At 39.3% G+C, this 72,089-nt stretch overlaps 2 protein-coding genes across 2 annotated transcripts in view; both read right to left on the bottom strand.

Moving 5' to 3' along the window:
- The window catches only part of LOC113298398 (aspartyl protease APCB1-like), a 4,777-nt gene extending 2,517 nt beyond the window's left edge, over positions 1–2,260 (bottom strand). The window contains exons 1-4 of the mRNA XM_026547133.1: positions 1,561–2,260; positions 769–886; positions 189–418; positions 1–83 (exon numbers count right to left, since the gene is read on the bottom strand). The exon at positions 1–83 is cut by the window's left edge and continues 157 nt beyond it. Coding sequence (XP_026402918.1) covers positions 1–83; positions 189–418; positions 769–886; positions 1,561–2,144 — 1,015 coding nt within the window. The 5' untranslated portion in view covers positions 2,145–2,260. The remainder of the gene's footprint in view (positions 84–188; positions 419–768; positions 887–1,560) is intronic.
- Positions 2,261–37,445: 35,185 nt separating this feature from the next.
- On the bottom strand, positions 37,446–46,438 carry LOC113295216. Its single transcript, XM_026543563.1, has 5 exons — positions 45,981–46,438; positions 45,651–45,836; positions 44,254–44,476; positions 37,681–37,763; positions 37,446–37,449 (listed from the first exon to the last, which is right to left on the bottom strand). Exons 1-5 carry the CDS (start codon positions 46,436–46,438, stop codon positions 37,446–37,448), a joined length of 954 nt encoding a protein of 317 aa, XP_026399348.1.
- Between the last annotated feature and the right edge of the window lie 25,651 nt (positions 46,439–72,089).

Consider the following 72,089-nt stretch of genomic DNA (forward strand, 5'->3'; position numbering starts at 1 on the left):
TAATTGAAGCCCTACTTAGTCCGAGAATTCCATCTGTTCTTGCAGGGGAAACTGATAGTTGTCCTTGTTGATTATATGCACACCTACAGGACAAAGTGGCATCAACTAATCTTCTTTTTGTGATGTTTAAAAGAGAAGGAATACAGAGATATGAAAAGAAAACGCAGCTTGTACTTTACGGTACATACCCTAAAACAAAATTAGGTTTCACCAGTGTTCCATTTGCAACGGTAAGGTGTAGATTATCCCTAGCAAGAATTCCAACGGAGGAGCTAAGATCTGCATATTCTATCTCGTAACTACAATGCTGGCAAGACTCACAAGATTCACGATTGTGATTACTTTGCACATGAGCGCACAACTTATCCTTGGGTGGCAGTATGTTCCCTTTGGCAGGCTTGTATAGAGGATTTGGTCCCTACATAAGCAGTTCCTGTTATAAGAGTATTTATGATCTATGAAGTCTATCATAATTACTTCATCGCAATAAAAAAAAATTACATCCGTAAAACATCGAGGTAATGAAGTAACAAATAAATAAAGAGTATATCTATATCCTCATTATACACATCGACTACAAAATGATTTAACATGGTGCAAGGTAACTTTACACAAGATCGAGAAAGCGCTGACAACATGATTATAAAGCATAAACATACGTTTATTAAGGTAAAAACAAAAATGAGAACTTACCTTGAAAAACAAGAGTCAGAATACAAACATGGGAAAATATAAGTTGAACCTAAAATCGAAATACATTTGGTGTACCTTGGCACATCTTTTGCATGGAGCATCACATTGAATCCATGTCAAGTCACTCCCAGTATCCATATCAAGATAATAAGTGTTTCCAGGATTCCCAACATGCAGCAATGCATAATACAACCTGTGGTTTAAAGCACAATAACCTTTAGCTGGTAGATAAATGACGACATCATATCAGAAGAGGCTTTAGTGGAACGAATAGGGAAAATGGACAGAAAATTTGCAATGAGGATAGTTTGATGAAGAATATATGAACTAAGAAATGTGTTATGTGATGAAGAACTTGTAAGAACCAAAAAGCTTGCTAAGATTAAATCGAAATACCTATCAAATCTTGCTTATACAACTTTTATCTTCATATAGAATTTCATTTTACAAGACAAACAGTGTTGGTCAACAGTTTGTTCCGTGGTATGCTGTTCATGTCTCTTAAGGTCGTGATGACTTTTCTTCTAGGTGCAATAACAAAAGAATCACAAATTTTCAACTGACAATCCTTAGTAAACTTATATAACACTAGCCATCCAGAATGCTAAGAATGAAAGCTTCCAATTTGTAAGTTTGAGGATGCATTTTTTATCTTTCTTCTGCCACAACTGTCTATTTCTTCTACTCTTTTGTGCCTAATTCAATGTGGGTACATGAGGTCCATGGCAATTTTTACATTCTTCGACAAAGGCATGCTTCTAAATGTGAATATTACTGTTCCATGTATTTAATTTACCACATATTTAACAAAATTGAAATTGGAGTTTAAGAAAATAAATATTCAAAAAAAGAAAGTTTCAAACATACCCATGTGGATATACATTTCCTTTGACAGGTAAAATGGCGGATGATTCTACTAATGAAGAAGTAGAAATCTTCTTCTGCTGTTGAATACCATCACCAACCGCAGACATAACTGTTTCTCTATTTACAAATTTCCCCAATTTAAATTCCACATCTCTTGGAATACTACCAGAATTGGTGTACTTATGAAATAATGGGAAAACAAAAGAATGAAACTCTCTAGTTCTGTTATCATTCTTGTCTTCCGGACTTTTTAATTCATAAACTGTTGTTAAAGAAGAATAAGTATTACACAGAAGAAGCCCTAAAAGAGACAAACCAAGCAGACCCAGTACTCTATTTGAGTTAGTAAGAAAGAATCTAGTAAAGGAATTGAAACGATGTTCAGGCTGTGGTATAAGTAGAGATTGTTGTATAGGAAGTTGGTTTTCATCTTGTTGAGATTGTTGTTCAAGAGTTGTAGAAAAGGGATGAGTAAGAATTGAGGTAATTGTTTTTCCTTTAGATGGGTTATTTAATGGAGGAAGAGTGATTATAACTGTTAACTGGGGTTGTTGTTGTTCTTGAGATTCAGCAGAAGACTCCATTTCTCTCCAGATTTGTGTTAGATCAGAAACACAAACAAGAGGAAAATTAATAGTCTGCTTCACTGCTCCCCATTTTCCTCCTCTCTCTCTCTGGAATGAGGAACAGGTCAGAGGAAAACTACTTGTTATTCCAGTGGGCGTTGACAAATATCTAGCTTGACGAGGGCCACGTATTTTTAGTTTATTTTTCTGTAAAGCTAGATATTTGTCAACGCCCTCGTTGATAATATATTAAACCAACATATTACATGATTTTTTAGTTATTTTTGTTTGTTCCCTTACTAGATCAGCTATCCCTATGGGAATATTACTAGCAAAATCAAAGGAAGACTTAAAATTTCTAGTTTTGTTGGCTATTACGTGAGCCACATTATTTGTCGTTCTTTTTACATGATTAACACTAAAGGAAGAAAAATCCGATAACACCTGCTTTATTTCATCTACATGACTCTGGTTCATCCAGTGAACTACAAAGTTAGCTTTGCTGGTGGAACTAGTAACATTTATACAGTCTGCTTTGAAAAGTAAGTTGTTGAACTGAAGATTGAGTTCTTTGGCCCACAGGATTGCGTGTTTCATGGCCAAACATTCTGATTGCTCTGGATCTACTCCTCCATGGTAGTACCTGCCTCTGATCCCTTTGGCTGATCCTGCAGAGTCACGAATAATTAGACCTATTCCAATCTCCTTTGTATTATGATCGAAAGAAGCATCTATGTTTATTTTCAAATGACTAGTTGGTGGAGGAGTCCACTGCTGTGGTTGCATGTTATTTTTATCCTTAAGATATTGTGTTTCTTCTTTGAGACAAAAGTCAACAAGGTTTCTAATCTCATGACAGGCAAACCATGAACTAATTTTCTTATTATGAAACAATGTAATGCATCTATTCTTCCATATCTGACAGTCTGTGCACATTAAAATAGTCTTCCATCTGAGGTTTTCATCATCTGTAGCAGAGTCTGAGAACCAACAAGCTATCCATCTAGAAACACTAATATGTTGACTATGTAAACTATGCACATTAATATTCATTCCTAGCCAAATTGCTTTCACATAGTCACATTCAATTAAGAGATGCTGTAGAGTCTCCTCATGTGATTCACATAAAGGGCATACCGCGCTTATGTTTCTCTTGTAAAGACTAATCTTTTCCATTGTTGGAACAATATTTCTTAGACATTTCCACAGGAATAATTTAATCTTATGTGGGGATCTAGATTTCCACAAGTTCTTCCATATGCTATTTGAGATTGAGTTCTGGTTTCCTGATTGACTATTGGAATTAACCGACAAGAATTTGTATGCTGACTTAACTGAGAAATCTTCAGTTCTATTTGACTCCCAAATCATTCTATCTTTTCCTTGTTGAGGTAAGTACATATTAAGGATCAACTGCGCTATTTGGCTTGGGAATACTTTTTTAATTAACTCTTCATTCCATCTTTTCGGATTGTAGAGCATGAGATCTGAAACATACACCAGCTGGACAGGTTCTCTGAAATCTTCTTTAGGACTTGGAGGATGATCTAATCCTGTTATCCACTTATCACACCAAATGAGAGCTTTAGTGCCACATCTGATATCCCATCTATAAAACTTCCTAACAATATCTAATCCCTTTTCTATTCCTTTCCAAATCCAGGATGAGTTTTGACTAGACTGCTGCAAGTGTAAGAAATCACAGTAAGGTGAATACTTTAGCTTCATGTTTTTAACCCACGTTGAATCAGTTTCTGTGCATAACCTCCATGCTAATTTTGTTAACACAACCAAGTTGAATTTTTGTAAATTCGTAAAAACAAGGCTCCCATTTTCTTTGGAAACACAGAGAGAGTCCCAAGCAACAAAGTTAATTCCTTTATTGTTTTTATGCCCCCACCAAAAGTTTCTTTGAAGAGCATCCAGCTCTTTTAAAGTGTCTTTTGGTATTTGAAAATTTCTCATGTAATGAGAAGGAATGGTATTTAAGACTGACTTCACCATTGTTGTTCTAGCTGCTTGGTTCATGGTTGACGAATTCCATCCTTGGAATTTGTTAACGTAAGATTCTTTTAAAGACACAAAGGAGGAAGTTTTGGACTTCCCTAGTAAAATTGGTAAACCCAAGTATTTATCTGATGAGCATAATCTTCTAACTCTCGGCCTTCTAGTAATAGATAGTTTAACCTCTTGAGAAACATCTCCACAGATCAAAGCCGAAGATTTGAAATAATTAATAAGCTGACCAGAAATGTTACCAAAGTGATGCAGGAGATCAGTAATGTGTTGAAGACCTTTCTCAGTTGCTTGAAAGAACAGCAGGCAATCATCCGCAAACAAAAGATGATTTATGGGGACTGACTTAAGAGAAGTACTTATTCCTTGTATTTCCTTATTCAGCTGCGCATGTTCTAGAGCTTTAGAAAGATACTCCATAGACATAATAAAAATATAGGGAGATAATGGATCTCCCTGTCTTAAGCCTCTAGATGGATGATATGAAGGACAATTGCTACCATTCAGTCTTATATAAACCGAAGTAGTCGAAATGCATTCCCGAATAATGTCCCTCAAATCTTCGCAGAAGCCCAGATGAAATAACATTTTATCTATGAAGGTCCATTCTAGTCTGTCGAAGGCTTTCGACATGTCTAGCTTAAGTGCAACCAGTGGAGTTTTCTTTTTTGACTTCTTCATCGAATGGATTAGTTCATGTGCTAAAATGATGTTATCATTTATTAGCCTTTTTGGAACATAAGCCACTTGAGAAGGTGAAATAATTTTGTTCATTAGGGTTTTCATTCTGATAACAAGTAGTTTAGAAATTATCTTGTAAGAACAATTGCAAAGCCCAATGGGTCTAAAATCATTAGGTGTAGATGGTTGATTGGTTTTTAGGATGAGACAAGTGACAGTGTGGTTTAACTGAGGTGGTAATTTTTTGGTTCTGAAAAAAGTTTGCACCATAACTACAGCCCATTGCGAAACATAAAAGCCCACCGGAAAACCATCTGGGGCCGGAGCACTCCAGCTAGACATACTTTTGAGGACCTCATAAATCTCTTCTTTAGTTGGTACTTCCATGAGTCTTTGATTATCTTCGACCTTGACTAATTTCTGGATAATGTAAAAGTGAGAGTCATTCAACTGAGGATTTGTGGTAGTGGCAATGGTGGAAAAATGAGAAGTTAGTAAATTGACTAACTCTTTCTTTTTATGGTACCATCTACCACTAACATCTTTCAAAGCTGTGATGTTATTTCTAGCTCTCTTCCTATTAGCTCTGGAATGAAAATAAGCAGTGTTATTATCAGCATCCAGAATCCAGTGATCACCCGCTTTCTGTTTCCAATATTCAGCTTCTATTTTCTCCCAATGTGACAACCTTTCTATCACAAACTGAATTTGCTCACTATTTGTATCACTAAAAGGGAGTGATTTTAAGTGAGAAAGCAAATTCTTGTAGTAGTTGACATGTTCACTAATATGACCAAACTCCTGTTGGTTCCATCTTGCTAAAACTTTCCTAGTGTTAGTCAACTTATCTGTGAAGCTGTCTAGGCCTGTAGAAGCTTTCCAAGCATCTAGGATTCTTTTGGGACATGAAGAATCTCTGAGCCAACATTTATAAAACTTCCAAGCTTTAGAAGGGCGAGAGCATTTTGGTACTGTTGAGAGAAGAATTGAGTAATGATCCGAGGCCCTAAATGGAAGATGATATACCCTAGAGTCTGGATATTGTTCTATCCATAAAGCATTATGGAGAGCCATATCAATTCGACGTCTTTTATATCCTCTACCATTTAACATATTAGTCCAAGTGTAATTATGACCTATAAAACCTAAATCCATGAGACCAGCAGAGTCAATTGCAGTTCTAACCCAGTTGTCCGAAGACAAGATAGAAGCACTTTGACCTTTATTATGAATGTGAACGTTAAGATCTCCAAAAACTATCCACGACTGGAAAAAAATTTCACTAAGGTCTTTAATGAAGTTCCATTGCTTTTTCCTCTCTTCATAATGAGCAGAGCCATACATGCAAGTTAAGAGCCATTCCTCCTTGGATGGATTAGATTGAATGAGGACATGAATCATGTTATCTGCACTACTAACTATGTCACATGGGAAACCATTCTTCCATAGTAGAATCAACCCTCTAGATAGACCCACAGAGCTAACAAACCAAGTATTAGGATACGAAAACCTCTGGCATAAAGTTTTTGCTCTATCAGCACTAATCTTAGTTTCAGAGAAAAAAATCACATCTAGGTCTTGTTACTTAATAACAACAGCTAAATAATCTCTAGTGTCTCTTAAGACAAATCCTTGAACATTCCATGCAATTACTTTCATGTTAACAGAATTGAAACACTCAGAACCAAACTTAAAATGAAAACTCAGATGAAGGAAATTAGAGCAATCGAAATAATTCTGAAAACAAGTATGACAGAAAAGCAGATCTAAATTAAGAAAAATGAGATTAGAGTATACCTGGTGGGAGGCACTTGGATTTCCTTCTTGAAGAGACTTCAAGTGATTTTTCTCTGACATTGTTCCAGGGTAAGATTGACTGAAATTAGATTGAGTGTTATCATCCAAACTGACACGAGTATTATCTTCAGATTCCTCAAGAGGACTAGTTTCATATTGTCTTGACTGATTCATTTCAAAATGGCGGATTAAAGATTGCAGCGGTTCCTGGATAATAATCTCATCTGGGTCTACATTTTGAGCATTATAATCATCCATAGAGAGATCAAACTCTCCCAAAGCCAGATAATTCTTCAGAATACTCATATTACCACCAACTTGTTTATTTAAGATATCATAAACAGAAGAACCATGAATATTTGCATCTTCACCATTATAACTATTCTGATTTTGATCTTAGATATTGCTAGACTGAACTTTCTCCATTCTCACCCTTTTGCCTTTTCTATCTATGAAATCTTCTCTCTCCCTACTTTTATTAACCACAACTTGTAACATACCTTGGGAATCACATTGAATAGTGGAGACCGATACATCCGAGGCTACTGAGTTGTCCATCTGGTTGGAATAGGGAATCAGCTGATCTTGTCTTTGAGCGCAGGTCATCACTTGCTGAGATGAAGAAGCTTCTCCAATATGAATATTTTCATGCGGCATTATATCTTCATTTAAAGCTGGACCTACTATTGCATGCTGATTTTGTGGCTCTAAAAGGGGGTTTGATGGCTGAATCTGATCATGTGGAAGTCTTGGATGCAACTGTTGTTCCACTGTGCCCGGTCTTGGCCCCCTATTATCAGGGTTATTCCATGATGGAGGATCTGTGAGGGAGTCGGATAAAAGAAACCCACTTTGTTGTTGCATAAGAAAGTTCGCAATTATCTCACACTCAGCATCTTTGTGGTCTATAGTGTAACAACATCCACATAGATTAAAAGGTTGCTTTTCGTAAAAGATTCTCATCCATACTTCCTCATTCACAGAATTCTTAAGCCAGAAACCCCTTCTTAGCGGATCCCGAACATCTAACAACACTAGAACTTTCTGGACTTTGCCTTTGGAAACAATGCAATCCTTTGGGTCAAGTTCTTTTACTTCACCCATTGCTGATGCTATGCCTGAGACGATAAGAGGGTAAGCAAACTCTGGCTGCATGTTATACAAACGAAGCCATAAGAGCACTTTGGTAAGATCAACTAAACTTTTTGGAATAGATGGATCCCAGGGCACCAGTACCATTAGATATCCTTCAACGAACCAAGGACGAAATTTTAAGACCACCTCATATTCATCTTGTGAGTAGAACTTTATCATGAACGTATCATCATCATCCTTTTTAATAAAGATGTCTTTAATTTTAACCCACAACTTTTTCAATTCCTTGTCAAGTTCAGTAACAGTAAAAGATTTGATAGAGTATATTTTACCTAAAAAACTGAACTTCCAGTTAGCAGCACCTTGAACCAAATCCTCAGCTGTAATATCAGGGAGCTTTGGAGCTTTTAGTCTGCTGGAAAGCAAAGAACTTTCCATGTCTTGGTACTGAGAAAAGTTGTGCTTTGTTGAGGGAATAAAAGAATGGTTTTGTGACTCAGTGTAAAGAGATTTGTATACATAGAAGGAGGAGAAAACGATGAAGGCCCAAAGAATACAAAATTGATGGCCGTTGTTTCCATGACTGAATATTGGACATTTGTTGAGATCTTGTTATTACTGCAAGGCCTAATGATAGGATTAGGGACATGATGGCAGCTAGAATTCAAATTTGTCATGAGCGTGTGAGAGAGATGTCAGGGATTATCAGGGTAATAAATGATTATGGAAAGTATAGAAAATTCCGCAGTGAGAAGAGAGAAATCTGCACGTATAGTTGGAGTGCTGAATCGAACTATGTTCGGATGATAGAGATATAGTCAGGAAAAACCACTCTAACTCTTCAAGTTGTCATCCAAGAGCACCACCGACCTAGTAAGAACACATAGAAAAATGATTAGAAAGATCAGATCAAAGACTATATGGTAGAAAAAGAAGAGATTAAAACATGCAAAAGAATTAAAAATTGATCAGAGATGGGAAGATTGTTGAGAAGATTTAACAAGGTTTGAAGTGAGTTAACTCCGGTTCAGGTTTCAAAATTTATTGATCAGAACTATTGTTGTGGGCGATTTATATGCGCCTTTTCTTCGAGAGCCACGTATGTACACACCAGAAATCTCACTGCGGTACTTGGGCGCCCAGAGCTGTTGGGAAGGGTGTAGTTAGTATAAGTAATATTCCCTCCGTTTCTAAAAAATAGGTTTGTTTCCTTATTTAGATACTAGGTATCATGGTGAGAGTCAGTATCATATAATCTCACTAAAACAATTTGTCGGTAGGGACCGCGGTAATGGTAAAGCTTCTAAGCCCATTACCGACAAAGGGGGAAATACCAGTGACATCGTAATATGTATCACGTCCATTCTCCCAATTATAAACAAATATATCAGTTGGTCGTGAATCATTGTCGTCTGATAGGCACCCTAAGGAAACCTCCTTCCTCGCCGCAACTCCTGGATTGTAACAAATATCCATAACTACATCACGAACTAAGTCATTTCGAAATTTCAAACCAACCTCATTAACACAATAGAAGGCATGGTCACCAAATATGTCCATATTACGACTACAACATGGGCAAGAGCTACCTTTCGGGAAGAGAGGGATACCTAGCCTATATTGAAGTACAACTCTAAACTGCCTCGGCCCCGTATTTTGATTGAGTCCTTCAATGTGAATAGTTTTCAAAAAAATCCATAACATGGGGTAACTTGTTACTTTGCCAAAGGATTGCATCCCTGCCAGTCAGTGTAAACTTGGTAGGTATTCCTCTTTTGAACTACATCAAAGTAGCGAACTGCCAAAGCTTTCATGGGATGGGGGGCAGTATCTCCAATGTTGAAAGAAGGAGAAGAAAGACCACAAATTTGCATATATGAACTGAGTGCATATTGAAAATGCAGACTTGGAGTTGAGATGTCATTAGTACATTGAATAGTTCCTTGTAAAGCTTCAGTTTGAAGAAATGAAGCGAGAGTAATAATGACTGGCATCTTCCATAGTGTATACAACTAGGCCCCCGTCTTTAAGGGGAAAAGTCGCAAGTCGATATTGGAGGGGGCCAAACCCTGCGCCATCACCTGTGACTATGTGCTACAGAAACTGAAAAAGTTGTTGATCAAAATGCTTGCTGACAGCTTGAAGAACTTGAGGATTAGTGGTTCTTAGGGTGAAGTAGAGTTTATAAACCCCTATACAACTGTGTAAAAGTAACAGCTCACACTGTGGATCTTTAAGTTGTTTTACACAGTTCATAAGATGTACTGTTTTGTTGACCCTTGACATCACCAACTCGTTACAGTATTGTGCATCAGTACTTACTGGACCACCTAGTAGCTTAACACCTCCAACAGCTCTGCCAATGTTGGATGGAAAAATACCATGCTCAAAGCTTCTAGGATCTAAGGAGGGCCAAAACACTTTTGTTTTGCTGACATTTAAATACAAGCCCCTAGCAGGACCTCCCTCCTGGATGATGTTAAGGGCCTTAGAAACTTTCAATTTGTCTCCAATTATAGTGTCATCATCCAAATACCAAGCATGAAGTTCCAAAGAGCATTGAGCAGCAATTTTACAATCCAATGGGTGCAATGTGAGTGCAAATAGAAGAGGACCAAGGGGGTCCCCTTGATGGACTCCTTTAGCAGAAGAGAGAGTGAATTCACTAAAGTACAACTCTGTAGGTGTAGCATAGCATAACTCCACCCAGTTTGAGAGACAAGGGCACTTGGACCTCACTTCCTTGATAAGGGTAGTTCTATCTACTAAATTAAAAGCATTCTGGAAATCTATGAACAACATAGTCAAATCAGTTTGAGTACCTTTCATCTCTAAAAGCTTATTTGTTGAGTGCATAAATCCTTCACCACTACATGGTATTCCCACATCAAATTGGTAATTCCCTAGACACGCGGTCATTGCCCTGCTTACTGAATTTGCAGCTAATTTAGAGCATAACCTTCTTTATATGGTGCCAATTGCTATTGGCCTTAAACTCCCATCTGGTTTGAGGAGTGAGATGAGAGGTGCGCTGGCAATGTATTCACCTAACACCTTATGGCACTTGCCAGATAACCACCATAAGTTAACAACTGCAGTGATAGAAGTTAAGAGTTCTTCAGAGACAGCAGATGCAGAGCTACTAAGAGCATCCAAGAGGTGTTGTACTCTAAGCCCATCCCTGCCACAAGAAATTCCTTTGGGGAAACTCTTAATGGCCTTAAGCACAACCTTTATATCAACTGAAACAGACGCAACTTCAATATGATCATCAGGGATACTGAGTGGGGGTGCATGAGGATGTTTCAATTGTAACTGATGCAATATGTCAGCATTGGATGGAGCAACTCCATTGGGTGATAGGATCCTAATAGCAGCAGTATAATGTCCATAGCTGAGCTTCATTTTGCAGGCCTGAAGGTTGGACTTAGGCTTCTGTTTGCTTTGTTGTTTCTTTTAGCCCTATTGTCTGCACCTTTGGTTCTCTCTGTGAGCCTCCAATAATTGATGGATTAGTGTATTGCAGCCATTACTCCCTCCAGGTGGCCAAAGCTTTGTTAATTGCAGATGCTTGAATCTTTCTCCTAGTACCTGACCTATATTCTCTTGAGCTTTTAGGTTCATTGAGGTTGAGAGTGCAAATGGGTAATAAGAGCAACTGTATCCAGGAGGATAGATCACTGGGATTGTGTAAAACTTTGTCTAAGGAAGCTTTTAGGGTCCTAGAGAAGTTGAGTATGCAATGTGGTGGAATACTGGAGATGGTTGTGAACTGCTTCTTGAAAACCAAGTCAAGTAAACCTAAAGAAAGAACTTCAGGTTCATCTACATTCAGTGTTGATGTATTGATGGTAGATATATGGGGGTGTGGGATGGATGTTGCTTTGCTGAAAGGAGGTAACTGGGTATGAGTACTAGGTTTTTAAACAAAATATTATTATTATTATTATTAATGAAAAGCAAACAAAGTCAATCTTTACAAGGAAGGAATTGGTAGCCTACCAACAATCTGGGCACCAACACCTCTCTGAGTAATGATAATAATAATTGTTATTAATTATTGGATAAAGAGTATTATTACATTAACTAGTTGGAAGCCTAACAAGCTAAGCTTCAACAGCGTACTACTACATTAGTTGAACAGGTTGTCGTGCTAGCCTACCAGCGAGCCTCATGAGTAACCAAGCCAAGAGAGCCGAAGCGGATAGGGGGGTTGTGATTATGTCGCAAGGGGGTCAAGCTAACTCTACCTTACATGTAAAACTCTGTAATAATGCGCCATCGGGGACTCCAACCTGGGACCTCCTTGAGTGCATGAAACCTCTGTGCAACGGGGATGACCAGCTGAGCTAGTGGCATGTTTTTTGATATTATTATTATTTTTTTATTTTTAAATTTTTTATATTATTGGATAACGAATATTATATGAAACTAGTTGGAATCCCAATAAGCTAAGCTCCAACGGCGTACTATTACATTAGTTGAACAGGTTGCGATGCTAGCCTACCAGCAAGCCTCATGAAGAACCAACCAAGAGAGACAAAGCAGATAGGGGGGCTGATTATGTCGCAAGGGGGGCAAGCTAACTCTACCTTTCATGTCAAATACTGCGATATTGCGCAATCGGGGACTCGAACATGGGACCTCCTGGAGCGCATCAACCTTTGCGGAACGAGGATGACCAGCTGAGCTAGATACACGTTTTATTATTATTATTATGTGAATGATACCGCATGGGGATTTTATTAAGAGAAGCGAAACAACTCAATAGTTACACGGTGCGTGCTGGCATCCTAGCAACCAACTGGCTTTTATTATTATTATTATTATTAGATAAAAATATCATTATTATAAAAGAGAAAAAAAATATTACAAAAAAGAATATTATAAGAAACTGGTTGGAAGCCGTGCAACAAGTTGCGCTCCAACCCCTTTTTGGATAGCTAAACCTAATATAATGCAAAGAAAATTGTGAACTTTAATATTAACATCATGTCTAGCTATGTAATTATTCAATCTTAACAAAAACTCTATAGTTTCGAAACCAAGCTCACCTAAAGTAGTAAACGCCAAGGTACTAAAACTATATCCATTGGCTCTACATACATCAAGGTATTTACTCCTTTTACGTTCAACAACTTTAAGCAAAGCAAGACCCGGTGTAAAAGCTTCTACACCACCCCTGTCAAAAGGAGAAACCCCCGTCACATCCAAGCAAGTATCACGACTCTCCTCCCAAATGTAGACAAGAATATTTGCTGGTCTGGGATCACCGCCATCACGAGATAAGAAATCCAACGAAGCTTCCACTTTAATGTGCACACGTGCCCTATAAAAAATATCCGCAAGGGTGTCAGGAACAAGATCATGTTATTATATTATAATAATAATGAAAAAAAAGAGTCTTTACACATTGGTGATGGGCAACCGAGCAAAAAGCTGGGAGCCAACCCCCTTTTGAATAACAATACATAGCCTATGGAAAAGAGAACCACCTACTTTATAATTGGCGTTATGGCTCATAAGGAAGTTTCTCAATCTTTTCATAAATACAATTGTATCTTCTCCAAGTTCCCATAAGGTAGAAAAGGTCAACACACCAAAACCATATCCATGCGCAGTGCACTTGTCTAGGTATTAGTGGTGCTTGCGTGTAACAACAGAAATAACATGGCCAGGTGTGAAGGTGCGCGTTCTAGTAGTAATAAAAGGTGAAACACCCGTGACATATAGACAAACATCTTTCCCATCTTCCCAATTGTAAATAAGAATATCTGCAGGCTTTAAGTCCTTGTTGGTGTTAGATAGAAAATCCAAAGAGACTTCTTTTCTAGCGGGTACGCCAGATTTATAACACATATCCGCCAAGACATCTCTCACAAGGTCATGGCGAAAATTTGTGCCCCACATTCTTAGCGCAGTGTATCGCGTGGTCGCCGAATACGTCCATGGATCTGTTGCAGCTAGAGCATAAACTGTCTTTGTCTAGGCCCTACAGATTGGTTGAGGCCGTTGACTGGAATGGCTTTGAGAAATTTCATTTCATATGTTGTCCTGTTGCTTAACCTTAATAACAAGTCACGCTCAGTCAGAGGGAAGGTTGTGGGAAGCTTTTCCTTAACAACACCAAAGTATTTAACCGCCAGTGTCTACATATATTGAGGGGCAGCGTCGTTGATATTGAAAGAGGAAAGTGGTACACCACAAGCCCGTGTGTATATTTGTAAAGCATGTTAAAAGCCTTGACAAGAATCCGCTGCTGAAAGGTGTGATAAAATAGAGTTCTGTAGATGTTGAGTTTGTGCACATGATGCCAGATAGGAGTATTTTCCAGTGTCCGTTATTATTATTATTATTATTATTATTATCATTATTATTATTATTATTATGAAAGGATTCCATCTAAGGCTTATATTAAAAGAAACAAGTATTATTTACACATGAATGGGCGGAAGTCGGGCGACAATCTGAGAACCAACACCCTTCTGGATAGCCAAACCTATCCTATGAAAAAGTAAACTACCTACTTTGTTATTGGCGCCATAGTTAGTCAAGCAATTCTTCAATCTCTTGAGCAAGATAATGAAGTCTTCTCCAACATCCCCTAAGGTGGAGAATGCCAAAGCACAAAACCGGTAACCTTGAGATGCACATTTGTCTAAATATTTGTTGCGTTTACGAGTAACCTTCATAGAGATAGCATGTCCATGTATGAAAATGCGAGGTTCACCAATCGAGAAAGATGAAACTCCAGTTACATCAAAACATGTATCCTGACCGTTTATCCAATTGTATTCAAGGATGTCACCGGGCTTGAGAGCAATGTCATTGTCAGTCAAAAATCCCAAAGCTACTTCCTTCCCAGCAGCAACACCTGATCTGTAACAAATGTCCATAATAATATCCCTTACCAAGTTATGTCGAAATTTCAGGCCAACTTCACTTGCACAATGGAGAGCATGGTCGCCAAAAACATCCATACCGCGTCCACAACAAGGGAATGTGCTATTTTCAGGAAACAATGGAATACCAAGCTCGTATTGGGTAACGACAGGAAACTAATGCGACCCGAGTGCTTGATTAAGGCCTGAGATAGGAATGGCTTTCAAAAAATCCAAGGAATGTTTTATCCGGTTATTTGCCACAGAATAATATCCCTTGCAGCCAGGTTAAACTTGTCTTTTAGCTCTCTCCTTACAACCTCAAAGTACTGTGTTGCCAGGGCTTTCATAGGATGTGGGGCAACAAATTTGATGTTGATGTTGAGAGATGAGAGACCACATGCCTGCATGAACTTATCAAGCGCATACTGATAATTTTGGCTGAGAACTGATGTATCTACGGAGCTCAAGATAATATGTTGCAGGTGTTGCGTTTGTAGGTGTGATGCTAGGTAGCAATACTGGATGGTGTCAGCCATTGTATAGGCACCAAACCCTCCATCTTTGAACGACAATGTAACAATTCTTTGTTGAAGCAATCCAAATCTCGCGCCATCGCCAGTAATCAGGTGTTGTAGGTGTCGCGGTAGATGTTGATCATAATGATCCATAACTGCTTGTAGAACGTGAGGATGGGTGGTGTGTAGAGTGAAATACAATCGAGCGACTCCGGTATAATTACGTAGTTATAAGAGTTCACTCTGCGGGTCCTTCGACTGTTTTACTGAGTTCATCATGTGAATAGTTTTATCAGCTCTGGTCAAGACCATATCACTACAAAATTGATTTTCGAGGCTAACTGGCCCTCCGAGGAGTTTAACACTGCTGGATGGTCTGCTTATATTGGCTGGGAAAACACCCTCTATGAGACTCTGTGGATCTGGCGAGGGCCAGAAAACTTCGGTCTTTTTAATGTCCAAGTGCAAACCGCGTGCAACACCATCTTGCTGGATGATTTTTAGGGCTTTTGACACTTCCAAAGTATCTCCTATGATAGTTCCGTCGTCGAGATACCATGCATGCATATTCAAGGAACAATGTGCAACAATGTTGCAAACTAGTGGATGTAACACCAAGGAAAAAAGGAGCGGACCAAGGGGGTCGCCTTGTTGTACTCCTTGAGCTGATGCTAGAAGAAATTCATTGTAATATAGCCTTGATGGCTGAGCATAACAAAACTCAACCCATTTAGCTATACTAGGACATCTAGCTCTCACCTCTGTGATTAAGGTTGTCCTATCCACTAGATTAAATACATTAGTGAAATCTACAAACATCATAGTGATATTACTTTGCGTACCTTGTAATTTCATCAATCTATTTGCTGCATGGAGAATACTTTCCCCTCCACAAGGAATCCCGCACCAAATTGATGATCACCTATATAGTTGGCCATCTCTCTTCCCACTGAGGTTGCCGCAAGTTTAGAACAAAGTCTTCTCCAAATTGTTCCTACTGCTGATAGACACATTTATGTGTCTGATTTGTCTCATATCTATATATTTTTAGTGCTCAATTTTGTATTTATTTTGTGTTTTTAAGTCTTTGTAGGTGTTTTTGGAGAAATAAGCTTTTGTGGAGAAAGTTGCTCGAAAAGTGGCATTTGAACCCCCGGAGGCACCCACAAGATGTACTACATGCACCCCGGAAGTATGTTTTGGAGACATACCAAAAAAGTTGATAAAGGCACCCGAAGGAACCTGCTATTCGGACTCCCAACAACGGATAAGGGGCACCTAAATTACTAAGGGGCACCCAATTACTATCGTCACCCCAGCGGATTGGGTAAGGGCTTTCCATCTTCAGCAATTTGAATTTTCGTTTTGGCGGGAAAATTTGGGTTTCACGGACCAGAATTAGGGTTTGAGATTTCGACGAGATTTAGTGAGACTAAAGGGCTGAAATTTATTGGGAATAGTTTTTTGGGCCTAACAGGGTTGGTGATGTTGTTAGATTCAATTAGAATTGATCAGAATGTGTGTTTGAAGCAAATCAATGATGGAAAAATACTCGGCTATTCTCTGAGTTATAATTGGGAAGATTTTGGTAGAGTTTCTCGTTGGAATTAATCGAGAATATCCTGTTAAGACAAAACATGAATGGTAATGTATGAGGATTCGATCAAAAAGAAAGAGAAAGTACATGGAAGACCAAAATAGAGGTGGAGTATTCTCGGGTTTTCCTCCCCTTGTCACGATATTACGGTTGATTTGGGAAAGTTGGTGTGTGTTAACAAAATGTTTGACTCACACTGTGACGAGAATCAGTGTGTTGGATAGTGTTGAGTTGCTTAAGATGCGTGATGAGATAAAACAGGGAAGTTATTCCCGTAATATTGCAGAAAAGGAAAGAAAATCATCTCGAGTTATTGGAGGAGATTCGAAGGCCCTGTTGAGTATAAAATAGGTGCTCAGACACCATAGAAGAAGGATTGAGAGTTGGGGGAAAGAGTAGAGTGCTGCAGAGAAGAAATAAGAGCTTGCAGAAGAACACAAAGAACATAAGCCTGCAGACGACAGTTGCTAAATCTGCTATAAACAGAACTGTCGTTCTTGCTACAGTAGAATTTCATTGTAATAGTTAATTCGCAACCCTTATAAACGTTGCAGTTTTCTGTTTTTATTATTCTTCTCTCTTTTCACCATTGTAAACACACTTTTGAGCTATGAATAAATATTTTGAGCATGTTTTCACCATGTGGAGCTAAACCCCATCACTAGGATGACGGAGGAAGCCAATTCTCATCTATGTGGTAACTTTATTTAATTCTTTTTGTGACTTTTGCAGGAATATAATTTGAATTATGATTTTAAATTAATTAGTTGTCATTTAGTTTGATGAGTTATGCTTAGCTTAGGTGTTTTGATAAATCATGCTTACCATTTAAAATTAATATTTTATAAAATCTACCTTGACAAAGATTTAGAGTCAATAGTTATTATTTTTGGAGCTATAATTGTCAAAGAATTAATAATTGAACCATAAGAACATGGGTTTGATAGAATCTTGGGTCCTAGTAAATCTTAATCTTATTTCCTTCTTTTGCATATTTTTGATAGTTTTAATATTTTATTTTATTAAGTCTAAAATCATTATCTTCCCAAGTCCGAGAAACGAATTCCCTACTTAGCACTGTAAAAACTACATCAACTGCGATGGGTCGAAGTCCACCATCAGGCTTAAGTAGAGGGGTGATGGGTGCACTGGAAATGTATGACCCTAAAATAGCAGGACAATCACCTGATAACCACAAATGCACAGCTGAAGCAGTTCCTCAGAAACTGCAGCCGCATGACCACTCAACGCATCAAGTAAGTGTTGAGCCCGAAGGCCATCTCTACCACAAGATGTGCCCTTGGGGAAATTCCTAATTGAAAAAGCGGGGGTCTAACAACTACACCCAATATTTCGTTCGGCAATCTGAATAGACAAACTCTGATATACTTTCAAGAGAATCAACTAGACAGTCAGACTCAATCTATAAAAAAGTACAAGGAGTTTATATCCCAATTCCTCAATTCAATCTGCAATCAGCAAATAGGAATTTGTGAGCCCGACTGAATAAGATAAATAACTTGGACGGTATCACAAACCAATATCCAAGTGTCAATCAATTCGATCAACAACCCAAAGGTCGGATTCAAGAACTGATTGAACTTAACGTACAACCTGTGATATTTTTATTATATAACAAAATATAATGCGGAAAAGAAATAAACAGACACTAGAATTTTGTTAAAAAGGAAAACCCCAAATGCAGAAAAACCCCGGGACCTAGACCAGCTTTGAACACCACACTGTATTAAGCCGCTACAGACACTAGCCTACTACCAATGAACTTCACACTGATCAAGGTACAGTTGCTCTCCTTACGTCTCTGAACCCCAGCAGGATTCTACGCACTTGATTCCCTTAGCTGATCTCACCCACAACCAAGAGTTGTTACGACCCAAAGTCGAAGACTTGATAAACAAATCTGTCTCACACAAAAAAATCTATTGGAATAGATAAATCTATCTCCCACAAAAATACCTATGAGTTTTGTTCCGTCTTTTGATAAATCAAGGTGCACATGAACCAATTGATAAACCAGACTTATATTCCCGAAGAAAATCCTAGTATTATCAATCACCTCACAATAATCTTAATCGTATGGAAGCGAAACAAGATATTGTGGAATCACAAACGATGATACAAAGATGTTTGTGACTACTTTTAATCTTACCTATCGGAGATAAATCTCAAGCAAATCTTAGCAAAGATAATACTCAATCACGGTAGTATAAGTAAGATCATAACACGCAACTACAGAGAAAATAGTTGGGTCTGGCTTCACAATCCCAATGAAGTCTTTAAGTCGTTAACCTACAGGGTTTCATGAAAAACCTAAGGTTAAAGGAGAATCGACTCTAGTCGCAACTAGTATCACACAAGAGGTGTGGGGATAGGTTTCCCAGTTGCTAGAGTTCTCTCTTATGTAGTTTTCAAATCAGGGTTTGCAATCAATGTTACCTTGGTAATAAAGCATTCAATATTCACTGTTAGATGAAAACCTGATTAGATTCAAGCTAATATATTTCAACCGTTAGATCGAACTTAGCTTGTTATACACAAATGAAATGTACCGTCATTTAGGTTTGAGTAATCGTACCTAAACGTGTACACTAGGTTGGCTCAACAGTAGTTAACCGAAGTTATCTATATGAAAACTCTCATATCAACCTTATTCATCTTAACCACAACTAGTTCAAATGACTCAAATGAAACTAGTTGTAGAGTTGTTCAATTGCTATATTCTCATAGAAGTATAAAAGAACACAATTGAAGCAAAATCGGTTTGATTCACTCGAATCAATTCATGAAAATTATAGCCACGGTTTTGCAAAGAATGCATTCCTTATTATATAAATGTATTAGTTCATGAATAAACCGATTTTAGAACTTTAACCACTCAAGTAAACGGTTACGCATACTTAAAGTAGCCGGTCGGAGTTTGGGTTCGCCAGTATGCAAACGGGTACGCATACTTCCAAACACAGCAGAAATCTCCGGACCCAAACCCTTCGCCAGTACGCGTACGGGTATGTGTACTTAGGTACTCGGAATTTCACAACTAACAAGTACACATACGGGTATGCATACTATAGTTCCAATCATGGATCACATACATGAAAGAACGCATGATATGTTCATAATCCAATGATGGTTAAGTATTCCACGCTCTATTTCAATCATTGAAACTTTCTTAGAGGATAACAATAGTTGTTTTCACGAACTATTAACATCAAAGAAATTTTCAAGTTATTGAAATAATCATAACGAAACATTCCGAGTCTACATTAAATGATTGTATCACACAAACCATGTAAGATGTTACTCGGCGATTTTCACATGATCATCTTTTGACTTTTGTCAAGAATATAAGATGAACTTGGTTGAAGCGAAAGCTTACCAATACATATTTCGAGAAATATGTAAGCGAGTTAAACTCAGCTCGAAATCTCAAATGTGCATAATCGAATACTATATAGTAATACGACTTTTGTCTCAATATAGGAGATAAAGTAGAATTAGACTTTCCAAGTGATAGATGAGTTTTAGTCTCCACATACCTTTTGTTGATGAAGTTCCACAAGCTCTCCTTAGTAGTTCTTCGTCTTCAATTGATGAACGTCGTGAAGTCTAATGCTCAACTACACAATCTATCCTAGTCCGAGACATCACTATAAGTAGACTAGAAATCAAGACTTATAGTTCTGATCACTAACATTGGCAAACAATCTTGAGATAGCAACGCTTGCGAGTTCGACCGAGTGGTGCTTTAACACTAATAGCATTCAACATTGTTTTAATATCTACTGCAACAGGATCAGCCATAGCTGGGTCTGCATGGATAATTGGAGGGGGTGCGTGAGGGTGTTTTTGTTGTAGTTGAAATAGAGTGTCAGGATTGTGAGGTGCAACTCCATTGGAGGATAAAATCCGAATGACAGCTGTATAGTGGCCATAACTAAGCTTTTTTCTACAAGCTTCAACATTGGTCTTTTTCTTTCTTTTTTCCTTGTTTCCCTGTCCTCTGAAACTCATTGTTCTCATGAAGAACTTGTTGCACCAAAGTAATACACTCCTGTGGTTCCCTCCATCTGGACAATGCCTGATTAATGGAAGCAGTTTGGAGTCTGTTTCTATTACATGATCTTTCCTCCTTATAACTCTTAGGGAAGTAGAGATTAAGAGTACAAATAGGTAACAAAAGAAATTGCAGCCATGAAGATATTTCTATGGGATGAGCCAAGACTCTATCTAAAGAGGATTTCAGGGTTCTAGAGAAATTAAGCCAGCATTGTGGAGGAATGCTAACGACTGTCATAATCTGTTTCTGGAAAACCATGTTAAGCATCTCAACTGACAAGCCAGAGGAAAGGTCTTCATGTGTTAAACTGGAAGAACAACCAACTTCCTTCCTACCATTATTATTATTATAATAATCAGCACCGAGAGAGGCATTCTATTGAAAAAAACGAGATTTGTTACAAGTCGGTTGTAGGAATCCTAGCAACAAGCTGGGCACCAACACCTTTTTGGATAGTAATACCTATCTTGTGAAAAAGAGCACCACCTATCTTATGGTTTGCATCATAGCTTATAAGGCAGTTCCGTAATATTTTCAGAAAAGCAATAGTGTCATCGCCTAATTCCCCTAGAGTAGAAAAATCAAGCACACCAAAACCGTATCCAAAAAACCAAGCACACCAAAATGCAATAGTGTCATCGCCTATTATTATTATTATGAAAGGTCTCCACCTGAGGCTTTTATTAAAAGCAAAAACAAATTCGTTTACATGGAGTTAGTTAATTGGTAGCCTACCGATAATCTGCGCACCAACCCCTTTCTGAATAGTAATACATATTCTACGAAAAAAGAGACTCTCATATATCACAGTTAGCGTCTTGACTAGCAAGAAAATTCTTCAGCCTCCTCAAAAATACACAAGTATCTTCATTCAACTCGCCAAGAGTCGAAAAATCTAGAACACCAAACTCATACCCATACGCTAAGCATTTATCCAAGTACTTATTACGTTTGCGAGTGACCGCAACAGAATTAGCTTGGCATGGTGTGAAAGAAGTGGTTCAGGCACTAGTGAATGGAGAAGCACCTGTCACAATAATACAAACATCCTGGTCATTATCTCAGCTGTAAACAAGCAAGTCCGCGGGTCCGATGGCGTGAGCTGTATTAGATAAAAAGCCCATAGGAACTTCTTTGCGAGCCGTCACACCAACTTTGTAGCATATATCAACCAATGCGTCACGCACCATATCATGTCGACCTCGTTGGCGCAGTGGATAGCGTGATCACCATATATATCCATGGCATGGTTACAACACATACACAAGCTATCTTCCTCAAACATAGGTACACCGCAATCTGTAGCTAAGAAAAACTTGAAACTGACGAGGCCCAATTGCTTGATTCAAACCTTGAATAGGTATGACCTTGAGAAAATCCATGGTGTGGTCAGCTTTATTGCATTGCCAGAGTGCAACATCCCTTGTAGATAATGGGTAATTGGTGGAAAAATTCTTCTTAATCACATAAAAATAATGAGCCGCCAGTGACTTCATGAAATGGGAGGCAGCAGTACTGATGTTCAAATCAGAAGAATTAAGGCCACAAAACTGAGTGTATACCTGCAATGTGTGTTGGTAACTCTGGCCAGAATCGAATGTGGATGTACCGTGTAGCATGATGTTCTGCAAATGTTGTGTTTGAGCACACGATGTTAGATAGTAATACTTGGGAAGTATCTGACATAGTATAAACTCCCAATCCCCCATCTTTAATGGGAAGTGTATCCTTGTTGAATTTTTCCAAACCCAGCACCATCACCCACCACTAAATGTCTCAAGTATCGACCCAACTGATTATCAAATAATGTTGTAGATGACTGCAAAGCTAAAGGAGAAGTTGTGTGTAATGTAAAATATAGCTTGGACACCCCAGTACAAATGCGTAAGAGAAGCAATTCACTTTGCGGGTCCTGTAGCTTTTTAATAGAGTTCATTAGCTGCACAAATTTCTCCATTCTGCCTGTAACCATGTTATTGCAGTTAAGGCTCACTGCCCCTCAAAGCAATTATTATTATTATTTCTTTTCTTTTCTTTTTTACATATGCATTCACTTAAGCTTTCTCGTTCATCACCAATTTTTTTGTGGTGATTAAAGTATCAAAAATTTTCTTCTTCGATCCTTCGGCGTTTTTCTGTGGTGCTCCAAGTAGGTATTTGAACTCTCGTTTTCATCATTTTGTAGTGGGGATTTTGTTTGATTGGATTTAGGATTCTGTTTTTAGGGTTTGAAATCCGGTTCTTCTTAATTGGTTGAGGGGTTTTTCGAATTAGTGAATGATTGATGCAGAATCAATGGTGTATTAATTTGTTTCTAGGTTTTATTGGTTTGAATTGTTCTTCTTGAAAAATTTTGAAGAATTAGGTTTTTCTTATGTGCTTGGATTGAAGATACAGGTTCCTTGTTGTCTAAATTCGTTATTAGTGCTTTGTGATTGGGTTTTGTGCGTGCTTAATTTCTTTGTGTACGTTTGTTGTGATTGTGTTTTCGATTCTCATTCTCACTTTTGTTCACCGCCTCCAATTTTCTTTGTGTGTTCTGAATACCAGCATCAAGTTTAATATTCTTCGATTCTCTCTATGGTGTTGAATTAACGGTTTCAAGGATTCTGAAAGGATTTTTTTTTTTAGTTATTGGTTTTAGAGGCTTTGTGGTTCCTATTTGTGTTTTATTTAAGAGGTTGTATTGTGGTTGCTTACCTTCTTCTGTAAAGTTTTAATTAGAGTTCTGATGTATGGTAATTTGAGTTTTCCATTGTGGTGAAACCTTACATTCCCATATATTAAACTCTAGTTTCTAGTGGAAGTTACAGGGTTTGGATTCTTTTTTTTTTCTTTTCTTCTGTGATGCCTCGAACCAGATCATCATCAACAATGCAAAAAATTTCTTCGTCACAGGACTCTTCTTCATCTCAGCCATTGTCTCCAGCGGTTACTGCTACACCTTCAAATGCTAATCGCATCCAGTGCCCCTTTCGAAAATTTGATGGATGCCTTAATGGTATTGGTGGCAATGGATACAGTAAGTCTGTTTTCTATAGACATTTACGTGATAAACATCTACCTAATTCAGGACGTGTTGCTCTTTGTAGAGAAAGAATCAGTTATATCAGGGGTGTGTATGATGCTTGGGAGAGCACTTTATTGCAACTACAGATGTGGCTTTGTGTTCCTTGTATGCATATGCAGGCATGAAGTAAAGCATGCAATTCCCATGATGGTGACGTCACGGCTGGACCTCTTAAAGACAATGTTGCTCAGTTCCTCATTCATGGAGTTGCTATACCGGTTGATTCTCATGACAGTATGTCTGCAGGGAGGCCAACAGTTGATGGTACAGGTGATGAGACAGCTACAAATATTTCCCTCAACTTGGAATTGCTTAATTTGGTTTTTCAGAAACGGTTTACAATCATTTCCAGTATCCCTCCACCCTGTAGGTTGAACTTCTCTAGAACTCTCAAGGATTCACTTGATAAGGTACTTACTAACCCTAAAAAATTATCAGCATGGTTGCATCTTTTTCTCTTGCCTATATGTACCCTTAATATGTACATGCCTGAGTGTTCAAAGGAGGAGAGGTCTAGTGTTAGGAAGAAGTTACAGATGGACATCATCAATCAGGCTCTAATGCGATGGAAAGAAAGAAGTGGATGTATTAATATCATTGAGCAACTTTTGGCAGCATCCAAGCAAGATTGTCAACTAAGCATACCAAACAGGAAAAACAAGTTTAGTACCAATCTGCAGGCTTGCAAAAAGAAACTGAGTTTTGGTCACTATATGGCCGCAATACGGGTTTTATCCTCTGATGGCTTAGCACCCAATTATGCGGAAAATTTACAATAACTCAGCCTTAAACATCCCAGTGCCCCTTTACCGTCCATTCCAGCTGAGCCCATTGATGCTGCTGCTTTATCAGTTGACTCTAAATCAGTCCTTGATTCTTTGAGGAGTTTCCCTAGAGGTACTTCATGTGGACGTGATGGGATGAGAGCACAACACCTCTTAGATGCAATGAGTGGAGCATCTGGTACAGTGGCAGAGGATTTATTATCTTCTATGACAGGGGTGGTTAATCTTTTGTTGGCAGGGAATTGTCCATCGGTTTTAGGTGAGTATATTGCTAGTGCTCCGCTAATCCCTCTTCTCAAACCAGGTGGCGGATTTAGGATTATTGTTGTTGGCACTATATGGAGGAGATTGTGTTCAAAACTTGCATCTAGGTCAGTTTGCAAGGACATGGTAGCTTACTTAGGAAATCATCAATTTGGTGTAGGCATCCCATGTGCCGCTGAAGGTATCATACATTCTGCCAATAGGCTCTTGGAGATGAAAGGTACTCAAAACTCTATCTCTGTGTTATTAATCGACTTTTCTAACGCTTTTAATCTGGTTGATCGAACCACCTTAATCCATGAGGTTATACTTAGATGTCCCAGCATTCTAGGTCGGTTGAATTCTGTTATGCATCTCCGGCAAGGCTTTATTATAATGAGTTAGTTCTTTCTTCTACCACTGGGGTCCAACAGGGTGATCCTTTGGGTCCTTTATTATTTTCCTTAGTTCTTCACCCTCTTGTGAATAAGATATCGAGTCATTGTAGCCTTGATTTTCACATCTGGTACTTGGATGATGGTACGATAGCCGGTGACACCATAGAGGTGGCTAAAGCTCTGTCGTTAATTCAAGATGAGGGTATTTGTCGTGGATTACATCTTAACATCAACAAGACGGAGCTTTTCTGGCCTATCATTGATACTAGAAGTCTTCAAGATGGGGTTTTTCCTTCCAACTAGATTTTGAGCCCGTGCTATACAACTGGCATCTTTCTTTATTTTTAATTTTTTATTAGGTGTGGCTCGGCTTCGCCTCGCCCCGTCGCTTAGGATTTTTGATTTGTTATGGCTCGGCTTCACCTCGTCCTGTCAAGATGCATTTTTGATTTGGTGTGGCTCGGTCGCCTCGCCACGATGCATTTTTTATTTAGGGTGGCTAGGCATCGCCTCGCCCGTCGCTGTAGATTTTTGATTTGGTGTGGCTCGGCTTTGCCTCCCCCCATTGGTGTCGGGAGGTTACGTCCTGCCCGATCCCTTAGGGTTTTTAATTTGGTGTTGCTCGGATTCGCCTCGACCTGTCCCAATATATATGTCATAACTTATTACTACCTATTGTTAGTGGTTTGAGCCATTGAGGTTGAGTGTAGTAAGTAATTAGCAGACCCGCAACATCTACGTGAAGTAAAGATATTTACGTCGGTGAGAAAAAATAACTGAATGTCTTAGAGCATAGCTCGGTCAACCTCGCATGCGTTGCTATCTCAAGCATGTTTGTCAATATTAGTGATCAAAATTATGAGTCTTGATTTCTAGCATACATAGCTAAGTCTCGGACTAGGATAGAAAAGTGTAGTTGAGCTCAAGGACTTCATGGCGATTCATCATACAACGACGGAGATCTATACAAGGAACCGTGGAACTTCATCAACAAAAAGTTATGTGGAGACTTGAACTTATCTATCACTCAAAAGTCTATCTATTCTATCTCCTACTTCTTATGAAACAAAAGTCGTATGTTATATAGACTAGACCATACACATTTGATATTTCGAGTCGAGTATATCTCGCCTATCTATATCTCGAAATCATGTGTTGGTAAAGCGTTTCGCTTTGATCAATTTTATCTTCACCGAGTGACGAAAGTCATGAAAAGTTTCAATCATTTTGAGAATTGTTCTGACGTGAATGGTCTGTGAATAACGACTATATAACGTCCTCTGAGAATGTATCAATGATTGAAATTAGAGTTTAGATTACATAACCATGTATTCCTTGAACCGAAGTTTTCGAACTTTGTTGATCAAGATAAATCGGGAGGATTGTGGAATTGGCTTGCCAAGTCCGCGAACTCAGTCTGCGAACTGACGGAAGTTCTCGACCGAGAATTTCTGCTGGATTTTCCAAAACTCGTTTGTGTGCTAAGTCCGCGAACTCAGTTCGCGAACCCAGTGCGCGAACTGGCAGAAGTTCTCTTTCCGAGAATTTTTGCTGAGTTTGGAAAACTCAACCGATTAACTTAAGTCCGCGAACTTGTTTATGAACTTAAGAGGTTATGATCTAAAGATGTGCTATGAACATGAAACATTAAATTACTAAGGAATGCTTTATGCAAACCGTGGCTATAATGTTCATGAGCCGATTCAATCGAATCGAATCATCTTTGTTTCAATTGTGTCTTGTGTAGTTACATAAGATCTCATAGCAATTGAAAAACTCTTTAACTAGTTAATTTGAGTCAATTGAACTAGTTATGGTGAAGAAGAACAAGGTTAATATGAAATGCTCATATGGTTGACCTTTTTGGGTTACTATGTTGAACCAACATACAAGTACACGTTTGGGCATGGTTTTCACGAACCCAGTAAACGTTTACCAGAATGTGTGACAAGCTAGGTTTTTCGATCCAATGGTTGAGAAATATTAGCTTGAATCTAAATCAGGTTTTCATCTAACGGTGAATAAGGATTGCTTTGTAACTAAGGCAAAACCCTGATTTGAAGGTTATATAAAGGAGACATCTAGCATTGTGCAAAACTAATCCCCACACGTCTGTGTGCTACTAGTGCGCCCGCTAGAGTCGTTCTCCATTAACCTTTGATTTTCTTCTCTAAAATCAGGTTAACGACTTAAATACTTCATTGGGATTGTGAAGCCAGGCCGATACTACTTTATCGTAGTTGTGTGATCTAGTCTTGCATCTTCTATCGTACGAGTAAAATCGATTGATTGACTTGAGATCGTGAGAGTTCTCCGATAGGCAAGATAAAGAAGTCACAAACATCTTCGTCTCACTGTTTTAGATTCCTCGACAATCCGCTTGTGTAGTCAGGAAGGATTGTAGAGAGGTGATTGATTAATCTAGGCTGTTCTTCGGGAATATAAGACCGTATTATCAATTGGTTCCTGTTCACCTTGATTTATCAAAAGACGAAACAAAACTAGGGTTTATCTGTGGGAGACATATTTATCCTTTGATAGACTTTTCTGTGTGAGACAGACTTGTTTATTATCAAGTCTGTGATTTTGGGTTGCAGCAACTCTTGGTTGTGGGTGAGATCAGCTAAGGGAATCAAGTGCGCAGTATACTGCTGGGATCAGAGGCGTAGGAGCACAACTGTACCTTGAATCGGTGGGAGACTGATTGGGGTTCAACTATAGTCCAGTCTGAAGTTAGTTTGCAGTAGGCTAGTGTCTTTAGCGGCTTAATATAGTGTGTATTCAATCTGGACTAGGTCCCGGGGTTTTTCTGCATTTGCGGTTTCCTCGTTAACAAAATTTCTGGTGTCTGTGTTATTTCTTTTCCGCATTATATTTTATATAATTGAAATAATACAGGTTGTGCGTTCGTGATCATCAATTGGAAATCCAACCTTTGGTTGTTGATTGATATTGATTGATCCTTGGACATTGGTCTTTTGTACCGTCTAAGTATTCCTTGTATTTGATAAAGACTCGCTATTGTTTTTAGCTTGAGTAAAAATCAAATCAAGAGAGATATTAACTCCTTGAGATACTTTTATCTAGATTGAGTCTGACTGTCTAGTTGATTCTCTAGCAAAGTATTTCGAAGTTAGTCCATACAGATTGCTAAGCGAAATATTTGGTGGTGTTGTTAGATCCCCGCTTTTTCAATTGGTATCAGAGCAGGCAAACACGGTAAACCTAATAAGTTTATGTTTGTTCGTTCCATATAAATTGCCCTATGGGAAATTTCTTTGGAAAACTTGCTCCTGGAAACTGTAACGCATGCTAGAATTCCGTAAAGATTGTTCAAAGATTGTTATGGTTAAAACATCTGTGTCCTCATGATAATCTTACTTCATCTAAAAGGGGAGATTTAGATGTTAAGAAGCAATCTGAAGGAAAAAATAAAAAGAAGGAACAATTGGGAAAACGTTCAATACGCTTAAGGATATGGAACCTCACTAGATTAACTCTTGATCTCTATGAGGAATACTATCGTGATGGATCAATTGATAAAGATATGTTTAAAGCTTTCGAAGGCGTTTTTAAATTCTTAGAAAAACTTAATTCTGTTAAGTCTAAGAATCATTCCGAAAAGGGTTTCGTATGTATTAAATCTGTTGATACTGTACAACCCAGAAATCGGAAGAATCCTTCTTCTAGCAAGAATAAACGAAGGATAGGAAGCCCTAACTTCCCTGACTATCATCATTATTTTGATTATACTACAGGGACTGTTCACACTTATCAACAAGACATCGCATGAGAACTCCTCTGCGCATTATGCCTCTTGGTAACAAGATTGGCATTTACCCCATTTGTACATATATTGAAGTGGGGCAAGAAATAGTTTGTGTTGTGTACAGTTGTGTTATGCTTAGTTAGCTTTCTATTGCTTCTGTTAGATGTTGGTTGCATACCTTTAATGTGAAAAGGGATAAGAATATCCCCTAAGTCTTGTGGGTCACCGTTCGTGTACAGCCCAATCCCATGAATGAGGGATATATATATATGTTGGTGGTCCGCGAACCTTCTTCTCTATCATCTTCCGTCCGCGTACGTGAACTAGGGTTTGTACTTCTCCGCCATTAAAGCTTCTTTGAAGAAGTCAAAAGGAAGGGTGTTTGAGGTTCTATTCAAGTAAGTAATTTTCTCTTGTATATCTCTTTATGATGGGTTATAGAAGCATGAAAAGGAGTTCTAAAAGCTCAAAATCCTCTAGCTTGAATCCTCTTTGTGATCAAAATTCTCTTAGAATTAGGTTTGTGAATGATTCTTGTGCTAGAACTTTTGATAGAATTGCTTCCAAAGGTTTTATTCTAGAAAAGAAATTGGAAACCTTTAGTGGATATGAAGAGGATTTAGCTTGCTTCAAAAAGTTCAATCTTGGGAATATCTTTAATGGCCTCGGTGAAGGTTTTGATTCTCTAATAAGGATTTTCTATGCCAACATTCATGATGTTGAGAAGATGGAATTCAAATCCATGATAAATAGAGAAAGGTTTCTTGTTAATAGAGAGTTAATTTCAAGGGTCACCAAAATACCGTTGGCAACGTACGGTTACCTAGACCAAGTGATGAACGTCCTTCATATGATGATATCTCTATTGGACTTTGTGGAAAGAAGGTTGTTTGGAGTCAAGGAAAGTTTCCTACTAATGATCTTAGTATTGCTTTAATGGCGTTTGGAAAACTCGCCATCTCTAACCTTTGTCCCTCCACAATTGAGAATTTTTGGTGGAGTTATGAATTTGCGGAATTAGTCTACTTCCTTGAATCCGGAAATACAAATCTTGACATTTGTGGTTTTATAATCTTTCAAATGATGACGATGACTTCTCACATCAATATGTTAGGCTATCCTTGTTTGATTAGCCAAATTTGTCGTGATCGTGGACTTGATTTTATTGGAAATTCTCTTGGGGTCCCCAAACTTGTTCGTCCATGTACCTTTCGGCGTATAAGGGAAAATGTTCGCAAGCGACAAAGAGGTACTCCTCTTGATGTTGAAGACCCTACAACCTTGAGGCTTATTCAAAAAATTTACAAAGGTGTGTGCAAGGTAAATGCAAGAGTAAAGTGCTTAAAATATCAAGTGTCGTTAATTGGAACCAAGTGTCCCGAGCTCAAGGAAGAGTTGGATTCAATTCAAGATACTTGGAAATTGTCCGATGATGAAGGTGATGAGTAATGCATCTTCTTATATGCCTAGTAAGTCTTTTTTTTTGGATTAGTTGGAAGAATAACTAGTGCTTTGAATAGCGATGATTGTGACTACACATAGCTATTTTTGTTTTCATCTTCTTGTGTTATTTTTTAGGTTTATTGGTATTAAATTCTAAAAATATTTGAAGGATGATGTTATTGCAGTATTGATCTTTATGATTTTGTGATATTGCAATTTGTTTATGGAATATGTATTGTTTACGTCCGTGAACTTGAAGGTCCCATATTGCAGTCAAAAGTAAAGTCGTTCATGAATTAGTATTCGTATTGATGAAAGGACGAATGGACTTTTGACAATTACAAAAAATTATGCCTATGCAATCATGTATTTGATGTAAAATAGGATGATATCTTTTTTATGACAAGGATAAAGTCTCATGGAAAATAGAATAGATCCTTGTATGTTATCCACGGTATTGATCTTCATTGATCCATTTTATTATGTTTTACCATGAAGGCTCCATTGTGTGTCCTATGTTGAGCACGATACAACTAAGTCGATTATTCTTATTGGCTTGTTGGTTGTTCCATAAGATGCTATATGTCGAGCATTAGGAACTAAATTAATCAACCAGTTTGGTTATTTAGTTTGTACTCCATAAGTTTTCTTTCTTATGTCGAGTACATGTACGGTTAAGGTTGTCATATTCTATGATGAACTTAGTCGGGGTTCCATAAGTTCTCTTATGTTGAGCCCAAAATAATTAAATTGATTACTTCGGTGATTACTTTGGTTGTTTGTATTCTAATTAGACTAATTATAGGTTCTCTTGTAATTAGTCTAGTTGAGTTTTCATATATTCCACAAATTCTTGTATTGAGTATATGAACAGCTATACTAATCATGTTCTATTGGTTAATGTAGTCGTATATTCCGTAAGGTTTTCCTTATGTTGAGTATGTGAATGATTAAGTTAGTCATCTCCATATGATTGACTTAGTCGTAGCTCCGTGAGTTTACTTATGTTGAGCACCTTCAATTAAATTGATCACTTTTGTGGTTTGATTTAGTTGTGTATTCCAATTGAATTAATCATGGGTTTACTTGTGGTTAATTTGGTTGAGTTTTGGATATAGAAAATCATTCTCATGGTTTTTGGTGTCCAATAAAAAATCCTTCTTTTCTTTCGAAATTAAAGTCGCTCTTGTTGTTCTCTCGGGAATGACATCAAATGGGGGAGAGTTCTTTTGAACTTGTGCTTAATGGTAATTTCTTGCGGGGAGTGCGGCTGTGGAATTTTATAGGGGTTATCTTGTATCTTAAAACTCCTTGATGAATGTTGTTAGCTTCGGATATTAGATTGCATCTAAATTAAGTTGGTATGTATTTTTCTTTTGGTCATGAAATGTCTCTTGTGGAAATTTCATTATGATCCCATTCTTGTACCTTTGCCAATTTTATTGACAAAAAGGGGGAGAAATATTGTAGTTCACACTACAAATACATATGGTTTTCGGATCATTGTGTAAGGGGGAGTTGTTTCCATGATCGAGATGGAGTATTGACTAAGGGGGAGTGATACATATCACCATAGTATTATTGTTAAAGTCGTGATACAATTGGACTTTGATGTTATATAATAATACTAAGACACTGTATAATAATGATCGAGAATCTCGATTTCTCTCATTGTTATAGCTACGGATCTTCAACAACGATGGTGCTAAACTTACAACCTTTGGGATCATTGGAGTACTTGGAAGGGCGAAGATTTCAAGGAACGTTGAAGATTAGACTATGGAATAGGAGCCACTAAAGTTTATCTTTTTTGTATTCCATATGTATTAATAGTTTTGTCACTAAAATTGACAAAGGGGGAGATTGTTAGAGCATAGCTCGGTCAACCTCGCATGCGTTTCTATCTCAAGCATGTTTGTCAATGTTAGTGATCAAAACTATGAGTTTTGATTTCTAGCCTACATAGCTAAGTCTCGGACTAAGATAAAAAAGTGTAGTTGAGCTCAAGGACTTCATGGCGATTCATCATACAACGACGAAGATCTATACAAGGAACCGTGGAACTTCATCAACAAAAAGGTATGTGGAGACTTGAACTTATCTATCACTCAAAAGTCTATCTCTTCTATCTCCTACTTCTTATGAGACAAAAGTCGTATGCTATATAGACTAGATCATACACATTTGATATTTCGAGCCGAGTATATCTCCCCTATCTATATCTCGAAATCATGTGTTGGTAAAGCGTTTCGCTTTGATCAAGTTTATCTTCACCTAGTGACGAAAGTCATGAAAAGTTTCAATCACTTTGAGAATTGATCTGACGTGAATCGGTCTGTGAATAAAGGCTACATAACGTCCTCTGAGAATGTCTCAATGATTGAAATCAGAGTTTAGATTACATAACCATGTATTCCTTGAACCGAAGTTTTCGAACTTTGTTGATCAAGAGAAATCGGGAGGATTGTGGAATTGGCTTGCCAAGTCCGCGAACTGACGGAAGTTCTTGACCGAGAATTTCTGCTGGATTTTCCAAAACTCGTTTGTGTGCTAAGTCCGCGAACTCAGTCTGCGAACTGGCGGAAGTTCTCTTTCCGAGAATTTCTGCTGAGTTTGGAAAACTCAACCGATTAACTTAAGTCTGCGAACTGGTTTGTGAACTTAAGAGGTTATGATCTAAAGATGTGTTCTGAACATGAAACATTAAATTACTAAGGAATGCTTTATGCAAACCGTGGCTATAATGTTCATGAGCCGATTCAATCGAATCAAATCATCTTTGTTTCAATTGTGTCTTGTGTAGTTACTTAAGATCTCATAGCAATTGAACAACTCTTTAAGTATTTCATTTGAGTCAATTGAACTAGTTATGGTGAAGAAGAACAAGGTTAATATGAAATGCTCATATGGTTGACCTTTTTGGGTTACTATGTTGAACCAACATACAAGTACACGTTTGGGCATGGTTTTCACGAACCCAGTAAACGTTTACCAAAATATGTGTGACAAGCTAGGTTTTTCGATCTACGGTTGAGAAATATTAGCTTGAATCTAAATAATTTTTTGATCTAACGGTGAATAAGGATTGCTTTGTAACTAAGGAAAAACCCTATTTAAAGGCTATATAAAGGAGACATCTAGCATTGTGCAAAACTAATCCCTACACGTCTGTGTGCTACTAGTGCGCCCGCTAGAGTCGATCTCCATTAACCTTTGATTTTCTTCTCTAAAATCAGGATAACGACTTAAAGACTTCATTGGGATTGTGAAGCCAGACCGATACTACTTTATCTTAGTTGTGTGATCTGATCTTGCATCTTCTATCGTACGAGTACAATCGATTGATTGACTAGAGATCATGAGAGTTCTCCGATAGGCAAGATAAAGAAGTCACAAACATCTTCGTCTCACTGTTTATGATTCCTCGACAATCCGCTTGTGTAGTCAGGAAGGATTGTAGAGAGGTGATTGATTAATCTAGGCTGTTCTTCGGGAATATAAGACCGGATTATCAATTGGTTCATGTTCACCTTGATTTATCAAAATACGGAACAAAACCAGGGTTTATCTGTGGGAGACAGATTTATCCTTTGATAGACTTTTCTGTGTGAGACAGATTTCTTTATTATCAAGTCTGTGATTTTGGGTTGCAGCAACTCTTGCTTGTGGGTGAGATCAGCTAAGGGAATCAAGTGCGCAGTATCCTGCTGGGATCAGAGGCGTAGGAGTACAACTGTACCTTGAATCGGTGGGAGACTGATTGGGGTTCAACTATAGTCCAGTACGAAGTTAGTTTGCAGTAGGCTAGTGTCTGTAGCGGCTTAATACAATGTGTATCCAATCTGGACTAGGTCCCGGGGTTTTTCTGCATTTGCGGTTTCCTCGTTAACAAAATTTCTGGTGTGTGTTATTTCTTTTCCGCATTATATTTTATATAATTGAAATAATACAGGTTGTGCGTTCGTGATCATCAATTGGAAATCCAACCTTTGGTTGTTGATTGATATTGATTGATCCTTGGACATTGGTCTTTGGTACCGTCCAAGTATTCCTTGTATTTGATAAAGACTCGCTATTGTTTTTAGCTTGAGTGAAAATCAAATCAAGAGAGAGATATTAACTCCTTGAGATACTTTTATCTAGATTGAGTCTGACTGTCTAGTTGATTCTCTAGCAAAGTATTTCAGAGTTAGTTCATACAGATTGCTAAGCGAAATATTGGGTGGTGTTGTCAGACCCCCACTTTTTCAGAATGCTAACAAAAATGTTATATGAATCACATGCAGTTTTATAAATGCATACAAACACACGTTGAAAGACAGTTTATGAGAATATTTAAGAAAGAAATATCAAGCCGGTGATACTACCTTATGTCAGAAATTGAGAGATAACGTTAAAAAAAGAAAGATATTTAAATAAACACATACACTTCGACCAACAGTAGGCCTCAGTAAATTCGTACCCTCTATCCCCTCATCTAATCTCTAAAGCTCAATACTCTGATGAAAAAAAAATTGTTCCCTCATGTACAAAGAAAAAAACTAAATGTCAAAAAGCCAGTATATTAAACTAAGAAACCCATATACCTTCATTTTATGAACTCCATTAGCAACGCCTACATGAACATTTGCGCTCCCGGCACCCCTGGTAACAAAATTGGTAGGCTTAAGGGTTCATTTGAAATAACCAAGAAATTCTCGGCATTATTGTTAGAAGTCTTGGAGAAATCATTGGTTTTTGTAGGCATATTCTTAAGATGCTTCTAACAGTGGTGAAGGATGGTTAAAAATAGCCAAATCATTTTTGAGCACATTCTCTGAATAGATAAACACAAAATTTGAGCCCCATATCATGTATTTAATATTAAATGAAGAAACCTATTAGAAGATCTGGCAGGAAATCTCTTGGTGATTACTTTAAAGCATCGAAAAATACTAATCCTTGCCTCCAGAGGTTCCTAGGTTGTAGATAAATAGCTAAGTTGATACCTATCTATCGTCTGGTCAACAGCTTGACCTATAGAAATTAATACCTCTATATTCGATGACCTATAGATCTCTTCACGACTTAGTATGAAACCCACCGCACCACCTATGCTTTTCCGGAATTTCATGATATGAGACACCAAACAAATGAATCCTCCAAGCAAAACATTTAGCTAAGAGCCTCTTAAAGTTCCTGCATATCATCCGTAGTAATGTCTTTTGCATATTGCTGCTCCAAACAATCACAAATTCTGTAAAGCAAATAAATGAGATGAAATAGAGAATTGGGTTAACCATATTAGGTCAGTGTAACACTGCATAAGCATAGGTCAAGGTATGTAAATAGACCAATAAGGAATTCATGGCTAATTAAATTAGGGGTGTCAAATCAAGCTCCCCAGCATAAAGTATAAATTCCACCTGCAGAGCACACCCTTCATATTTTATGGGGCAATGTACGTAGATGCACATACCACTTAAACGTAGTACATAATCACATGCAAATCCAGTACATAATAAGAGATTAATCAACGAAAAGCACAAATCATAGGATTGCAAACCACAATCACATCTAAAAATAAAAATATTGAAATGATCTTACCGATCAATCAAGTCTTGTGCTTCATCTCTTCAGGTAACCTACCAAGGTATATTGCGATTAAGAATATGGTCAAAGATCATCTATAGAGAAACAAAAAGGTAAAGCAGTTATATTCATATTTTCAATAAAATAAAAACAAAAAAAAAATCAGATCATCCAGAATCATAACAATTAGTAATATAGATAGGCTATTAATAAATAGAAGTAAAACAAAACCCGCCAAACCCTATTTCTCTAGCAAAACCCAGGAATTGGTAAGTAAATAAGTAATAAAAGGAGTGCAGAATTCCAGTTTGATTCTCCATATCCACTAATCCGAAGGATTCCAGCTTAGTACAATAATACCCATTTTGGAAGTGAGCAAGGGACCCAGACCTAATTGCTTTTCTTTAGCAACTAACCGTGTCTTCCTAATTTGGAGCACTAAATGCTTACAGAGCTTGATTAATTGAAGCTGTTAAATAACTTAAAGGTGCCAACCAGCACAACTAACTCTAGTGTCTAATTCTGAAGTTTGGCATGGACACCCGTGAACTTCACTGTATAGTCCCAAATACATTACTGGTTCTAAAGTTTGACATGCTTATTGAGAAGAAGATGGCGTGACATTGAAGCTATTTTCTTTCTTCTTTTCTTAAACCAATATTTATAGTGAACCTAGATAGGCCATCGAGAATTATATAATATGCAAACATATAAGGGACTGTAGTGTGTACTTATTTTCTGGTTTCCCAAAGTACGGTATTGGACACGACACCGATACATGAATTTGAGGAAGAGTTTCGTAAAGCACTTATTCCCTGAATGCTAAAGGGGCTTTGTAGTAGAATTTAAATGTCTATCTATCTACTACTGTACTATCTTAGTCTGTAAACAACTTTTGGTTTCAACATAATTCAAGAACCATATATAGGTGTCGGAAAACCCACGAACGTGCATACGTACCATAATGAGCTTTCTGGTTCAAACGTTGCTGAAGATCTAGGAATTTTAAGAGCACCATATTTATTTTTCCAGCTTTGGTCCAGTAATGAAAATTTATACAGTGCCCTTACTTCTTGTCTAGGGTTTACTAACTCAAGGTACACGGATACATAATCCTTGCTATAATGTGTTAAAAAGTACAGCTCATGAGAACCTTTCACAGTCTCACAAATCGACTGCGACGAAGGCACCTCGTGATCATTATTAGTATTAGACTTAGAAAATATCCGCCTTTTTGAAGCCATATATTGATATGTTGAAACTGGCGGCCAGTAGAGGAGATATATATATATAGAGATACGTAAATAGATATAAAAAGAGTTAGGGTTTACCTGCTTTGGTTTTTGGATTTGGTTATTTATCTCATCTTCAAAAACCTTACCTGCAAAATAAAAACAAACAAACAATAACAAAAATCAAGGAGAAATTACTCATCCCCCTCCTCAAAACGCATGACCTGAATCTCATCCCCCTCCTCAAAACGCAAGCTTCGAATGCAATCTGCAAGAGTCATCACAATATCAACCCTTACTTCATATGGTTTCTTTTTCGTTTCATATAATATCTCTGTTGCTTATCTAGATAAATTATTAAAAGAAAAGAGTCTACTTACTTTGGAATTGACAGAGTTCGAGTGAATTCCCCTGCCTCTGTCAGTAATACTGTGTGAAGGATAAATGTAGCAGAAGTACATGCCTGGAAATGAACAAAGCAGAGTTAAAATATTTTATTGACCATGAGTTAAAATATTTTATTGGCCACTCTATGAAAATACATTTGGAACAAAACAGTCTTGACAGATTTAAGGTCTTCTAGATTAGGAATCAAGAACATGTACTAACATCAACTTGGTTCCTACAGGTTTCCATTGTTAGGGACAATTTTCTCCGAATATACGTAGCTATCATAAGCTACTAAATAAATCATAAACAAAATCCTAATAAACTAACAGTAAAAATAAACTAAACTGACCTTGTCCATGGAACCAATCAAATTATAGTTAGTTGATCGCTGTCGTATGCGTCAAAAATAATTTCGCTTTTCTTAAGTATATGATAAGAAAGAGTTTGTTTCCACAGACAGTCAATTGTAGTTATTATGTATTCAATTTCCTAAAGTAACCAATTGGGGGATTTCTGATTTTGTAAAGCAATATGAATTAAATTAAAAGCAAAGTAAATATTATAATGTAATCAATGAGAGAAAGATATTGGTCAAGGAGTTCATCTTCTATCTTAAACGAGTGCTTGCATACATGATTAGAATTACAATTTAGTCTCTTTTATTATCAAAAGCCTAGAGAATCAAGAGAGCAAGATAATCTATTAATTTCCCAAGTTCAGCAACACACACATTAGAGCTGCGTATGTGAATTCTACCTAAAGAATGACCTAACGCCTTGCGCTAATTAAGTTCGATTCCCAGGAGCATTAAGTTTTGGAAATAGGCTAATCAATGCAATTGTCATACATTGCGCATGACAATTCGGACAATGGTCAAACTCTACATATGATGACGAGAGTGTATCACTACAAACCGTAATCATATCATGTTACTTGTATTTAGGGTTATCGCTCGATGAAAAACCCTAAAATAGTTATGGACAAGGATGCAAGATCAATTAATTGGCCACTTAACTAAACGAACACCTAAATCCTATCACAATACATCAATCATGTGATTATTAAAAACAGTAGAGATTTGAACGATAATCAAGAGAGAAAACTAATGCATTAATCAAGCACAAGTTGTAATATAGGACTACATCCTTAACCAAAAATGAATAAATTATCTACTCATAGCTATCGATTTCATCACAAATATAATAATTGAATAAAAGAAGATGAACATAAGCAAACCCTAGTAGAATAGCCACTCTCCTCCAAATCTCCAAGTAGAATAATACCTATTCAAAGTTGTAGAAGTCTTTCCTTTTGTAGATCCTCTTGTTCCAAAATTAGGTCCAAGTCTTCAAAGTCCATCAGATAAAAATCCACCAAGCCCATATGTGAGAAAAACCCATGTAGAAATCATCCCAAAAATATGTCGCCGGAAAACTGGGTCTACCGCCGGAAGTTGGCCGGAAAAGTGGCCAGAGAAATATCTCAGGTGACCGGCAAAGTCCACCCGGTCACCGGTCAAATCTCAGGTCAACTGAGTTAACTCGGGTCAAGCACCGAGTCGAACCGAGTCAGCTGAGTCAAGTCAGAGTCAGCTATTCAGGTAAGCTAACTAGGCTGACTTATCTGACATGCCATGGCTTAAGCCATTTTGCACAGGCAATACTTAATGTCGCCCCATCATTGCACTTCACTGCTTCAAAGCCAACTATGATGGCTGCTCATTACTAAGCTGCAACCATTCCATTACCCCCTGACCTGTAGCAAATCAAACAAAACCAGTTCCATTCATTTGCATCCCTGTAATCTCAGCTGCATACACCATCATTCTCTTAACTCCAGCTGCTGCTTGTACTCATATTCAGTACCTGAAGCACACCTGCGACCGCTCATACATTCAGCTTCATTGTCTTTCCCAGCCATTGCATCACTGCATTCTTGAACCACTTCTGTCACTCATCACTATTACCAGCTGGTCCATTGCAAATCTCAGTATCACCTTATGCTACACCATCTCAGTTGCCTCACTCTATCCACATCCAAGCTGCAGCATTTCAGTCACCACCAAATCCATCCTTTTGACAGAACCTTGCCTGCAATTTCAACTTGGGCACAACATCAACGCCAACTGCAGAACAGAATCACCACCTGCAATATATTGTCACAAACAAGACCAGCTGCATTCCAGTCTTGCCTCATTACAGTTCCATTCCAAGACCTAAGCCATCCATCTAACACAGCTACACTTCACCAGCACTACCCATATGCTTATGGGTGAAAACTATTCCTGCCGAATTTGGTAATTTTGGGTGTGTGGATGAGGAATGAATCTAAACCCTAAACAAATGCACTGCACGGGAGTGCTTTGTGATTCAAGAAATCAGTCTGTACAATTCTAGCCTAAACCAAGAAATGGCCGTTCCAGACTTGCTTCGGTCACAAAGTGAAGGAGATGGGGTTGATCTTAGGGAGGGAAGCTAAGAAGGTGTTGAGATTGTGAAGGTGTTGGCTATGTATGACTTGTATCAGAAATCTGAACTGGCTTGCAGAATGTAAGCTATCAGTTCCTGTGTTTGAATACGGTTGTATCAACACTTGCTTTTGTTGTCTTGTGTTGCCGAAATAGGGAGGAGAACCTATTTATACAAGTCATTGAGCCTTACTCACGTATCTCGTGGGAAGTGGAGAAAGTGGAGTGATGGAGTAGTGGAGTTGCGGGTGTTAGTGTTACACGATCAGTCTTTCCCACTTTTCCCATCATCAGCAACCGTCCATGACTTCCTGACACGTTCTTGTGATGGCACGTTGTGCGCTGCACGCTGGAAACCACCAGACTAATACCCCAGTATGTATCCCCCAATTTGTGACATGATTGATGTCTCGAGTGTGTGGATCGTGGGACCCACAGAAGGTAGCATGTAATACTAGGTTAAATAACTAAGTTATTTAGGAAGTCGATACTTGTGAAGTATCGTGTGTATTCTATGCAAGTAATGCATCGAATATACTCAGCATGTATGAAGCATCGCTGTTTGAGCGTCTTAAAATAGCTTCATGTCCAGCCTACTTCATGTGATGGTTTGGAGGCTGCGCAAGCAAGTCCTGACTTGGCCGACCACATGGTATGGTAGAGTGGCGGATGATAATCACCACGACACCTCATTGACCAGTTAACTCCTGACCAGGGTTGTATAACCAAGCAGGTGAAGTTGAACGGACGAGATGATCTTTGAGACACTCATCTGCGACCGTTAGTGGAATTAGGGTTTATGAAGAGGTGCGAAAGCATCACTCTTCAGCTTGGTCGAAACCAAGCTTAGGACGCAATTTTGGCAGGGTCGATCGTGCATGCGTGTAGATGTCATGCCGGTGTAGGCGCCCATACCTCATTGTCTCGTAAAAGTGTGATCTAAGACACTCAATTTTTCCGGCGAAGTTGAGTGGTCGAGATCAATTTGCGACAGAAATCCGATGCCGCAAAAGCCGCGCGTCATGCCAACTTCGGGCGCGCGTTTCGAGACGACCAAGCTTGGTCGGTCTTGGGCGATTAGTCTGGTATACAGACGACGGGCTGGTGTATACGTTCATACCTTAATACCCCATAGAAACGTGATCTGAGCCACTCAATTTGTTCGGCAAAGTTGAGTGGTCGAGATTAGTTTGCAATTGGGAGGTGTGACCACGCCTAGTTTGAGTGTGCGAATCGAGACGACTAGGCATGATATGCCTTGGCCGATCGGGTGTGGATATATGTGGGCCCACAGTGATCGTGTTGATACTCACTGGACCTGCTTAATCGACTCCTAGACCCTTCGTTCGATCAGGTGAAAATGGACGCTCGTGATTGAAAACCCTAATTAGGGTTTTGCCATCCGTGCGTCATGCCTTGTTTGGGCGCACGAATTGGGACAACCATCCATGTTTGGTCCTGACCGATCGGTCATGTTTGTAGGCGGGCCCAAGGCGTTTGTGTTGACATGTCTGGTCTCTCTGAATCTACATCTACACCCTCCATCTATGCCTGCGAAGATGGATGGTTGAGACTGATTTGCGACACATATAATGTGCTGCAAAGCCTAATTTAGGGTTTCTCATCCACGCTGCTTTGGATGGAGGAATTGGCAAGCCATGCTACCCTTTTGGGGAGGCCGACCATGCGGGGGGTCTGCATTGGTCCGGTGTTGAACATTCCAATGCCTGTTTGAGGGTTATGGATTCGATCTAAGCCATCCAATCATGCTGGTGAAGTTGGATGGTCGTGATTGTTTCTGAGACTGATACGGACAGTACAGATGCTCGATCGGGCTAGTATAACACTCTGAGAGTTATAGCATGTACGGGTATTTCGTACGTGCCTCCTTATTTAATGCTTGGAGATTCGTGTTGCTCTGCTGAGAGCAACACTCAATCGTCATGCCGCACCAATAATGATAAGAGTGAAGCAGTACAGGAAATACAAGGCTGGTCACGCATTAATTGGTAATGCCATAAGTTTATAGTGAAGAAGTATTCTCCACTTTATCAGTGGATTTATCTTTTGCAGGATGTTAGCGCATAGTTTTGGCTTTTATAATTTTAGCCTTAAATGAAAATCCACCATCAACATTAAGTCCCCTGCCTAGCACATAATGGTTACACTGTTGTGGGGTAGGCATGAGATGGTGACAAATTTGTATAAGGAAATGACTAAGTTAAAGTAAATACGCATTTACCGCATAGATAGACATCGCCAGGTGTAGCTGGTCAAATTAGGGTTTGGGAGAAAAGCACGACTCGTTCGGCGTCGAGACCTCTGGATAAACTTTGTTGTAGCTGATTTGGTCTTCCTTTAGGGTTCCTTCAACATGTATGCGGGGTTTAAAAACCGTTATTCATTGATAGGCTTTTCTTGCAGAAACTCTATCTCTTTGACATGTCGAACAGCAGCAGATCATCTTCTTCATATCACCCAGGATCTTCTGTTAAACGCCTACGCCCATCTGAGGTTCAGGATGAACAAATTTGTGATGACTCTCCTGTTCATGTTCGCCGGAAGACCGTCCCAGTTCGCTCCTCCTCTTTTTTTACAGAGACGCCCATGTGTGACAGTGGTCGATGAGGATGATTTGACCAGTCCCCTTCCTTCAAATTTGAATACGCCCACTCCTGCAGATCTCGACGATGCCGATCTAGGTATCTCGTCTTACGAATACCCCAACGCAGGTCTTCCATTCGATATTCACATGAAATGTCTTTCTTCTAGCTATCGAACCATCGGCGGATTCTTGGTGCGTAAGGAGTTCGTACCCTTATACACAAAAGTATGGAAGAGGTATGGCCATATTGCAACCAGGAATGTAGTTCAACACTGTGCATCTGCTTTGGTTACCACGGTAAACTGCCTTCTTCCCCTGATTGCTGAGATGGAGGGTATCTCCATCCGTAACGTTGCTGAATCAAAATTTGAAGAGTGGGAGAACATGGTGTCTACCTGTGAATCGATGTAATTCAATGTGGGTTGGATGCGTCAACGTCTTGACATCATCAAGGTTGATCGAGCCGACATCCTTGCGAACGTAGTTCCTGCTGCGAAGGCTATCTTGGAAGAAGAAAAGGCTCTGGATACTGAATCGGAGAAGGTGGATCAGGCAATACAGAACTTGAAGAACGGGACAGAGAGATATCAAGCTAGACTGAAGATGATGCTCTCAAGAAATTATAATCTGTTAGATGGCCTCTTCTAATCCGCATTCAGCTGTATTTTCTCATTGTTAACGACGTTCATGTCAAAAGGTTTTGAACATCTTTGCGGAATAAATTGTACTGGTTTTTTGATTGATGAAACAGGTTTTTTCATCAAAGCATCTCTGAATAAATTGATAATTCAAACATGTAATGAAAATAAATGCCTGTGTTGTTGTGTCATGAGACAGAGCGGACAATGATCAAGCATGATATGCCTTGAGCCATTTTCCGTTGATGACTATCTCTATCTTGCCTCCGTCCACTTTAATGATCTTGTAGTAGCCGGTACTGTAAGCCCTGGTGATCGTATAAGGACCTTCCCATTTAGGTGAGAATTTCGGTGCAGACATGTCTTGCTGGATGTGTTTGGCCGTTTTCAAGACCAAATCCCCCACTTTGAAAAAACGTGGTTTCACAGTTTTGTTGTATGCCCTGGAAATTCTATTCTTGTACACGTGAGTGTGTTCTTCTGATTTGCTTCTTCTGAAATCCAGAGTGTATAACTCCGCTACTCTAGAGTTGGATGCTTCAGCCTCATCCCAGTGGACCTCGGTTGCTGCTGCAATCCTGGCTGATGGGATTTTGATCTCTGCTGGGAGAATTGCGTCTGCACCGTAAACAAGTGAGTATGGAGAAACTCCAATGGAGCTTCTGGGTGACGTTCGATATGCCCATAACGCCATTGGTAACTGGTCATGCCATTCTCTAGGATTGTCATGCAGTGTTTGACTGATGATCCGGATCAGTGTCTTGTTGGTACTCTCAGCTTGTCCGTTTCCTTGAGGATAGTAGATAGTGGAGAAAACCTGTTTAATTCCATACTCTTCAAGTAACTCTCGTACCTGTTTGTTGGCGAAGGGAGTGCCGTTATCAGTGATGATATGCTTTGGCACAATGAAGCGGCAAATGATATGTTCTTTAATGAAAGCCGCAATCGTTGCTCCTGTAATCCCTCGTAGAGGAATGAATTCTACCCATTTAGTGAAGTATTCTGTCGCGGTTATGATGTACTCGTGCTGCTTTGATGACGACGGATTGATTTTCCCGATAATGTCCATTCCCCAGCTGTAAAATGGTCATGGACTGCTTATCGAGTGTAAAGGGGTAGAAGGAGCGTGAACAAGGTTCCCATGAATTTGACATTTGTGGCAGTTTTGAACGAAAGTGGTTGTGTCATCCTCCATGGTCGGCCAATAGTATTTCTCCTGTATCTGGAGAAACAGTTTCCTCTTCCATTGATGTTCCCTTTCGTGCGTTTCCTTCAGCATGATTGGGATTTCTACCTCAGCCAGGCATCACAATAGATCACCTCTGAAGCTCTTGCGATACAGAATCCCTTCGTGAAATACGAATACCTTGGCTTTTTGCTTTATCTTGGCAGCATCCTTTTGATTAGTGGAAGTTTCCCCGTCGCGGAGATAGCTAATGTACGTCTCTCTCCAGTCCCCAGCGTGGTTCACACTAAAAACCTCCAAGTGGTGTGGCGGCGCTTGACAATTTGATCAGGACTTCTGAAGTAGTCTGGATTGAGTCTCCATCTCTGGCCAGTAATAGCCCAGGCGTTGAAGTCGTCGGTAAAGCGTTACCACCAGTGATTGTCCGCAAATTTCATTGTGAAAACGGTTAAGCTGTTGTTGTGCCTCATCATATCCAAGACATATTGATAGAGAACCATCCGGGTTTTGATGATATAGCATACCATGAAGCATGAAGAAGTTCTACAGGGTTTTGAGACTGACCTTTCCTTGAGAGAGTGAGTTGCTGAGCTCCTGAATGCTCGGCGTTCGCCAATCGTGAGCCTCATGTTGATTCTATGGTTCTCCTCTTTACTGTCAGGGTTTCTTCAAAACCTTCGAACTTCAATTTGGAAGCCAGCGTTTCTAGGAAATCGGTGTGTTTGTTGTTGATGCGACCAATATGGGTTATGGTTGCATTGGCAAAGTAGTTTAGTAACCTTTATGCTTCTGATCGGTATGGAGCTAGCGTTACTTCCTTCAATGCGTATACTCCATTCATCTGATTCACCAGTAGTTTGGAGTCACCTCTTATCTCCAGACGTGTGACTCCTGCTTGTTTGGCTATTGACAACCCTATGAGGAAGGCTTCATACTCTGCTGAGTTGTTGGTGCATTGGAAGTCCAGCTTGAAGGAGTGTGAGAATACTTCCCCAGTCGGGGATACTAAGACCACTCCTGCTACTCCGGTGTTACTGCTAGGGGTAGCGGAGCCGTCAAAATACAAGATCCATGCTTCTTCCTCGACAACAGAGATGTCTGGAAATTCTCCAGGAAGATCTTCGTGTAGCCCCGTAGTGCCTTCTCCAGGGAATGCTGCTAATAAGTCTGCGACTGCTTGCCCCCTGATATCTCTAGGCGACGTATGTGTTATGTCCAACTCCGACATTTGGAGAAGCCACATGGTCGTCCTTCCCATCAGGACCGATTTTGAAAGCAAAAACTTCGCAGGATCAGATTTAGATATGAGTACCACCTTGTTGGACAGTAGGTAATGTATGAACTTCTGAATGGAATGGATTAGAGCTAAACATGCCTTCTCCGCCTTGGGATACCTGAGCTCAGCATCTCTTAATATTCGACTGAAGTAATATATGGGGCGTTCGATTCCCTCATCGTCTTTCTGGGCGAGTAAATCCCCTATAGCGGTATCGCTGAAGGCGATGTAGAGACATAGCGGCTTCCCTTGGACGGGAGACCTCATGATAGCTGGAGATGATAATATTCGTTGAATCTTTTGAAATGCTTCTTGTTGAGTTGCGGTCCAAATAAAATTTGCTCCCTTCTTCAGCAAGGGGGTGAATACAGCGACAAGTTGGGCCAAGCCAGGTATAAAACGACGAATGTAGTTCACCTTGCCCATGAAGCTCTGAAGTTCCTTCACAGTTTGTGGTGGCGGCATCATGAGGATGGCTTGAGTCTTGGACGGGTCTACTTTGATCCCTTCAGCAGTCACTTGGAATCCCAAAAATTTGCCTGAAGAGACACCGAAGGCGCATTTCAAAGAATTCATCTTCAATTTGTATTCACGGCACCTTTCGAACACTTGTCGTAAGACTCCTGCGTGATCTTCCTGAGCTCTTGGCTTGACCATAATATCATCCACGTAGTCTTCTACTTGCTTATGCATAATGTCATGGAACATTGCCGTCATAGCGCGTTGATACGTTGCACCGGCATTCTTTAAACTGAAGGGCATAACAGTATAGTAAAAATTGCCAAGAGGGTTCGAAAGGCTGTCTTACATGCATCGTGTTCATACATCCTTATCTGATTGTAGCCACTGCAACCATCCATGAAGGAGAACATGCCGTGTCCGATGGTATCATCTACTAACATGTCGATGTTAGGCAGAGGAAAATCGTCATTGGGGCAGCACTTGTTAAGGTCTCTGAAGTCCACGCAGCATCGTATATGTCCGTTTTTCTTCTTTACTGGAACCGCATTAGATAACCAGGTCGGATGGTGAATAGGTTTGATGAAGCCACTGAATTGCCTCGGAGACTGTTTGATCGGCTTGGATCCAGGTATGGTATGTAGATGGTGAGTGACCAATTTTTCATCCAGACCAGGCATTTCCTCATACGTATAGGCAAATACGTCTTGATACTCCTTGAGAAGCTGGAAAAGACTCGCGCGTTCATCTGTAGACAAAGTCGAACTGATAAAGACAGGCCTGGGTGATTCCTCATTCCCGATGTTAACAGTTTCGAGCTCGTCAGTTGTGGAGTTGGTGCCATCTTGTAACTGTCGCGGAGCGTCCAATACTTCTTCTTGCGGCCCATCGTTCTTGAAGCACTCATATGGACGGAGAGACTGGCACCCAGTCTCTCCTGCTAATTGCTAACAGTGGCGTCGGTATATTATTTTCCCCTTCTGATCACAGCTTGCCTCGAAAGTCCGTTCCCTCTTGGTGTGAATGTGGGTTGAAGCTTCACCGGATAAAGATGAACGCCTCATCAGCAAAGGTGCACCGTGGTGCTTAGCCCTTAGTGATGCAAGTCGGTTTTCTTCCTGAATTGAAGCCCACGTGGGTAGTGGGGTGCACATGACTTTGTATGATCTTCCCTGCGGAGTTTCCTTTGTCTCGAAAATTTCCACTCCGCATATTGGTGCGAACGGAGACAATGATGCAGGAATACGGATGACTTCCTCATTTAGCATGGTCTTTAGGCACTGGTGATACGTTGAAGGGATGACCTTATTGTCATGAAGCCACGGTTTTCCTAGTATCATATGATAGTCCGGATCCTTCTCTATGACTTCAAATTTCACTTTTGATTGAACAGGCCCTACTGATAAATTCAGATTGACATACCCATACGTGCTGGTCTGGTTTCCTTCGAAGTCTGTCATTGTGGTGGGCTGTTGTACGATCTTGCATGGGCGAACCTTGGCTGTCCTGAGAGTCTTGAGAGTAATCACATTCGAAGATGCTCCTGTGTCGATGAGGGACCTTCTGAACTCTGAACCCTTGATGTGTGCGGTAACATGCAGGGCTCGGTTGTGACCTTCTTCTGCCATCATATCTTCTTCTGTAAATGTAACATTATTTACAGATGTTTCGGATGCGCTTAGGACCTCTGGACGTGAAGGAGACAGGTGTACGTCCAGGTCTATCTGGTTAATTGCATCAAACGTCTCCGCCCGCTGATTCTTCGAGAGGTTTAAAAGTTCACACAAACTTTCCACTAGAGATGTCGCTTCCTGATCCACTGGTCTCTGGTTCGTAGTAAAGCTGTTGATTTGAGAGGGAATAGTCTCCGGTATGGAAGCCTCTGGAATGCTCATCTCTGATGTGATCTTGACGAGTAGGTCAAGTATGTCATTTATCGCTTCCTTGATCAGCTCCATGTTCTTCGTGTGAATCTCATGTACCCGCGCTAGTTCACTCAACGTTGGAAGTCTCCTGATTATACTGTCAGGTATGCTGTTGGGAGGAGGGGTATCTCCGTTGGAGGAATCACCAGGATTTGAGGCCGTTGAGGCGGTCCTAAGACCAACCATTTTAAACTGATCGAATAGTATTGAAGAAATTGACTTTACAACAGAGAGATTAACCTCCCACTGTGGTCGCCAATTGTTTATGGGTGAAAACTATTCCTGCCGAATTTGGTAATTTGGGGTGTGTGGATGAGGAATGAATCTAAACCCTAAGCAAATGCACTACATGGGAGTGCTTTGTGATTCGAGAAATCAATCTGTACAATTCTGGCCTAAACCAAGAAAAGGTCGTTCCAGACTTGCTTCGGTCACAAAGTGAAGGAGATGGGGTTGATCTTAGGGAGGAAAACGAAGAAGGTGTTGAGATTGTGAAGGTGTTGGCTATGTATGACTTGTATCAGAAAGCTGAACTGGCTTGCAGAATGTAAGCTATCAGTTCCTGCGTTTGAATACGATTGTATCAACACTTGCTTCTGTTGTCGAAATAGGGAGGAGAACCTATTTATAAAAGTCATTGAGTATTACTCACGTATCTCGTGGGAAGTGGAGAAAGTGGAATGATGGAGTAGTGGAGTTGCGGGTGTTAGTGTTACACGATCAGTCTTGCCCACTTCTCCCATCATCACTAACCGTCCATGACTTCCTGACACGTTCTTGTGATGGTGCGTTGTGCGCTGCACGCTGTAAACCACCAGACCAATACCCCAGTATGTATCCCCCAGTTTGTGACATGATTGATGTCTCGAGTGGGTGGATCGTGGGACCCACATAAGGTAGCATGTAATGCTAGGTTAAATAACTAAGTTATTTAGGAAGTCGATACTTGTGAAGTATCGTGTGTATTCTATGCAAGTAATGCATCGAATATATTCAACATGTATGAAGCATCGCTGTTTGAGCGTCTTAAAATAGTTTCATGTCCATCCTACTTCATGTGATGGTTTGGAGGCTGCGCAAGCAAGTCCTGACTTGGCCGACCACATGGTGTGGTAGAGTGGCAGATGATAATCACCACGACACCTCATTGACCAGTTAACTCCTGGCCAGGGTTGTATAACCAAGCAGGTGAAGTTGAACGGACGAGATGATCTTTGAGACACTCATCTGCGACCGTTAGTGGAATTAGGGCTTATGAAGAGGTGCGCAAGCATCACTCTTCAGCTTGGGCGAAACCAAGCTTAGGAAGCAATTTTGGCCAGGCTGATCGTGCATGCGTGTAGACGGCATGCCGGTGTAGGCGCCCATACCTCATTGTCTCGTGAAAGTGTGATCTAAGCCACTCAATTTTTCCGGCGAAGTTGAGTGGTTGAGATCAATTTGCGACAGAAATCCGATGCCGCAAAAGCCGCGCGTCATGCCAACTTCGGGAGCGCGTTTCGAGACGACCAAGCTTGGTCGGTCTTGGCCGATTAGTCTGGTATACAGACGGCGGTCTGGTGTACACGTCCATACCTTAATACCCCATAGAAACGTGATCTTAGCCACTCAATTTGTTCGGCAAAGTTGAGTGGCCGAGATTATTTTGCAATTGGGAGGTGTGACCACGCCTAGTTTGAGCGTGCGAATCGAGACGACCAGGCATGATATGCCTTGGCCGATCAGGTGTGGATATATATGGGCCCACAGTGATCGTCTTGATACTCACTGGACCTGCTTAATCGAATCCTATACTCTTCGTTCTATCAGGTGAAAATGGACGCTCGTGATCGAAAACCCTAATTAGGGTTTTGCCATCCGTGCGTCATGCCTTGTTTGGGCGCACGAATTGGGACAACCATCCATGTTTGGTCCTGACCGATCGGTCATGTTTGTAGGCGGCCCCACCGTTTTTGTGTTGACATGCTCTGGGCCCTTTGAATCTACATCTACACCCTCCATCTATGCCTGCGAAGATGGATGGTTGAGACTGATTTGCGACACATGTAATGTGCTGCAATCCCTAATTTAGGGTTTCTCGTCCACGCTGCTTTGGCTGGACGAATTGGCAAGCCATGCTACCCTTTTGGGGAGGCCGACCATGCGGGATCCGCATTGGTCCGGTGTTGAACATTCCAATACCTGCTTGAGGGTTATGGATTCGATCTAAGCCATCCAATCATGCTGGTGAAGTTGGATGGTCGTGATTGTTTCTGACACTGATACGGACAGTCCAGAAGCTCGATCGGGCTAGTATAACACCAGAGAGTTATAGCCTGTACGGGTATTTCGTACGTGCCTCCTTATTTAATGCTTGGAGATTCGTGTTGCTCTGCTCAGAGCAACACTCAGTCGTCATGCCGCACCAATAATGATAAGAGTGAAGTAGTACAGGAAATACAAGGTTGGTCACGCATTAATTGGTTATGCCATTAGTTTATAGTGAAGAAGTATTCTTCACTTTATCAGTGGCTTTATCCTTTGCAGGATGTTAGCGCATAGTTTTGGCTTTTACAATTTTAGCCTTAAATGAAAATCAACCATCAACACCATACTGCAGCTGCAATACCAACCAGTCCACCTAAAACTATCCCATCCAACACCCCTAGTTCAGCTGCATCTTCATTTGTTGTCTGCAACAGCTGCAAGACCACCAACTGCAAAACCCATTATTTCTGTTGCACCTCAAATGGCTACCAGCACCTGCTCTAGCTTCATTGCAGCTTCAGATTCATCCATGTATCGAATAATCCAGGACCATTTGAACCACTTTGTACCTGGAACCTAGACATGCATCTATGAAAGTCAGGCCATCTGAATTCCATAGAAATTCCTTCATGTTCTTCTCTTGTAACTCAGTTCCATTTGAACACCAGCAACACACATCATCAACACTGCACTGCATCAGTTAGCACCATCATTTCATTACCACCAGAACCAAACACTATGCAGCTTCATTTTGAACTCCACACTGCACACTGCTCTGTGAATTTATCAACATCAGCACATCATCCTGTAACATTTCTTGTCACCATTCTTCTCAAGAACAACAGCTCAATCCCATCTGTAGCTCCAGCTGCAACTCGACCATTCCATCAATCTCTTCTCATCACTGACATAGCAGCACACGCAATTCCTCATTGCAGCTGCATCTTATACCCATTTCAGTCTTCAAACTAGCATCAACAACAACTCATAATCCTGGTCATTGTGTTGCTCAAACCCTTCAGCTTTGCCTTTTTACTCCCAGACATCCACCAACAACAGTGCAGACCTCCACCAGTGAACCATGTTCTCAACCACCTGAGCTGCAAGCTCTAGCATTTCCACTTCATTGCATCACCACCATATTCATCTTCAAAACCAGATCCAACACAAACCCATCAGCTCAGATTCAGATGTGTAACTTTCTTGGCATCATAAAATGAATCTGAGCTTCTGTGATTTCTCAAATTAACATAAACCCAAATCTCAAAGAAAGACCACCATCTCAGCATCTCATCAATCGATCCTCATCCACCAACATCAACAAATTACGGCGAACTCTATTACCAGCAACACCTCTTCTCTGCAAACCCTAACTCCAAAGATTCTTCTGCATCTGAACTTGAGACCCTTGAATTCGACAAACCCATCTTGAATTTCTTCATCAATCTCTTCTGGTTCTTCTCGATTTCTCTTTTCCTGCTTCATTCCCAACTGCAGTTTACCTTTTCTCGATTCAAAACCCTAAGTCAAACCACCACGGATCAATTCAAGCCGCAGGTTCCTCCTGAATCTTCCCTAATTGCCATATTCTCTAATTCTTCAACTGATTTCTCGATCTGTTCTCGAAATTCATCAACTCTAACTCTCAGGCGCCTCTATCTCTTGGTTTCAGACAGAAGAAGAGGAAGAAAGACTGATGATAAGAAGAAATAATTTCTTCTCTGCCTTTAATTTATGTGTAGGAATAGAAATTGATATAGGCACCCAGTTCGGATGAGGGCCACACAATGATATTTGGCTTGTCAGTTTCAGCAAACTGACTACCTTTTTGCTTCTTTGCTCAACTGTCAGCTTATTCTTTGCCTGCAACTCGATCTTTTTGCTCCTTTTCGCTCCAAATGAACGCCTTCTTCTTCCTCGAATTTTTCCACCAACAACATTCGTCTCTTACTTCTCGGATTCACTTCTTCTCTTCAATGTATCTTCATCACCAAAGTTGTCGTACTTTTCAGACAAAATTCGCATCACTAAAGCCGACATGCTTTTCAGACAGAGATGAAGAAATAAAAGCAAATAATGAGAAATAATTTCGCCTCAAACATCATTTGCACCTTTTAAGCGACGTTTCTTCTTCTTTTGTTCCAAATGACTCCAAAGTACCTAAATACTCAAAAACAAACATAAGATATATAATTTACAAGAAAACTTAGCAAAGAAAGCATAAACAATAGATAAATATTAAGGTATTTTAGACACCTATCAAATTCCCCCACACTTAGAATTTGCTAGTCCTCCGGAAAATCAAATAAAATAATTCTAAAACATACAAACAACTCTGTGTCGCCAAGAATACGGTTACTCTTAGCATGAATAACAGACCTTTGAACCCCTAGGTGTCCCTAGTGGACGAGTTATAGTCTCGTGAAGGTTTACAAGAGGTATACCTACAAAACCTTTTACTCCAAATTCCAACCACATGTGAATAATCTATGAATGACACTAAATATTTTGTACTTGGCATACTATCAATGATTACAAGAGGAAGTACCCACTTTCGAATCCAATTCATTCATAAATTAGTAATAAAGCTTTATCAGAAAGTTGAACACAACCACAATACTCGGAATCTAATCAACCACAATCACATGAAAAGATTAAGAAGATAAATATAGAAAGTAGATGGTGGCGGACTGTTGACTAAGGTGAACGGTGTTTCCCATATCTGTCTGAAGGTCACTGCCAAAACAAACCTAAAAATCCTATTGGATTGAGCTACTAGTCCAAATACTAATATCAACACGACTGGCATATACAAGGGAACCAACGGTCGGCAAACTTAATTATAGATCAATTCACTGGCATATACAAGGGAACCAGTGATCGATTTTATTCAACACAATAATAATATTTTTTTTTCTTTTCCTTTTTTCAATTTTTTTTCTCTTTTCTTTTCATTGACATCATGATTGGATCTTGTGGATCCAAGCGCATGTTTCTTGTCAACAGATTACATGATAGTTCCCTTGGATCCTGCACTCCACGCTTGCTTAGGCGACGGAGACAGGGAGAACACACACATATTGCTTTATCCAAGTGTCATATTTATTCCTTTTGGTCAATTGGTCGGTCTCTTTTTTTCTTTTTCTTTTTTTTTGTAGTAACTCAATCACTCTATTTCATCCTAGCAGTGATAACAATTCGATGTTTGTGCCCCACCAATTCACTTTGAGAAACAATAGGTAAATATGGAAAAATAAAAATAGAACGTGATATGGTGACGACTCCGAGATATGGTGATGGTTATTTTCAATGATGTTGTAGTAATAGGTTCGTTGAGACTTGTGAAAGCAGATTTTTAGACTTAATTTTGAAACTAAAGTATGACAAAACTCAAAATAAAAGGTGTTGAGGAAGTTATTGAGAGACCGGGGCTCAAGATTCCACCAAATTTCCGCACTCATGTGGGTCAGATATCAATTCTAAACAATAATGGCTCGTATGATGAAGTTTCATTGACTCTAATTTATTGCCTAAGGTAGAATTTCGAAAGTAATCAATGTAAAACTAAAGCATGATACATCAAAACATCTAAGTTAAGCATGACCCATCAATTGTAATCACAACCATTCAATGAAACTCATAAATCAATTGAATAACAGTGCAAATAGTCGTAAAAAGAATTAATAGAATTACCACATTTGTGAAACTTGGCTTCCTCCGTCGCCCCAGAGGATGGGTTTAGCTCTTCATCATGGAAACACACTCAGAATAAGATTTCATTGCTCAAAAATGGTTTACAAATGATGAAAAGGAGACAAATTGAATAAACCAGGAAACTGCAACACTTTTATGGTGTTGCAAGCCCACTGTTACAGAGATTGATATAAACAAACCTTCGTTGTTACTGTAGCTCTACGACCCTCTCCTTAGTGTCGTTATCACTGCTGATAAACGAATGTTGTGGATAGTATGTTCTTCGTGTTCTTCAGAAAATGCAGCAACATCAATGTTGATTCTGCAACTTGATTTTCACGCTATTCCCCCAAAACTCTCTGTCCTTTCTATGACCACCTAACACTCTTTATATACTCTACAGGGCCTAAAAATCGCTGTAATAACTCCATATAATCTTCATTAACTCCGTTTGTTCTCTTCTTCCTGTCACGGGAATAATTTCCTTCTGCAGCTCCTACATGCGTCTTCATGTACTATGTACACTCCCAACAACATCATACACGCTCCATAAGAGTTTTAGCACGCTGAAAATACACAAAGACCTTCTCAAAATATCGCAGAAGTTTCCCGAGAATGTGCTTGCCCTGTTTAGTCGAGATTACATGAAATCTTTCCCTCTGATCGAATTCAAAGCACTTACCAATCCTGTTGTGATGTAACAGGCTGGTATGTATCCAAATTAAGAGAAAAATCCAATGGAATCTCGTCCGAATCAGTGCCAGAAGAAGGTGACTTGGTTAACTCTTCCTGTTTCGCTTCGAACGGAATATCCAGCCAAATTTGATCCAACTAAACACCCATAACACGCCTATCTGGCCCAAAGGATTAAACCCATTTGATTATATCCCTTTAGTCTCACTGAAACAGGCTCAAATCGCCACTCCTAATTTCGGCAGTTGAAGGTTGGTTTTTTTTTTCCCGCCACTTTTCAGAATTCAAATGAAGAAGAAAGGTATCCCCCTATCCAGAGTAGGGGTGCGAATAGCAGCCGCCCAACTGAGGTGCCCCTTAGTAATTGAGGTGCCCCTTAACCAAAATGAGAGTCTGCATAACACATGTTCTCGGGGGTGCCATAGACAACTTTTCAAGCTGAATTTTCCATGCATGTTTATTTCTCCAAAAATACCTACAAACACACAAAACACCACAATAAGGACGAAAACGAGTACTAACAATATGAAACATTGAGGACAAATTAGACATATAAATGCGTCTATCAAATACCCCCAAACTTATTATTTGCTAGTAATTGAGCAAAACTAATAAAACCGAGTTAATCTCGGGAGGGCTTACCAGAGGTGTACCCACAAAACCATTACTCCAGACCCTAGCTATCTACGCAGAACCTTGGAAGGCACTAATGAATCTCCTTGGTTGGCATACTTATTGACTACAAAAGGAAGTACCCTGATGCGAAATTCCAATTATTGTACACGAGTTTGCACTCAAGCATACTAACATTCATATAAAGTGACAGAGCTCTACTCAGATAGTTTCTGGACATCATAAACCGGAGTCAACCAATCACATGGATAGATTAAGAAGATAGATGTAGAGAAAAACGTAGATGATGTTAACTAAGGTGAACCTATCCTAATGGACTGAGATACTGGTCTGGACTAATATCAACACACCGGCATATACAAGGGAACCAGTGGTCGATAATCCTAACTCTAGGTCAACTCAGCTGGCATATACAAGGGTACCAGTGGTCGACTTTATTGTATTTATTTCGGTTGGTCTGGTGGTCTGGTCTCAATTATTTTATTTTATTTATTTATTTATTTATTTTTATTTTATCTTTTTGATCTCAGTCACTCTATTTCACCCTAGCAATGGTAAAAAGAAAAAAAAGAACTGATCAGGATTCTTTCGATGTTTCCATCACGGGGATATGGTGAAACTACCATGTTTTCTTTTTTTTCTAACACCTGAGCTCTGTGCTTTTATGAATAGACTCTTCTAGATGTTTCCATATAATCAGATTGGTTCCTCAACTCCTACAACCAAAATGCTTACATCAACTTAGATTGAATAGTGCCATCCTTAATAAACATAAATTTCTAGGCTCTGGAGTTTATTTATTGCAGCTAACAAAAAGTTTCTTCCCCACCCCCAAACTTAAATCTAACATTTTCCTCAATGTTCTAAAAATGAAATTAAAAGCATGAACAAGGAGAAATTGTTACCACTTGAGGAAAAGAAACAAGGAAGGATATTACCGTATCGCATGAGCGTGGGTGCCTCCTAGTAAATGCTAAATTTAAAGTCTTTAGCTAGACATCAAATACCTCAAAAAGGATTGCCACCTCCCAAAGTCGTATACCAATAGTCGAAACAATTGTGGGTCCACAATATCAAATAGAGCTAACACAAATATGAGACAACATCACTGGTTCAGAAAAATGAAAAGAAGGAGCACATCCTCGTCTAAGTTTTCTGTCAAGACAACTGGGTTTATCTGGGTAGCATAATTGAGCTTCTTATGTGTATCTTGATAAATAGATTCATCCGAAAAACGGGTCTCTAATACCTGAGTTACCTCCTGGACAATATCAGGTGGATCGGGTTGCGGAGTCTGAATAGACTCAAGTGATATCTCAGATGCACAAAGCTCGAGTCCCAAGTTAGGGACTTTAGTTAGGGATACGTGACAATCATAAGAACCATCACTACCCCCAAACTTAGGGTTTTCACTACTCACAGACAAACCTCTAACTATTGCTTGAATTTCCGGATCTTCAGAGTCCTTAAAAAACTCAAGAGATTCTTCCAATTCTCCACCCCCAATCTTATGGTTATCATTACTCTCAGAAAGACCTAACACTAATGCCTGAATTTCAGGGTCCGTAGAGTCTTTAAAATACTCAAGGGCTTCTTCTAAAGATTGATCACACATCTGGTCTAAGAGAATGGTTTCCTCAAATTCATCTAAAGAATCTCCCAATAGAGTATCATGCCAATTATCCTGAACTAAAGTGCTAATCATATTCACTTCTTCTAATTCATCATTCTCAGAAGGTTGTCCAGTAACATTAAATATATTTAGTTTAGTGGTCATATTACCAAAGGATATGTTCATAAGTCCGGTTCTACCGTTGATGACAGTGTTAGCTGTGGCTAAAAATGGGCGACCTAAAATCATCGGTATTTGAGCACTTGGGTCCTGAACTGGATGGGTGTCTAAAAAAATCCACTGGATAAATAAACTTATCAACCTCAATCAGAACATCCTCTATGACACCACGAGGGACTTTGACAGACCTATCAGCTAATTGTAGTGTCATTTTGGTCGGTTTTAACTTACCAAGACCTAACTGGGTGTATACATGATACGGGAGTAAGTTAACACTAGATCCTAAGTCAACTAATGCCTTATCGACAGTGTGGTTACCAATTGCACAAGATATGGTAGGGCATCCAGGGTCCTTATACTTATGGGGTGTTTGGTTTAGAAGAATTGAACTTACTTGACCAGCTAAAAAGGCTTTCTTATGAACATTAAGCTTACGCTTTCTTGTACAAAGATCTTTAAGGAACTTGGCATAAGCAGGCATCTGCCTAATTGCTTCTAATAAAGGAATATTGATGTTCACCTGCTTAAATATTTCCATTATCTCGTTGAAAGTTGACTCCTTCTTTGTTGGGGTTAACAACTGAGGATATGGGGTTCTAGGCACAAAGATAGTCCTATCAGGAATTTCTTGGGACTCCTTAGAAATTGTTTCAGTTTCCTCAGTTATGGGTTCCTCTTGGGAAGTAGAGGATGGAACTACAGTATGTTCACTAGGCATGGCTACCTTATTGTCTACTGTTTTACCGCTCCTTAGGGTTTTTATCGATTTCACATGGTTTGATGATTCCTCACCAACTAAAGATATTTGATGGACCCCCTAGGATTGACTTGAGTTTGACTAGGAAACTTACCTTCTTCTCTCTCACTTAAATACTTAGCTATTTGGCCGACTTGAAGTTCTAATTTAGTAAGAGTCTGGGAATTATCCTTATGGTTCTGCATGGTTTCTTGTTGAAAGCTAAGGTGGTTAGCTGATAACATATCATGGTTCTTTACTAACATAGTAAGAGCTTCTTCTAAGGTAGAGATCTTTTTCTCAGAAGTGTTCTGAAACTGGGTTTGACCTGAAGGGTTCTGAGTATAACCAAAACCTGGGGGAGGCTGAGTATTACTAGGCTGACCTTGATTCTGGCCCTTGGACCAAGAAAAATTAGGATGGTTTCTCCAACCAGGGTTGTAGGTATCTGAGTATGGGTCAAACTTTTGACGGTTCTCGAACCTAGCATTGTTATAGACAGCATGGGTGTCATGAACCTACATGAGGCAGACCATCTTGGTTATGGGAAGCCCTATTTAGTTATGCGCTAGGCGCCGTTAATAGTTATTCATGTGAGTGGCACGAGCGTATTCTGTCATCCAGCTTACATATATGCACTGTTGTACGCCTTTGAGAGTTATCAATTGAATAATGTAAAACTCTATCATCTTCTCTAATTGCTTCTGCAACTTCTTTGTCTACAATGTCTTCTTCTTATTCCTATAATTCGTCTAGTTCTTACTCTAATTATCTATATCCTTCTATCTCCCCAAATTTATCTCTTTCCTTAGAAACCCCAACTATCACTTATGATCCAATTTTAGTGAAGACCACTACAAGTGGTATCAGAGCGGTCGATTCTCCGACCGCTACGATGGCCGCTGCAACAACTAAAGCTTCACAAGTAGAAGCAGAAACTGAAGAATTAACCACTAGGGTTGATATCTTAGAATAAGATAAATATGAAGCCAGACAAGCATTATACAGTGAATTATTTGAATTGAGGATGAAGTCTATACGTCTAATCTGGGATGGGAATTCACCAGATCGTGATTTTAATCTTCTACAAATTGAAACTCTCATTTCCATCGCCGAGAAGAAGTTGGAATCACTACAAGAGGTTAGGGATCTGGAACCTATGGAGATGGAGGATGAGATTGTCATAGAAGAAGTGATAATTGATTCAAGTTCAGATAGTAATTTCAATCAACAATCTTCAAATCCACCAGTACCAGATGCGTCAAATGAGGTTGTAGATTCTATTCTAACAACAAATATCTCTCACGGATCTGGTGAATCGGAATCCGAGGAAGAAATCGATAAAAAGCTAGAATCAATTCTAATTGTTTCAAACTCAGTTCCAGATAAAGGTAATTATCGGTTTATACAAGGAATTGATTTATATAGCGTCAATGGATCTGGTGATGTTGATGAGATTCAGGAACACAAGGTGACCTCATTGTTTCTTGACTACCAAGAAGGTAAACCTTTCAATTCTGGTAATATAATTGGTAAGGAAGATGTGGGTTTTCAAGCTAGAAGGGTTACAGAGAGTGAGGTAAAGAATTCCAGCTCGTCAAAGGGGTTCACTCGGATTTCTTCTACTCTCCTAGCTAGAGATAAAGGTAATTGCCAATCTAAACCTAAATCTGCTTTCTGCAATGTTGATGGATTTGGTGTCATATGTAGAGTTCAGGACTACAACTCTCTAGTGATGAAGTTAGTTTATCATCAAGAAATTCAGGATGGTAAACCATTACTTACCCTTTTAGAATTGGCTAGGGATGTTTTTCTTCATTTCGAGAATGCTGATTATGTGAGAGAATTTAGTAAAATCTTTTCTCTCCAATTGATGGAGGCGGATTATGAAAAGTTCAATGTTCATAAAGTATTATTCATTATTGACAACAAGCTGTGTAGTGGAAATTATTTGTTCCATGGCTTTGATTTGGCTCGAACTTTATTTGATCGAGGAAAAATGTTTGAGTGGATCAAAATGTGTTATCATTACAATAACAACAGTTGTCATTCAAGTTTTGGTATACTTGTTCCTGGCTTGTTTGTTCTGAATTGGTTGATTTTCATGCCTAGTCGCAATGCGAATTTTGTTCATGAGTTGATTGTTGAGTTGGGGTACAATCTGGATTTGTCAATTGAGTATTCGAGTATGTTTTTGTTTGCTAAGAATAGTGATAGTTATGATACTCGCAAGGTAATTGAGGAAATGGTACCGCAATTTATTATTCTCGGGACTAGAATGAGGCTGCAAATGACAAGCCAGAGTGGGTTTGGTTGTTCCCATGAGGTGTTTGATCCGTGCCTGGGCAGAGATAGTAGTTTTTCTACTCAAATGGAAGGGGTTCGCAGAGATTTTGTTACATCAATTTTAAATTCGATTCAGAAACTACAGTCAAGTAGTACCAAGACTATAACTGAAATTTTTTATAGCAGAATGGGTAATCTGAGTAGTGCAAGATGTATCTTGGTTTTTTCTGGAAGGGTAGTTGATCGTGGAAGGTTTCTGGACTCGAATAATTCTAATTTTTGCTTGAATAATCTTACACCTGGTAAGTTAGTTCTCATGGGGTCAACTGGGATTAACGAGTATAATGGGAATATTGTTTATGAGAAGCTTCACAATTCGGAGGTGTTCATTGTCTCCAACAACAAAGTGTCAAATGTAAAGTGTGTAGGCTGTAGCCTTGATTTTGCTCGCAGGTTATTTGATCGTGGTAAAGCAATTGACATACTTAAAAGTGGGTATTCAGTGTATGAGCTAGCTGTGGAACTTGGGTCCTGTTTTGATTTCTTATTCAAGTACTCAAATGTGTTTGTGCAAACTGGTGGAAGTCAGGTTCTTTGCAAGTTCCTTGAAGAAATGGTGCACCTAATTATTAGTCCATGGACTAAAGTGATTATTCATGGGACAAGGCAAAGGGGGTTTAACCTTTTGGTATTCTTACATGTGTTTGTATTCACTTGGTTCTCTTTCAGATTAAAGAGCACGACAAATTCTTATTGCTTTATTTTAGAGCCAGTTGGATTATTTGATCTTGTCATGTGTGGTAATAGTGAATGGAGTTTAACTTGGGATCTGAACCATTCTCTGTTATAACTTCAGAATGCTTGGCCTGTGAAGATGGAGAGAAGGAGAGAACAACGTCGGAGTTATTATTGTTGTAAGGATTTTAAGCGATGCGAGAAAGAATTTGTTACTGAAGGTCTAATAGTCGAAGAACTAAAACAGATAATTGAAGAAATTTTCATTCACATCTTTACTGGCAGTCGAAAGGCATCAGTTATGCATGGGTTTGAGTATCATAACATGGAAGAGGGTCTTGTACAGTATAAAGTAGAGACTATTTTTCTGCACAATCTTGTCTTGAACTGGTGGGGAGCTCAAGATGGTTTAATAGCAGTACAACCTTGCTTTCCACTGTCAGGAAATCTACCGTTGGAATCTCATGTCAACCAAATAGGGGTTTTGGCAGAATGGGAATTCATGTTCGGCGAAATCACTGGAGTTCCTTATGGCCTTCTTCTTGGTATGCTCAGAGTACAAAGAGTAGTCGAGTTAGTTGAGTTTTGGCATAATCTTGCAAGATCTTTCTCAACTAGTGGTTGGACAGGATCATCATTCATATCGAAAAGTATCACCTCCAGCTGGGGATTTGAAGTTGGTTATGAGGTCAGAATAAGAAAAGTAAAGCTAGTCGTGCAAGGCATCGCAACACTAGACGTGCTGATGATGGGAACACTCTTAGCCAGTCTTCTTACGTTCTTCTTCAGTTGCTTTTGGAGTTACGAGATATGTCCTCAAACTGTACGTGACCTGAGCAGTGACAGAAAATTTGCTGGTGTTGGTACTTTTGATAAAAGATGCAATACTTCGGTTGGGCATTTTATAGAAACATAAGGGTCTGCAAATCGAATACAGCCAACAAATGCAGCTCATGAAATTTGGATTGCTTCTGTGGACCCTCGGAAAAAGAAGTATACCCTCACGGGCTACAATTCAATATCTAAGTTTGAGCTACTTGCCAGCAATAAAGAAATGAGTCTTTTACCAGTAAGGATCAGGTTGCAACTACCACTCCACATGTCGGGTTATTACAAGACCATCTGCATTCCAGCCTTGCCTCATTACAGTTCCATTCCAAGACCTAAGCCATCCATCTAACACAGCTGCACTTCACCAGCACTATCCATACTGCAGCTGCAATACCAACCAGTCCACCTAAAACTATCACATCCAACACCCCTAGTTCAGCTGCATCTTCATTTTTTGTCTGCAACAGCTGCAAGACCACCAACTGCAAAACCCATTATTTCTGTTGCACCTCAAATGGCTACCAGCACCTGCTCTAGCTTCATTGCAGCTTCAGATTCATCCCTGTATCGAATAAGCCAGCACCATTTGAACCACTTTGTACCTGGAACCTAGACATACATCTATAAAAGTCAGGCTATCTGAATTCCATAGCAATTCCTTCATGTTCTTCTCTTGTAACTCAGTTCCATTTGAACACCAGCAACACACATCATCAACACTGCACTGCATCAGTTAGCACCATCATTTCATTACCACTAGAACCAAACACTATGCAGCTTCATTTTGAACTCCATACTGCACACTGCTCTGTGAATTTATCAGCATCAGCACATCACCCTGTAACAGTTCTTGTCATCATTCTTCTCAAGAACAACAGCTCAATCCCATCTGTAGCTCCAGCTGCAACTCGACCATTCCATCGATCTCTTCTCATCACTGCCATAGCAGCACAAGCAATTCCTCATTGCAGCTGCATCTTATACCCATTTCAGTCTTCAAACTAGCATCAACAACAACTCATAATCCTGGTCATTGTGTTGCTCAAACCCTTCAGCTTTGCCTTTTTACTCCCAGACATCCACCAACAACAGTGCAGACCTCCACCAGTGAACCATGTTCTCGACCACCTGAGCTGCAAGCTCTAGCATTTCCACTTCATTGCATCACCACCATATTCATCTTCAAAACCAGATCCAACACAAACCCATCAGCTCAGATTCAGCTGTGTAACTTTCTTGGCATCAAAAAATGAATCTGAGCTTCTCTGATTTCTCAAATTAACACAAACCCAAATCTCAGAGAAAGACCACCATCTCAGCATCTCATCAATCGATCCTCATCCACCAACATCAACAAATTACTGCGAACTCTATTACCAGCAGCACCTCTTCTCTGCAAACCCTAACTCCAAAGATTCTTCTGCATCTGAACTTGAGACCCTTGAATTCGACAAACCCATCTTGAATTTCTTCATCAATCTCTTCTGGTTCTTCTCGATTTCTCTTTCCCTGCTTCATTCCCAACTGCAGTTTACCTTTTCTCGATTCAAAACCCTAAGTCAAACCACCACAGATCAATTCAAGCCGCTGGTTCCTCCTGAATCTTCCCTAATTGCCATATTCTCTAATTCTTCAACTGAGTTCTCGATCTGTTCTCGAAATTCATCAACTCTAACTCTCAGGCGCCTCTATCTCTTGGTTTCAGACAGAAGAAGAGGAATAAAGACTGATGATAAGAAGAAATAATTTCTTCTCTGCCTTTGGTTTATGTGTAGGAATAGAAATTGATATAGGCACCCAGTTCGGATGAGGGCCACACAATGATATTTGGCTTGTCAGTTTCAGCAAACTGACTGCCTTTTTGCTTCTTTGTTCAACTGTCAGCTTATTCTTTGCCTGCAACTCGATCTTTTTGCTCCTTTTCGCTCCAAATGAATGTCTTCTTCTTCCTCGAATTCTTCCACCAACAACATTCGTCTCTTACTTCTTGGATTCACTTCTTCTCTTCAATGTCTCTTCATCACTAAAGTTGTCGTACTTTTCAGACAAAATTCGCATCACTAAAGCCGACATGCTTTCCAGACAGAGATGAAAAAATAAAAGCAAATAATGAGAAATAATTTCGCCTCAAACACCATTTGCACCTTTTAAGCGACGTTTCTTCTTCTTTTTGTTCCAAATGACTCCAAATTACCTAAATACTCAAAAACAAACATAAGATACATAATTTTACAAGAAAACTTAGCAAAGAAAGCATAAACAATAGATAAATATTAAGGTGTTTTAGACACCTATCACTAGTCTGTAGAGCATTTCCATCATATGCACAGATATTATAGTTAGTCTGGATAACATTTTCTGGTCCAGACTACTGTCTGTTTTTTCTCGCCATTCTTCAACTTCTTCTTCCTCCTTTAGCCGCGAAATTAAACCTAAACCCAAAAACCACAAATGGCAATCAACAATTCCGTTAGAGATAATAAAATCAAATATACATGCTTATGATGGCATGTTATAGATGCTCACACAATTTTTTGATAGCAGTTGAGCATGTTTATCAAAGTAATTCGTGCTTATAAGCTTAAGTGGCAGCAACAAAACATTCAAGAGTGGAGAGTGTTCATTAGAATTCAAAAGTTGTTAGGTCTGCGCATAAAAAAATATCTGTCAGTATCTATTAGTAACCCTAAAACAAAATACAACCTTCAGTACATATTAGTAGCCCTAAAACAGAACACCACATAATCGAAATGCATTACAACATTATAGCAAGAGACGGAAATTGGAGTTTTGACCTTACCAAAAACAAGAGGCTCACTGCAAGTTAATCCATAAAACCCGCAAATCAAACTTGATTGCATCACCTACATATTTAACGGGAAAAAAACTAAACTGAACAATCAGTGCCAAAATAAAAGAAAAAGCATGAAACAGTTTTCAAAGCAGGACGGATATTTAAGTATTCTCCATTGTGATGGACATCATTGATTGTTGGTTGGTTCATATGCATAAGCCTGTTAGATCTCAACTGGGAATAGAATGTTTTAGTGAGCAAAACCGAAAGTCTTACATTTCTGGCTAGTTTTTGTGTTTTGTTTTGAAGTATACTTCTATGGATTTGAAGCATATCATTGCCTATGTGAGTCCTGTAACATCTCATCTGCACATAGAATCTCTTGTTCAGTAAAAGAGAAAGTCTAATGCTCCTTGCAAGTTTGCGTTTTGCTTGATCAAACATTATGCTGTGGTTTTAGGGTTTTAGTTTGCTGCAGTTTTTCTTCTCGGCGTGAAAGAGAAAGTCTGTATTTTATGTTCTTTTTCTCTGTCGTTTTATATTTTTTTTCTCTACCGTTTTTTCAACCGAAAAAGATATTTAGTGTTACATTCATATAATTTGAGGAAAAGTGGAATGGAGAATTTTCAAGGGGGCGGGGACGCTCACCCAAGGATGGATATTCTCACCGCGCGACGTGGAGCCTTATATGACTTAGGAGTTTAAAGGGTTATATATCAGTAGGCCTGATCAGGGTGTTAAGCATGTATACTGAAGGTCCAGTAAGTCTTAAATTACAATTTTTCTATGACCTGGTGAAGAGTAAGATTGATAAAACTATCCCTCTTATGGAGTCTGTTAAACAGTTACAAGACCCGCAATGTGAACTGTTACTGCTTCGTAGTTGTTCTGGTGTTTCAAAACTTTACTTCAATTTGAGAACAACTAATCCTTATGCCCTTCAACAGATAAGTTCCTGCTATGACCAGCCTCTAATGCAATTTCTGCAATACATAGTTACAGGTGATGGTGCAGGGTGTGTACCTCTTCAGTAACGTATCGCAACTCTTCCTATGAAAGATGGAGGACTTGGTGTTTACACGATGGCAGATACAAGTCATTTTTGTTATCTTGCTTCTTGTATGCAAACGAGGAATCTGCAAGATACTATTCTCAAACTCCAATCCGACTCCAGTCCCAGCCTTGGTTTCCGGCAAGCGATGTCTAACTTCATGCAGGTTTGTGGTTTGTCTTCATTCAACATCAACACTATTGCCCCATGTCCCATGAAAACTTTGGCAATACAGTATTTTGACGTTGTTAAGCGTGACATTCCATCTAAATTTTCTATGTCAGACCGTGATGTTATACTTTGGAAATGTAATAAACTTGAACATGCCCGGGATTATCTCAAGGCGGTACCCATCATTGGGCTTAACCAATCTCCGGGGCCTCGCCAGTTTAGGGCAGTTGTATGTTACAGACTTAGTATACCAATTTTTCGTAATGTTGAGTTTTGTGCTTGTTGTAAAAGGAAAATTGATGTATTTGGTGACCATGCACTTCACTGTGCTAGTGAGGTTGGGGTCAAATTCCGACATGATTTTGTCAGAGATGTTGTGGCTGATATTTTATACAAAGCTGGGGTTGCTGCTAGGAAAGAAGTTGATTTGGGTTTCATATCGGAGGAGGGTAAAGCTTTGAAGCCTGCGGATTTACTTGTTTATAATTGGATGAATGGAAGGGATGTTTGTTTCGATGTTACTGGGGTTTCCCCTTTTTCAGGTTATAGTGGTCGTGCTTTTGTTCCTAGTGCTGCCATTTCGAGTGCTATTTCACGTAAATACATAAAATATTTAGATATGTGTTCCATTCATGGTTATGGTTTTGGGGTTCTTGAATTCTCCACCCTTGGTGAACTTGGTAATGACACCGTGGTTTTATTGAAAAGATTGAGAAATTGTATCGCCAATTATTATCCTAATCATAAAATAGGCAACTCTTTGTGTTATAAATTAGGTCTTTCCATTCAGAAAGGTGTGGGGGAACTTGTTGCTAGGTTACCCTCCACTGATGTTGTACCTTGTATTTGATTCTTTTATTTTATTTTATTTTATTTTTTATTTTTATTTTTAAAAAAAAGATGCCATCTAAGGCTTTTATTACTAAAAAATTATTACACATGAATGGGTGGGAGTCGGGCAACAATCTGTGCACCAACGCCCTTCTGGATAACCAAACCTACCCTATGGAAAAGCAAACCACCTACTTTGCTATTAACATCATAGTTGGTCAAACAATTCTTCAATCTCTTCAACAGAATAACAAAGTCATCTCCAAGCTCACTTAAAGTAGAAAATGTCAACGCACAAAAACGGTACCCTTGAGACGCACACTTGTCCAAATATTTGTTACACTTGCGAGTAACTGCTGCGGAGATAGTGTGGCCTGGTGTGAAGCTGCGAATCACTCCACTCGAGAAAGGTGAAACTTCAGTCACATCAAAGCAGGTGTCTTGTCTGTTTTCCCAATTGTAGATGAGGATGTCAGCAGGCTTGAGAACACTGTCGTTGTTAGACAAAATCCCAAAGCTACCTCCTTCCCAGCTGCGACACCTGATCTGTAATTATTCTGAAACTTTATACCAACCTCGCTTGCACAATGGAGGGCATGACCCCCATAAATATACATAGAACGTCCACAACATGAGCATTTTCCATCTTCACGAAATAATGGAATACCAAGTCTGTACTGAGCAACGACACGAAATTGACGTGGACCAAGAGATTGGCCAAGGCCTATAATGGGAATCGCTTTCAGAAGTCCATAGCATGATCCAACTTATTACTTCGCCACAAACTGCGTCTCTTGATGTCAAAGTAAACTTGGCTGGTAATTCCCTCTTAACAACATCGAAATATTGTGTTTCCAAAGCTTTCATGGGATGTGGGGCAACAGAGTTGGTGTTGAAAGTGGAGAGGCCGCAAACCTGCATGTATTTATTGAGAGCATATTGGTAGTTATGGCTTGTCTCTGAAGTGTCGATGGAGTTAAGGATAGTATTCTGCAAATGTTGTGTTTGAATTTGTGATGCCAGGTAACAGTAATGGCTGGTATCAGCCATTGTATAGACCCCAAATCCTCCGTCTTTAAATGGAAGTGTAGCAAGTCTTTGCTGAAGGAGACCAAAGCCTGCTCCATCGCCTGTAATCAAGTGTTGTAAATGTCGCAGTAAATGTTGATCATAGTAATCTATAGCAGCGTGCAAGACTTGAGGATTAGTGGTGCGTAGAGTGAAATATAACCTTGAGACACCGGCACAGTTACGAAGGAGAAAAAGTTCACTTTGTGGGTCCTTCAACTGTTTAACAGAGTTCATCAGGTGGATAGTTTTGTCAACTCTGGACATGACCAAATCACTGCAAAATTAGTTGTCGAGATTAATTGGCCCTCCAAGTAGTTTAACACCACTAGAAGGCCTGCTTGTATCAACGGTAAAGACACCTTCCATGAGACTCCGAGGATCTGCAGAAGGCCAAAATATCTCAGTCTTTTTGATGTTCAAGTGCAAACCTCGTGCAACGCTTTCTTGTTGGATGACCCTGAGAGCTTTTGACACTTCCAAAGTATCTCCTATGAGGGTTCCATCATCGAGATACCACGCATGCATGTTCAGAGAGCATTGTGCAAACTAATGGATGTAGAACCAAGGCAAAAAGAAGCGGTCCAAGGGGGTCACCCTTCTGCACTCCTTGAGCTGATGCTAAAATAGAATCATTATAGTATAACATTGTAGGTTAAGCATAACAAAACTCAATCCACCTGGATATACTAGGACATCTGGCTCTCACCTCGCTAATTAGAGTTGTCTGATCCACTAAGTTAAAAGCATTTGTAAAGTCCACAAGCATCATGGTGATATTATTTTGCGTACCTTTATATTCCATCATCATGTTTGTTGCATGAAGGATACTTTCACCTCCACAAGGAACTCCAACACCAAATTGATAATCACCTCTTCCCACTGAGGTCGCAGCAATTTTAGAGCAGAGTCTCCTCCAAATTGTCCCTACTTCAATGGGCCTAAGTCCACCATCTGGATTAAGTAACGGAGTTAAAGGAGCACTGAAAATGTATTGCTCTAGAACTACAGGACAAGCTTCGGATAACCATAAATTTATAAACCCAACAATTGAGTTAAGCAGCGCTTCAGAAACTGCTGCTGTAGGACCACTCAATGCATATAATAAGTGCTGAGCACGAAGTACATCCCTCCCACATGATGTACCTTTAGGAAAGCTCCTAATTGCATTCAGAATTGTCTTCCTATCTACTACAACATGTGCAGCTATAACATTGTTTGTAGGGATAGTGGGGAGGTGTGCATGAGGGTGTTTTTGCTGTAGTTGATGAAGGGTATATGGGGTATTAGGTGCAACTCCATCAGAAGATAAAACCCTAATAGCTGCAGTATAGTGGCCATAACTCAGATTCTTTTTGCAGGCGTCTACATTGGTTTTCTGTTTGTTGCCTTGTTTCCTGCTTTTTTGAATCTCCTTATGTTCCTGAAGAAATTGTTGTACCAAAGCAACACAACCCTGTGGTTCTTTCCACCTGGCTAGAGCATGATTTACTGAAGCAGCTTGGAGTCTTTTTCTGTTTCCAGACCTCTCCTCCTTAGAACTTTTGGGAAAGTACAGATTGAGAGTACATATAGGCAATAGAAGCAACTGTAGCCACGAGATTATATCCTTAGGATTGGATAACACTCTATCTAGAGATAATTTTAAAATTATTATTATAAAAGATTGCCGCATGGGGCATTTATTGAAAATCAAATAAAATTTTTATACATGAATGGTTGAAAGACGGGAAACAATATGTGCGCCGACTCCTTTCTGGATAGAAAATTCTTATTATTATAAAAACACCCCAAGGGTAAACTATTGAGAAGAAATATCAAGGTTACAAGAAATGGTGGCAGCCTAGCAACACCCTTTTGAATAATAATGCCTAACCTATGGAATAGTGAACTTCCAGTTCTATGGTTAGCATCATGACTAGACATATAGTTGCTCAACCTCTTCAAAAATACAATAAAATCCTCACTCATCTCTCCTTATGTAGTGAATGCTAAGACACCAACCCCGTGTCCATTTGCTGAACATGTGTCCAAATATTTGCTATTCTTGCGCGTGACATCAGCTTTAATAGCTTGGCCAGGAGTAAAAGTGCGAGTTCTACGACTCGTGAAAGGCGAGACAAACAAACATCTTTACCTCCTTCCCAATTATACACTAAAATGTCAGCGGGTTTCAAGTCATTACTGTCGTTCGATAGGAAGCCTAGTGAAACTTCTTTTCTGGCAACAACCCCTGCTTTATAACACTGTCTCGAACCATGTCATGCCTATATTTTGACCCACTTCCTTGGCACAATGTAAGGCATGGTCACCGTAGATATCCATAGGTCGGTGACATATCAAACACAAGAAGTCTTCAAAAAACAATGGCATGGCAAGTTTATACTGCAAAACAGACCTGAATCGCCAAGGCCCAACAGCTTGGTGCAGGCTCTTTTCTGTTACACAGCCAAATGAGGGATTCACGTTCACTCAAAGTAAAACTAGAGGGTTGGGAGTCTCGCAACAAGCTGAGCTCCCACACCCTTTTGAATAACAATACCTAACCTGTGAAAAACAGACCTTCCTACCTTGTCATTTATACCAAGGTTCGACAAATAATTCTTAAGTCTCTTCATAAAGACCACCGCATCATCACTAATTTCACCTAATATGGTAAAAGCAAATACATAGCCATAACCGAGAGTCGTGCATTTATCCAAGTACTTCTTACATTTGCGAGTAATTGTTCTGGAGATGGCTTGACCTGGTGTACTTATTATTTATTTTTTTTACACATAAATGGGTGGAAGTCGGGAAACAATATGTGCACCACCCATCATTATTATTATTATTTTTTTTTATTTTTTTAAGATCCACTCAGGGCGTGTTATTAGCAAGTGGACAGAGTGTATATTACAAGTCGATAGAAGGCAACCGAGCGACAGAGTGTATATTATTATTATTATTATTATTTTAAAATAATTTTACTATTATTAGATAAGAGCACTATTACAAGAAACTAGTTGGAAGCCTAACAAGCTAAGCTCCAACAACGTACTACTACATTAATTTAACTGGTTGTCGTGCTAGCCTACCAGCGAGCCTCATGAGGAACCTAGCCAAGGGAGCCGAAGCGGATGGGCGGTGGGGCGGGTGGGGTGGGGGCTGAGATTATTTCGTAAGGGGGGCAAGCTAACTCTACATTCCATGTCAAATTCTGCAATATTTTGTCATTGGGGACTCGAACCTGGGACCTCCTGGAGCGCATCAACTTTTGAGGAATGGGGATGACTAGTTGAGCTAGCTACCAGTTTATTATTATTATTTTACACTCCTTTCCTCTTATGATCATCAGTCTGTATCCTCTTTAAACATTATTGTTAAGTACACCCCCGTTATTTTGTGGTTGCTAATCGTTGGTGGTCCATATGCCTGAAAGGCGAACATTCCCTACTAATTCATAAAATTCAGCCGAGAAAAGTTATGAATTAAAGTCATGAAATTCAGCTGAAGAAAGCTATGTATTAAAGTAATAAAATATTTCGGTGAAAGTGAAATATTCTCTTTATAGGAATTCAATTGATGAATAAAATTTATTTATAAGTCTCTCTATACTAATATACAATATATCTATGGGCATTATGTTTATTCAAGAGCAAGGTACATGATGAGAGTAATACCATACCGGTTCTAAATATCTATTCCGCATAGTCAGGAACATCTGGAGAGAATTGCTATCGGCACCACCAGTGACGTTGTAAAGACATTATTTCCTAATACTAGTGGTCGATCCATCTAGGATCTATCAAATCATTTTAGACGATAAAGAAGTGAATACTGAGTCATACAATACAATATAATAAAAATATATAGAATATTGAAAGCTCGGCCGAGTGGCTATGATATTGTTGTTATATATTTATGATTTAAAGAGGCTACATGATCGATTTGATATCCTCGTAAATTTATTTCAATCATCTTGCTATGAATTTCATACCTCTGATGTCGTGTCAGAGACATATAAAATTCTGATGTTTCTAAATGATTTTACGATTTTTGGTTTTGTCAAAAATCCTTTATCAATAGAAAGATAGGCCAATCATGAATAAAGATCAGTAGTGTTTCACAAACAACTGGAGCCTATTATTAACATAAACAATTTTTCTTAACTATAAGGTTGAGTTTTTTAATTATGAGACTAGGTATGTCTCAAGAAGAATGAATGTAGACGACATCCAATTGCTCTTATCACGAATTTAAATTATAAATTGTACTAATTATTTTATAAGTTTTAAACCAT

The sequence above is a fragment of the Papaver somniferum genome, chromosome 7 (assembly GCF_003573695.1).
Source record: "Papaver somniferum cultivar HN1 chromosome 7, ASM357369v1, whole genome shotgun sequence".
NCBI classification, from domain to species: domain Eukaryota; kingdom Viridiplantae; phylum Streptophyta; class Magnoliopsida; order Ranunculales; family Papaveraceae; genus Papaver; species Papaver somniferum.

Excerpts from the sequence above, each read along its gene's own strand:
- LOC113295216 (XM_026543563.1), bottom strand. The coding sequence starts at position 46,438 with ATGAATTCTTTGAAATGCGCCTTCGGTGTCTCTTCAGGCAAATTTTTG. Across the intron at positions 45,837-45,980 it reads TTAAGAGATGCTGAGCTCAG|GACGACCATGTGGCTTCTCC; the intron begins GTATCCCAAGGC and ends CCTGATGGGAAG. Across the intron at positions 37,764-44,253 it reads CTCCCTTCGCCAACAAACAG|GCATGTACTTCTGCTACATT; the intron begins GTACGAGAGTTA and ends GTTCATTTCCAG.